This window comes from Pygocentrus nattereri, chromosome 13 (assembly GCF_015220715.1).
Source record: "Pygocentrus nattereri isolate fPygNat1 chromosome 13, fPygNat1.pri, whole genome shotgun sequence".
In the NCBI taxonomy this organism is placed as follows: domain Eukaryota; kingdom Metazoa; phylum Chordata; class Actinopteri; order Characiformes; family Serrasalmidae; genus Pygocentrus; species Pygocentrus nattereri.
The window spans coordinates 9,822,482-9,874,910 of NC_051223.1; the positions used below are offsets into that span (position 1 = coordinate 9,822,482).

At 42.1% G+C, this 52,429-nt stretch overlaps 4 protein-coding genes across 5 annotated transcripts in view; 2 read left to right on the forward strand and 2 right to left on the reverse strand.

Moving 5' to 3' along the window:
* LOC108441166 (paired box protein Pax-6-like) overlaps positions 1–688 on the reverse strand; it is an 18,169-nt gene extending 17,481 nt beyond the window's left edge. Inside the window, exon 1 of the mRNA XM_017720543.1 lies at positions 541–688. The gene's annotated coding sequence lies outside the window, so the exon portion shown is untranslated. The remainder of the gene's footprint in view (positions 1–540) is intronic.
* Positions 689–13,936: 13,248 nt separating this feature from the next.
* Positions 13,937–30,608, forward strand: zgc:92313 (uncharacterized protein LOC436869 homolog). Its single transcript, XM_017720542.2, has 7 exons — positions 13,937–14,218; positions 14,360–14,383; positions 19,913–19,998; positions 26,437–26,510; positions 27,564–27,835; positions 28,808–28,968; positions 29,724–30,608. Exons 1-7 carry the CDS (start codon positions 14,173–14,175, stop codon positions 29,979–29,981), a joined length of 921 nt encoding a protein of 306 aa, XP_017576031.1. The 5' UTR covers positions 13,937–14,172; the 3' UTR covers positions 29,982–30,608.
* A 3,075-nt stretch (positions 30,609–33,683) lies between these two features.
* mapk7 (mitogen-activated protein kinase 7) lies at positions 33,684–45,928 on the reverse strand. Of its 2 annotated transcripts, none has more exons than XM_037544431.1 (7): positions 45,793–45,928; positions 43,682–44,006; positions 41,721–41,886; positions 40,196–41,616; positions 37,543–38,765; positions 36,307–36,440; positions 33,684–35,325 (listed from the first exon to the last, which is right to left on the reverse strand). In XM_037544431.1, the coding sequence occupies exons 2-7, from the start codon at positions 43,992–43,994 to the stop codon at positions 35,172–35,174; spliced, it is 3,411 nt and encodes a 1,136-aa protein (XP_037400328.1). In that variant the 5' UTR covers positions 43,995–44,006; positions 45,793–45,928; the 3' UTR covers positions 33,684–35,171. The 2 variants fall into 2 exon arrangements, with proteins under 2 accessions (XP_037400328.1, XP_017575995.1); XM_017720506.2 differs by lacking the exon at positions 45,793–45,928 and adding an exon at positions 45,491–45,664.
* A 1,514-nt stretch (positions 45,929–47,442) lies between these two features.
* On the forward strand, positions 47,443–52,200 carry vkorc1 (vitamin K epoxide reductase complex, subunit 1). The gene is made up of 3 exons (XM_017720541.2): positions 47,443–47,763; positions 49,680–49,789; positions 50,950–52,200. Exons 1-3 carry the CDS (start codon positions 47,573–47,575, stop codon positions 51,165–51,167), a joined length of 519 nt encoding a protein of 172 aa, XP_017576030.1. The 5' UTR covers positions 47,443–47,572; the 3' UTR covers positions 51,168–52,200.
* Positions 52,201–52,429: the final 229 nt, after the last annotated feature.

Sequence of the window (52,429 nt, forward strand, 5' to 3'; positions counted from 1 at the left end):
CCTACAATTTTTGCACGATGCCAAAATATCTACAATTCTATTGCTTCTCTGTTTTCTTCCCAGCTTTGAGTGAACTGATGGTTTGCTATTTATTTTCACAACAGAAAAAACCCTTACAATTAGCTAAAGGCAGAATTCTTAGTGAATGACTGGCAAATAAATCGCACATATTTTGGAATCTGAGTCACACTGATGACCTTTAATCGTATCACAATTTCAGCAGAAATCCTGAGAGAAGGCCAGAAGGACTCCATCATGGGGCTTAACATTACGACTGTCATCTAAATGGTCCAGCGCTGTGAAAACTGGTTATCGAACGCAGAAAAACTGGTCGTCGTTGTCCGAATCCTTCCTTGAAGTTCACAGACCAGTCGCCACCTGACCTGACCGAGGTCTGTTGTGCTTGGGGGTCAATCGTTCTCAATGTCCACTCCTCTCTATGAATCTCCTGAATCTGCCCACTCCTTACTTATGCCTGACAACACACCTACCGAAATGGAGGGAAAAAATAAAAAGTAAACAAACTAGATAAAAACTTACCAAGGGCCGAATTACGTGTGACACATCAAAGAGCACGGTGCCGAAGTCATCCCTTCTTCCCGAAGCCCGGCTCCTTCTCTTTGTTGACAATGGACTATACGTGGGAGAGATAGCAGGGGGGAGAATAGGAGAGAGATGGCAAGAGTTAGACAGGGTGGAAAAGAGAGAGAGAGAGAGAGAGAGAGAGAGAGAGAGAGAGAGAGAGAGGGAGGGCTCAAGAGAGAAATGCGTCTGCAGGCACTTCTGTCCTCGGAGCGAGAGAGAGAGAGAGGCAGAGAGAGAGAGAAAGAGAGCGAGAGAGAGAGAGAGCGAGAGAGAGAGAGAGAGAGAGAGAGAAAGAGAGAGGCAGAGAGAGAGGCAGAGAGAGAGAGAGAGAGAGAGAGAGAGAGGGGTGACACAGTGAGTCAACATCAGTGTCAAGTTTGAACTTAATGTCAGGGTGGGGGGAGGAGGGGGGGGAGAAAGAGGAGCAGTGAAAAGTCGAGAGATAATGGAGAGGTGGAGGAAAAAAGAGAGTGGAGCATGAGGAAATGAATACATTATAAATTAATATTTAACACCCTCGATATTCCAAATGTAGGCCTTCCGAAGTGCCTATAGCGCGGAAGGACCTTAGAGTGCTTGTGAATGTGGTATTCATTTTGGATGTCCTGGTCATCAGGGCTAAATCCATTAAAACGTCTGAAGTTATCTGTTTTTATGAAACCTGTTCCTGTCACTATTAGCCCAAGAATGATGAAGTTCATCACTGGTGATGAAGCTGCAGCTGAAGCCAGAAAAGGCCACTTGCATTTCTCCTCCCAAGTACAGAGATGCTTAAAAATGAAGGTTCCTGAATGGTTCTTGGCTTGGATGTACGGTTCTAGAAACAACCTATAATCAGTCCATTCCGGTCCATGACATTTGATGCTAAAAATCTGCTATTAAGTGTTTTAACACACATATAAGTCGTATCAGACGTGTGTGTGTGTGTGTGTGTGTGTGTGTGTGAGTGTGTGTGTTTCCTTCTCCTGTAAAGTTTCTTGTCTTGAGATTACACACAATTAATTTAGTCATAAAAATAAAATGTATAATATATATATTGCTGCTGTCAGAACAAAACCTTGTATTTTTCAGTTTTTTTACATAATTTGAAAATGCCTGTTACCGTTTACATTGTGTGTAAATTTCATGATAAATGGACCAACAGAAACAATCCAAAATGACTTAGAAAGACGTCTGGTTCCATTGACTTACATTAAAAGTTACACTCTTTCCTTCTCCTATAAAGTTACCATTTTGGAGATACGAGGTTTTCTTCTGACAACAATGATATGCACACACACACACACACACACACACATACATATTTGTTTCTATTAGTATCAAATACTGGACATATAAGCATAATTTATGGATTGTATGTGTATACGGTCTGTCTGATACACAGAAACATTTTTTAAAGCAAACAACACACCAGCAACATGCATGCAGTAAAATCCTATGCAACTAGCACACATGATTATTGATGCATGACTGAATATATGCCCCATATTTTAAAAAAGTCAGGCATTTATGTCACATGTGTGTCTTTATGTGACTAATATTAACTTTAGTTGGATATTTAAGGGAAATCCTTATATGCTACATATGTCAGTTTAGAAACTCACAAATGGCTGTTTTGGTATACTAAATCATTTTAAGCTTGATTCTGGATTTTAATAAGGTGTGGCCACAGATTACAATATTGAGGCCACAAATTATTATATTGAAGACCATAACACATTCCAAATTATAAATCACAATTAATATATTAAGGCAATGAACAAATACTATATTGAGGCCATGAATTGCCATATTGAGGCAACAAATTACTACACTGAGACCACAAAATACTAAATTGAGAACACTAATTACTATATTGAGAAGACAAATTGCTATCTTGAGACCACAAATTACTAAACTGAGACCACAAGTTGCTATACGGAGACCACAAATTGCTATCTTGAGACCACAAATTACTAAATTGAGACCACAAGTTACTATATTGAAAACACAAATTACAATACTGAGGTCAGAAATGAATATACTGAAGCCACAAACTACTATCTTGAGGCCACAAATCACTATACTAATTCCACAAATTAATATAATGAGGCCAGGAGTTAGGAGAAACTAATGGCCTCAATATATTAATTCCACACCTCATAACAAAAACATCACTGTGTCACCCTTGGGCCTCCGGGCCATAAACAAATCTTCATGGCACCTTTATTTGTAAAGCGGAATTCCACAGATTTAAAAAAAAATTTCTGTAATGTAAGTGTTGAGATGATCGGTTCAGAGCGGTTTGGTGTGAAATGGTTGATTGTAGAGACTCAGACTTCTCTACAGTGGTGGTGATGGGAACCAGGGGTCACCATGACTACAACACAAATATAGACATTTTATTTACCATCCAGAATCACCAGAGAACCTACACGAGTCTTCTGAGCTTTATATGTAATATTGATGAAAACGAAATAGTCTGAAAAAATATGTTTTCTTTGGGGACTATTTCGCCTCACAACATTCTGCATGTATCCCTCCGCCATGAATATGTTTTAAAATAAAAATTTTACAGTAAAATCCTCTCAAAATTGTCCTAAAAATGTCTCAGACATCAGGGAGAATACTCATAACTGCTTCACATAATAACTCTCTGTGAGGGAGCTTTTAGAGGGAGACGTCTGGTTCCTATCACCACCACTGTGAACAGTTCTGACTCGGTAAGTTTCTCTAGAACAGAGCATTTCACACCAAACCACTCTGAACGACTCTGTTTACATCTTAAACATTGAAATTGAAGGTATTCCCTTTCAGACTAAAGAGGCTTGTCTCAAGCAGTGAACAGTTACAGACACCATGTGGTGAAAAGTCTTTGTAATGTAAATGTAAACGTGACACCTGATACACCATCTGCCCAAAAGTGTCCAACGTTTCTTATGAAATGAAGGTGGTTAATGGGGAGTTTCTCTTCTGGGAAGGCTTTACACTAAACGCTGGAGCATTGCTGTGAGGATTTGATGGCCACAAAAGCACTTGCGAGGTCAGGTACTTATGTTGGATGGTCAGTTCTGGATCACAAATTCTCCTTTACCCTTTTAATATCCCCAAAATGTATCTTTAGCAATTGCATCACAGTAGTTTACTTTGTTGATGATTCAGGTGTCAGTCTATAACCCAGCATCGCATACATAACAACAATGCAGAACCAAAGCTCTGCTCAGCCCTGCGCAGCCGTGTGAGGTGAACATTCGTTTAGATGGAGATAATAATGGAGATAAGTGGCTGAGGATGAGAAGATGAAGAGGACTGAGCTCTGCAGAGTATAAATAACCCCAGCTGAAAAGAAAGAGGGGAGGGGTGGGGGGAGAGGAAATGGGGGGATGCCAGCTTCTTTTATTTCCGGTTGACAAGACTTTGCGCTCCCCTATCTCTGTGTCACACACACACACACACACACACACACACACACACACACACACACACACACACACACACACACACACACACACACACACACAGTTTCCACCACATTCCCTCTCTCCCTTGTGTTTTTGTTTGGGTGTTTCGGTGCATATTTTGGACGAATGCAACAAAATAAAGTCTAACACACACACACACACACACACACACACACACACACACACACACACACACACACACACACACACACATAACATTATGACCTTGTCCTTGTTTCTACACTCATTGTCCATTTTATCAGCTCCACTTACTCTATAGCTGCACTTTGTAGTTCTACAGTTACAGACTGTAGTCCATCTGTTTCTCTGATACTTTGTCACCCTGTTCTTCAGTGGTCAGGACCCCCATGGACCCTCACAGAGCAGGTACTATTTGGGTGGTGGATCATTCTCAGCACTGCATTGACACTGACGTGGTGGTGGTGTGTTAGTGTGTGTTGTGCTGGTGCAAGTGGATCAGTGCTGCTGGAGTTTTTAAACGCTGTGTCCACTCACTGTCCACCCTATTAGACACTCCTACCTTGTCGGTCCACCTTGTAGATGTAAAGTCAGAGACGATAGCTCATCTGCTGCTGCACAGTTTGTGTTGGTCATCTCTAGTCCTTCGTCAGTGGTCACAGGACGCTGTCCACAGGACGCTGTTGGCTGGGTGTTTTTGGTTGCTGGACTACTCTCAGTCCAGCAGCGACACTGAGGTTTATAAAAACTCCAACAGCACTGTTGTGTCTGATCCACTCAGACAAGCGCAACTATATACAACACATTCTCCATCAATCTGAAGAACCATTTCACCATGCAAAGAACCCTTTAAGCATGCAAATCTGAGTGTTTATGGTTCCATCTAGAACCATTGTCTTTACTAAACATCCCATGAAGAACCAGCTTCTTTAAGAGTATCACTCTTTCTCTTTATTCCAGCTTTCATTGTTTCCAGGAGACTCACTTTCAGCTCCTCAAAGAATCTGCAGACACGCCTCCAAAGCTCAGTCTTAGAAGCTGGTTGATGATTTTCCGAAGTAATCAAACCCATGCAGTGGTGTTGAGGTCTGGACTATGGGGTGGTCAGTCCATTGTCCAGCTTCTTTGTTCGATGTGTCCATCTCCTTTTCTCAGTGAGGTTCTTCTTGAACAGCTACGCATCCTTTCAGACCCACAGCACTGAGTGGTCTTCTCACAGGTTGGAAGGATGGACAGAAACACATGTGGATGTTTTCAGATCTGAAGCAGCTTGATTTTCTCCTCTCTCTCAGAGATGAAAGCTTTAAGTTTTGTTTATCTGATGGGGAAGTTTTGGTGTCTACCAGGTCTTACAAGTGGTTGTTAGGAGACACATTTTCTCTGTAGCTTTAATCAGTTTATGAGCTCCAGTTTTGGAAAATCCTTATTTTCCTTTGACATTCTGCTTTCTTATACGCAAGTGGATGATCTTATGTGCAATATCCTTAGAAACATCACCTGAAAATCAATAATTTTACTGTTCTGATGAACTGTAGAATATAATGTAGAATCAGAAATTAACAGTGAAGATCATGGAGGTGTTGGGCCTGATTTTACTGCACTTTTACTCCTGCAGATTGACCAGAACAGGTAAAGGTTCAGATTCCTGACCGAAGCTGCAGTCTGCTGTGTGAGGAGGTTTAAACAATGAGAGCAGAACTGCTTTGGTCCACATCAGGGTCTGAGAAAGTGACCTGAATGATCGAACACCTCATTCTTGTGCCAGATGTGTGCTGTGGTCGAGGTTTGTTCTTTATGTAGTTCAGTGTGTGTGTGTGTGTGTGTGTAGTCTCTCTCTCGTGCTTGTTCTTTATGTGGCTCTATGTGTGAGCACATGCCCGTGTGTGTGTGTGTGTCTCCTGCAAAGCTTCATGCAGCTTTAGGGCATGTTTTTTTCTGGATCTTATTAGTTCATTCCTGTCTTTCTCTCTCTCTCTCTCTCTCTCTCTCTCTCTCTCTCTCTCTCTCTCTTTCTCTCTTTCTCTCTTTCTCCCTCCCGCCCTCTCTTTCTCTCCCTCTCTCTCTCACTCACTCTCTCTCTCTCTCTTTCTCTCTCTCTCCCTCCCATTATCTCACTCTCTCTCTGTCTCTCTCTCTCACTCTTTCTTTCTCCCCCTCTGTCTGTCCCCCACTCTCTTTCTCTCTCGCCCTCTCTTTCTCCCTCTCTCTCCCTCTCTCTCTCCCTCCTTCCCTATCTTTCTCCCTCTCTCTCTCTCTCCCTCTCTCTCTCTCCCTCTCTGTCTCTCTCTCTCATTCTCTCACTCCCTCTCACTTCCTCTCTCTTTCATCTCTCTCTCTCTCTCTCATCTCTCTCTCACTCTTTCTCTCTCTCCCTGTCTGTTTGGCCCCCTTTCTCTTTCTCTCTCTCCCTCTCTGTCTGTCTCTCCTCCCCCCCTCTCTCTCTCTCCCTCTCTCTCTCTCCCTCTCTGTCTCTCTCTCTCATTCTCTCACTCCCTCTCACTTCTTCTCTCTTTCATCTCTCTCTCTCTCTCTCATCTCTCTCTCACTCTTTCTCTCTCTCCCTGTCTGTTTGTCCCCCTTTCTCTTTCTCTCTCTCCCTCTCTGTCTGTCTCTCCTCCCCCCCTCTCTCTCTATCCCTCTCTCCCTCTCTCTCATCTCTCTCTATCTGTCTTTCTCTCATGTCTCTCTCTCTTTATCTGTCTCTCTCTCTCATCTCTCTCTCCCTGTCTTTCTCTGTCTCTCTCTCTCTGTGTCTCTCTCTGTGTCTTTCTCTCTCATCTCTCTCCTCTCAGTCTCTCTCCTTTACTGTCTCCATCTTTTTCTTTCTCTTTTGCTCTCTCTCTTTCTTTCTCACTCTCTTTTTTCTCCTCTCTCTCCATTTTTGTCTTGCTCTCTCTCTTTCTTTCTCTTACCTTCCTCTCTTTCATTCACTCTTTCTGCTCATCCCCTTCTATCTCTTTCTGTTTATCTCTCTTCTTCCTGCTCTTTCTCCCTCTCTCTCTTTCTCTATCCTCTCCCTCTCTCTCTTTCTCTCTCCTCTCCCTTTCTCTCTTGCTCATCCTTCTGTCTCGTTTTTTCCTGCTCGCTCCGTCCCTCCCTCTCTCACTCGCTCCATCCCCCTCTCCCTCTTTTTTTAGTGCTTGGGGGGAGAGTGAGAGTGGGGGGGGGGGGGGGTGGTATAGGGACTGGGGGGGTGGTATAGGGACTGGGGGGGTGGGTAAGGGTGGTCACTATAGCAACAATGCCACGACAAATATTCATCAAGTCTTTAAAACAAAGACGAACAGGAAGAGCTTATCACATAACTTATGCAGAGCAGTGGACGGCGGACAGGAGCAGGACGCGGCCGGCCGGAGCGTCTCTGCACGTCAGCTTGTTTATCCGTTTTCTTTTTTCGAGAAACTGCAGGTGAAGCAAGATGCACACTTTTCTTCTGTCCTCAGTAACAAAACAAGTAAGCCAAACCTTGAGACTCCCAAAATGGATGAGTGTGTGGGGGGCATCAATAGCTAAGCCCTGCCCCCTTCACACTCACAGTACTTTCGTAGGCTGCACCCTGATACCTGGTTCTGATCATTGACAATGGTTTCCATAAAAGGTAAACTAGAGACCCTCAGAACAGAGCGAGGGCGTATCGGCATTCGTGAACCTTGACAATCAATTCTAAGGCCATAAATGTTAAAACCTGGTCAAAAATCAAGAAATGTTTTCTGCTGGCACCTCTAAGGGACTTCTAACTGTATGTCAGCACTGAGCCATCACTGATAAACATGAACATTTTTTCTCTGCTATAGATTCAACACAAACATTTAAAGCTTGTAAAATACATGTGTTTCATTTGAAGTTTGCGCAGACATTTACAATTTTACAATAACGATTCCTGGCACAGAGTCGCTGCCACTGTTTTCCAATCCTAACAACTACCCGGAACCTGCTTACACTATGAATCAGTGACATATCTAGCACCTCCTGAAAGACAATTTTTCTCATGAAGTCAAAATATGACTGGTTCATTGCTCTGTCACTTCCTAATTATGTTGGTAGTTAAGCTAGTGTGTGAGGCCTTCAGTCCAGCTCCTGAAGTCCTAACCAATGGAAGACCAGCTTGGCTGTATCTACTTAAATATCACAGAGAAAACAATCCTGATTGGATAATTGGCCCTCCAATTTAACCCTTCTATTTCTAACCAAACCTTGAAATAAGAGTATAACAATAATTCAAACATGATGATTCTATTAAAGGGCATCAGTTATGCTTATTTTCATTATTTCATTTTTGGTCTACTAGAATAGATTTACAATTCAGTGTTCCTCATGTTGTGCATCTCTCCTGCGCCTTTAAGACCCACCTCGTCATGAGCCCAGCATGCTCTGGCTGGTCAGCTCGTCCATTCTGTTCTGATTGGTCTCCTCCAGAGCGGTTCTGCCCCTCCATGTTCCGCCCCTGTCCTGCAGTCTGCAGACAGACCCTGCTCTCCTGAGCAGTTGTACACTCTACTGTGGCTGTTTCTCCAGTGGCGCCAGTTCTGCCAGATCAGTTTGATCCAGAGTGGACCCTGAAAGTCTGGTCAGCGTCATCTCCACACGGCTACAGCACTGAACACACTGTTCTTACTCCATTAGCCGCTGTGCGCCATGTGAGGGTGCTGAGCTGAATGGTGGAGCGGGCAGTAAGGACTGTGTTACCAGATGATGTCATCTTGTAACAAATGAAAAGGGCTGCAACTCCAATGAGGCATTTCAGGCAGCTGAGAAAAGTGGGTTCTGTGGGAGAGAGTTTCTCCCTCTGGAGGGAACTTTGAGTGACTTTGTGGAGCCTTTACATGCACAAAAAGATGCAACACACTATGGGAAAATTTCCGGAAAAGCATAATAGGCCCCCTTTCAATAAAAGTGAACCAAAAATTACAGACTTACAGAATTACAGACAGAAATCAACTGCTAAAGTTGGAAAAAAGGTTTGTGGACATTTCCTGTTTCCATATCCTATGTCAAAACATTTTTTGAAGGCCCTAAAAGATCTGTTGGATGTAAGCACAGCTTATGACAAGTGGTTTCCACAAAAGATGATAAACGGGGGACGCTCTGAAGAGACTGAGGGCCGTATCTCACATTTCTCTGGAAGTCCAGCTTATTCAGCTTCCTCCACCACTTTGTCGCTGTTGTTCTTTCTTCATCCCTCTATCTTTCGCTCCTCTTTTCACTATTGCGTTGCCCAGGGCGACACTGTGGTGCTTCCTCCCTCTCCCTCTCTTCCTCTCCCTCCCTCCCGAGTCCCTGTCACCTTCAATTGTGTTGTGAGAGAAGACATGGTGCCTGGGGCAAAGAGAGAGAGAGCGAGAGGGATAGACAGAGAGAGAGAGAGAGAGAGAGAGAGAAGGAAGTGAGACATGCTACCGGAGCTGGCTGAGCTAACCTAACAGGTGTACCACAGTCATATGACGAGTGAGATCAATGAGGAAGCTCCAGAGCAGAAAGGGCGAAAGAGAAAGAGAACAGAAACCAAATGGAGAGAGGATGAGCAGGCAGGTGAGTCAGGCCCACGAAGGCACACACAGAGACCCAGGTTGTCCTGCTGGGGTGAAACGGGGGGCGAAAATGTTCCACTGGCAGTAAGCGTGCTCCAACATGATATGACAAGCCTGCTTGAATCATGGGCGTGTCATGAACGAGCAGGATCAGTTACGTAACCTGTTCTTTTGTCAAATCAGCAGCCGAGGAGGAAGACGCTCACATGCCAGGAGGGACATCTACAGTTATGTGGGATATGGGTCAATGCTGATTGGTTTTAGCACTTTCACCACCAGAGGAACACATGGAGAACCTGCCAGCAGATACAAATGTGTGGGTCAGTTTTCTGACACTGGAACGGTTTCAGACCATAGGGATGCACCAATACGGGAACTGTGGGCTGATCCGATTTTTTATGTGCATATCTGTCGATGCTGATAGGTTAAAATAAAAAAAATCTAATTGACTTTCGAAATGCAACATGTCTTTTTCATTTTTGGGGTATGTCGTCTCACAGAAATCATTAACTGTTGTTTTTCATACATTTCTAAAATTTTCTCTTAGTTATGCTGTGGTAAATTACCCAGTGCTGTGAGGAAACAAGCTTAGCCCCGCCCTTAAATGGCACATGTGACTGATGTGATATTGAGCACACCTGTTTAGAAATCCATTAAAGCCACATCAAATTATGGAATGACACATGTTTTGACTGTTTAATGCAGATTTGCAGAGCCCACAAAATGAAATGGCTACAAATTACTACATTAAGGCTATGAATTAGTATGTTGATACCCCAATTTACTATATTGAGGCCATAAATTAAGATTTGAGGCCATAAGTTACTATATTGAGGGCAGGAATGACTATATTGAGGCCACAAGTTACTATACTGAGGCTACAAGTTACCATATTAGTGCCACAAAATTACTATGTTGAGGCCCTGGATTTATATATTGAGACCACAAATGGCTATGTTGAGGCCACAAAGTAATATATTGATACCACAAGTTACTATACTGAAGCCATAAATTACTATGTTGAGGCCAAAATTAATTATTGAGGCTATATTTAAATGATATTTAATTAGATAATTATATAATTATATTTAAATGAATTTATTGAGGCAACAAATTACTATGTTGAGGCCACAAATTTACATATTGATACCACAAGTTCTACTATTCTGAAGCTACAAGTTACTATATTGAGGCCAAAAATAATTTATTGACACTAAATTAATATATTTGCCAGGCTTTAATAAAAAATAAATGTCACTTTTAATAGCTGGGTACATATTTCTTTGTTTCAGTGTGAAAAAAGTATGTAAAAAATTAAGTTTTTCATAAAAATCCATTTAAATCATCTATATACATGAAAAGTGTAAAAATGAGCCGTGATGTGAGAATATAAAATATGAAACTCTTGTTTTACAATATATTTATATGTATTACATATTAAAAGTCCTCATTTGGAAATATATCCAAAGTGTCTTAAAAACACCGGTGATGATTACGGTCATGTGAATTGAGTGTGATACGGACTACGATTGTAGATAAATGCTGCTCGACTTAACCCAGCACTAAACTTCACCTCAAACACAAAGCTCTGAGCTGGCTTACTTCCTCTAAAGCTGGTGTTTATGAGAAGCAGCTGAATGCCTCTACGAAGCGAACATGTTTGTTTTTCCACCATTATGTGAGCATTTAGTCCTTAGAAGAAGCCAAGAATATTCCTGCACACATTCACAGACTGGCTACCTATCGCTGGCTACCTGTCTGACTGGATATTCCACATTCCGAACACTTTTCCTCCTCTGGTCACCGGCACATATCAAAGACGTCTTTGCATGCATGTCATTTTGAATTGCAGCTTTTAAGTCTGTGTTACTGTAGGCCTAACCCAAAACTAGGCCAAGGCAAAGATCCTGCGGCCCTGCCCTCTGCTTAAAGGGGACTTTGACTGACTTTTCAAAAAAAAGTTTGCCCAGTTCAACAAAAAGAAGCTCTGTTCTGACTGGCTGCCTCATTCAAAGAGCAGCCTCAGCGTAAACACTCCTGATAACATCAATGAGTGGGCAGGGCTATAAAGGTATATATCACTGCTGTCAGAACAAAACCTTGTATCTCCAAAATGGTAACTCTACAGCAGAAGGAAAAAACATGCATTAATTTCAATGTAAGTCAATGAAACCAGAGGTCTTTCCAAGTCATTTTTGGTCATTTATTTTGCTCCATCCTTCATGGAATTCACAAACAATATAAAGGCCAACATGTATTTTCAAATTATGTCAAAAACTGAAGAGATACAAGGTTTTGTTCTGACAACAGCGACATAAACCTTTATATATATATATGTATATATGTATATATATATATATATATATATATATATATATATATATATATATATATATATATATACATATACACATATCTAGACAGACTCATAGACGGACTAGACGGATAGACAGACTAGATGCAAAGATAGACTAGACAAATAGATGGACTAAATGGATAGACGGACTAGACGCATAGACAGACTAGACAAATAGATGGACTAGACGGATAGACAGACTAGATGCATAGACAGACTAGACGGACTACACACATAGACAGATTAGACGGATAGACGGACTAGACGCATAGACAGACTTGACGAATAGACAGACTAGACGCATAGACAGACTAGACGCACAGACATTAAAAACACACAAATAGGGGAAAAAAATACACACACACACACACACTCTCTCTCTCTCTCTCTCTCTCTCTCTTTCTCTCTCTCAATATATATGTGTATATATATATATATATATATATATATATATATACATATATATACATATATATATATATATGTATATATACACCGTATATATCATATATAGGTATATGTAAATGAGTTGTTTCTTGATTTTTTTTACAGATTTTTGTAAGGAAAGAAGCCAATGTGGTCACGTGATAATGCTTAAGTCTATTTCAACCATGATAAAGGATTAAAGGATGTGAACTAGATGCATTAAAGGACAGACTAGATGCATAGACTGACTAGACGGATAGACAGACTAGACGTATAGACGGACTAGATGGATAGACGGACTAGATGCATAGACAGACTAGACGAATAGACAGACTAGACGCATAGACAGACTAGATGCATAGACGGACTAGACGGATAGACAGACTAGACGCATAGACAGACTAGATGCATAGACGGACTAGACGGCTGGACAGACTAGATGTATAGACAGACTAGACGAATAGACAGACTAGACGCATAGACAGACTAGATGCATAGACGGACTAGACGGATAGACAGACTAGACACATAGACAGACTAGACGCATAGATGGACTAGATGGATAGACAGACTAGACACATAGACAGACTAGACGCATAGATGGACTAGATGGATAGACAGACTAGATGCATAGACGGACTAGATGGATAGATGGACTAGACGCATAGACAGACTAGATGGATAAACAGACTAGACAGATAGACAGACTACACACATAGACAGATTAGACGGATAGACGGACTAGACGCATAGACAGACTAGACGCACAGACATTAAAAACACACAAATAGGGACAAAAATACACACACACACACACACACTCTCTCTCTCTCTCTCTCTCTCTCTCTCTCTCTCTCTCTCTCTCTCTCTCTCTCTCTCTCAAAACGCTTATCTTCTTTGGTCACGGGGGAGCTCGAGCATATCCCAGTGGTCACTGGGCAGAAAGCAGGATATGCATATGCAGTCCATCACAGGTCAGACAAACAGAAAGACGTATACATTCACACACACACACACACACTCACACCTACCAGCAACTTAGCATGTCCAGCTGGCCTGACTGCATGTCTTTGGACTGTATTATATTAAGGCCTTGAATTAATATACTGATACCACAAGTTACTATATCAAGGCCATGAATTACTATTTGAAGCCACAAAGTTACTATTTTGAGGCCACAAATTACCATATTAGGGCCACAAATTAATATACTGATACCAAAAGTTACTATATTAAGGCCATGAATTAATAATTGAAGCCACAAGTTACTACTTTGAGGTCACGTATTACCATACTGAGGCTACGAATTAATATACTGATATCACAAGTATCAGTTACTATATTGGGGCCACAAATTAATATATTGAGGCCATGAATTAATATACTGATACCACAAGTTACTTCACTGAGGCCACAAATTAATATACTAATTAATATATGAGCCAGGCCTTATTAAACATTAATCAGCAGGTCACCTTTAGCAGGTGGGCACATATTTCTCTGTTTCAGTGTAAAAGTTTTTGTGTGGCGCCGCCCAGTAGTGACCAAATCGCGAGAGCAGCGCGAGAGCAGCGCGAGAGCCACGCAGGTGGTGCAGGTGAGACGCAGGGAGTGTTGTGATTGGCTGAGGGGGTTGTTTTGTTCTCTGTGAAACTCGTTTCGCTCTCAGGTTTTCTCCTCACCGAAACTCGGGTCGGTTGTACTATCAGCAGGTTCTCCTGTCAGAGCGGCTTCGGCGGAGGCTTCCTGTGGCTTTCCTGCTCAATCCCCCTAAAACTGCCCCAGCTGGCTGGATTCACCTGCTGTACCCGGAGAAGGGCTGCGTGCGCGGGCTGAGCTGTCCGGTAGGGCGGGGACGATGCGGTGTGCTCGGTTTCGCTGGGCTGTTGTCCTGGTGTTGGCAGGTAAGTGTCTGTTAGTAGGTCAGCTGGAGTTAATTCTCTGGATTGTGGTCAGTAAGTGGTGTTTAAGTGTGTGAACTGTGTGAACTGACCAGCTTCTCTTCCTCTGTTTCTTTTCTTTGCTGTTCCTCGCGCCACTTTTAGGTCTCTGGACAGGTGAAGCACAAGGTGGGTGAATGACCTACTGTGATTGTGTGTGTGTGTGTGTGTGTGTGTGTGTGTGTGTGTGTGTGTGTGTGTGTGTGTGTGTGTTGACCGGCTGTCCTTCTCCAGTAGAGCTATTCAAGCACCACAACCCTCAAAGTCCAGTTACTACAATTTTTTCAGCTTTACTTCAAAAGCGAAAGTGACCATCCATTTATATTTAATGAAAGGGGAGTTCCTACAATTTTTCAAAACTTCTGTGTGGCTGAGAAGTAAATAAAGCCGTTCAGAGTGGTTTGTTGTCAAATGGCTAATAATAGAGAAACGTACAAATTGTAAAGATTTCTTTACAAATCTTTACAAAGCCTAATTGTCTTTACAGTGGTGGTGATAGGAACCAGACGTCTGCTGTAGGTTTTTACATTTATGCTGCAGTTGGTGCCCGAAACATTGGTTTCTGATGGTTCTGAGAGCTCCATAGCCTGAAATATTCAAATAAATTCCCTGTAGAGAGATTTATGTGGCCAAATTAAACCCTTCACATGGAACGGTTGTCAATTTGCTGCCTAGCATCTGAAATACTGTTTAACAATAGTTTTATGATGAGGTTTTTGGTCCAAAATACATTGTAATCAGTTTATTTAAGCTGTTTGTGGTGAATGGATACAGGAAGGGTGGTCTCGTGGCCTGCGGACCACCAGTAAGGACCAGGTAAGATCATTTTAACATCCTAAATCTCCTAATCAGGAAAGATTACCAGCATTAAAAGAATAATTATGATATTTTGATCGGTTGAATCACCTTATTAGGGAGTAAGTAATAACATTAAGCTGAATTGCTACTGAATTAGAATTAAAGCACAGTAAAATTTTTGGAACTTGAAGTTACTTCGCTGTAGTAATGATCTGCGCATGCGTGGTAGGACCACTCGGGTAGGACAAACTGTTGGAAACCCTGTAAAGTCACTTTAAAACCTTTGGATAAACAGATCAAAACATTACACGCCATCAGCTTGAGGCAGATAGCTCGTGAGATGGAGAAGGAGATGGAGCAGGAGAAGTTTCTGAGGGCGTTTTTACACCTGCAGTGTTTAGTGAGGACCTACCAGACTGTTCACACTCCACTTTGATATCCATGAAAACTCCACCCGTATTCAGGTCTCTAACTGACGCCTGAACTGGGGTCCGGCTGAAACCCTCGGTCTCGGTCCGGGACCACACCCTGGCTACTGGTGGGAAGCAGCCCCTGATGAAACAGAGCTTGCGGTTCTCCTCAAGCAGCAGCTCTGTGCTGTAGGGTCAGCATAATCTGCCTGTATTAACCTCTCACTCTTTACTGACCCTCACCTGCTGTTGTTTCTGCACCACCAGCTGTTTCTGTGTTTCTGGCCAAGCAGGGGGTCCATCTCCATCTCCATCTGAAGGCCCAAAACTCTTAATTTGTCCATTAACATTTCCTACTGTCAGATATGCGGAAAGAAGAGCTTAATTCCAAACGTTTTTAATTGATCATTTAATATACGAAGTGTAAAGACTCCTTTACAGTGGTGGTGTTGGGAACCAGACGTCTGCTAAAAATGTAACCTCACAAAAATGATCACACAGTTTTTACATATACGCTTCTTGGTGCCTGAGACATCGATTTCTGATGGTTCTGAGAGCTCCATAGCCTAAATTATTCAAATAAATTCCCTGTAGAGAGATTTCTGTGGCCAAATTAAACGATTTAATGCATATTCACTGTTATCCAGTAGTTTTATGATGATGTTTTTGGTTATTACAATCAATTATTTAATCTGTTTGTGGTGAATGGATACAAGAAGGGTGCGCTCCACAGACCACCAGGGCAAAGTTTGAACTGATTGGTCACTGGTGTTACACCACTTTTGTCATAAATGTATTTATTGATTTTTTTTTTTTTTTTTTTTTTAAATTTCAAAATATTTTCCATTTCATGCACCTGAGCCCAAATGTCCAGGACACTGAATGTTTCCCAGTAAACAGAAAGAAGGACTGATGTGTTATTTAGTAGGAAGCAGAGAACACGTTTCAAAACAAAATATTAATAGTTTTTGAACTGTCCAGCCTCAGGACTGAGGAGGGTATGTTACGCTGCCAATACAGCCTCTGCCGCTCTCCTGATTGGCCAAACTAGACAGGCCAGCAAAATGACGAAATGAGCCCTAACAGACCTAAATATCGATCCAGTTTCTGTATTTATTAGTTTTTCAAGTGTTCTGATCATTCATGACATTATTAGTCACTGGTGTATTTACAACCTTTATTTATTAAAAGCTTTACATTGTAAGAACTGTAAGAACTTATCCAAGAACATTGTAAGAACTTATCCAAGAACTTATCCCCCCGAGTCTGGGGTAGTTCGTTAGATACCCTTAAACAGCTGGAGTGAGAGACTTGCAGTGTAACAGGCTTTTTTAGCACCTTAGTGTATTAAGACCTTTATTTTATAGTGACGTTAGACACTGGAACAACAGCTGTGATATTAGACGGGCCATTTTGGCAGAGGAGCCATCAAAGTCTTCACTTTAGGTATTGCTGGGTTTCTCAACCACTGGGCTGCAGATTATAAGTGGCCTGCAAAGCACCTTCTGGTGGTCCTCAGGCTGGTACCAAGGAGGAGGAGTCAGTGGTCCATAGTGGGCCAGGGAGGGTACGTTGTTGTAAAAGTCAGTGTAGGAACAAAGATCAAAAGTTATCCAACAATAGGGCAAAATGAGACAAAGCTGCTCTGTGCACCTTGTCTCTATAAACAAAATACACCGCCCTGAAGTTTGAAAACAGGTGGTCCTGGGGTAAAAAGGCTTGAGAACCCCTGTGGTATTGCACACTTAACAAATTCCAGGACAATCTGATTTGATGCTCTGCATTTTTAGTGAGGGAAATGTGGAATGTGGCCAGGGACACTGTGGATAATAGGCAGTGTCTACCCCCGCACTTATGATGGTAAAATAGCAGCAAGTCTTTATGAGTGAGGGTTTTTCTTGTTTTGCCTACTCTTCTGCCACACAGTAAGCAGTGGCACATTAGTAACAGCAGGAAGTTCTGTAAGTAAGATCAGAGGATAAAAGAGACAATGTGATTGGATCCTGTAACAGCGCTTGCTCCCACTGTGTGAAGTTCCCTGTGGGGTTAATACAGTAATCAAGTCGGTTCAGTATGATGACCTACTTTCCGATCATCACTAGTGAAATTAGAACCAACGTCACAGTTTCACTATCGGCAGTGAAAAGTGTTATTGTGCCTTCTCTGCTTGCAAGTGTCCTGCGTGGGTCTCAGAGTGGACTTAAACATAGAAATTTGTTTCCTGTAAAGTTTCATTTCGTGTAAAGTTCTGTGAGGGAGCTTTTAGAGGCGGACATCTGGCCTATCACCACCACTGTGAACAGTTCTGACTGATTTTGTTCATTTTTTTATAGGGTGATATTAGCAAAATGTAGAAAGTGGAACATCAGCTGTGATAAGATGGGCCATTGAGGCGGGGAGTGTGTGTTGTGCTGCTTTGAGTGGATCAGACACAGCAGTGCTGCTGGAGTTTTTAAACACTGTGTCCACTCACTGTCCACTCTACTAGACAGTCCTACCTTGTCGGTCCACCTTGTAGATGTAAAGTCAGAGACGATAGCTCATCTGCTGCTGCACAGGTTGTGTTGGTCATCCTCTAGTCCTTCATCAGAGGTCACAGGACGCTGTCCACAGGGCACCGTTGGCTGGATATTTTTGGTTGGTGGACTATTCTCAGTCCATCAGCGACACTGAGGTGTTTCAAAAACTCCAGTAACACTGCTGTGTCTGATCCACTTGGACCAGCACGACACACACCAACAGTGTCACTGCAGTGCTGAGAATGACCCACCACCCAAATAGAACCTGCTCTGTGAGGTTCCATGGGGGTCCTGACCACTGAAGAACAGGGTAACAAGGTATCAGAGAAACAGATGGACTACAGTCTGTAACTGTAGAACTACAAAGTGCACCTATACAGTAAGTGGAGCTGATAAAATGGACAATGAGCGTAGAAACAAGGAGGTGGTCATGATGTTATACCTGATCAGTGTGTGTGTGTGTGTGTGTGTGTGTGTGTGTGTGTAAAATATATATATATGTATATAAGTAATATGTAATGAACCGTGCTGTTCATTGTTGGTCAGTGTCCTTTAAAGGGCCCATATCCCATTTTTTCCCCTGAGGTCCACTCATGCTTAGTTGGCTTGATGTACCAAAACCTGCATTACTTCTTTTTTGCTTCTCTTTATCCTTTAGAGTTAAACAGGCTGTTCTGTGTAAATGAGCTCTGTTCTGATTGGATGGGCTGTACCGTACCCCATTCAAAAGCAGGATGGGCTGAAACTCTCCTCCTTGCTGCAAATTCAAATTTGTTTTTGTGACATCACAAACACTATATTCAACACAGGCTACATTTGCGGCTCCATGTGCAGACTTTATGGGCTGAGGACTGAATATTATGTTCAGAATCTTTTTATTCTCTTTTTTTAAATCCGATTTACAGGATTCGTTTTTCCATCACCTGGACCTTTTTAAGTAGTGAAGAGTCCGCAGTATATTCAACGTGTAATTTATCACAATTCCAATAAAATATCGTCATATTCTCCACACATCAGTCTTTTTTAATATGGCAAAACCTGGTGCTGCATTTGTCTGAAATGGATTCCTGCCCACATCCTAAATGAATTTACTGTTGCTGAATTTCTATGTAACTAAGTTCCATGTCACCTGCAGCCAGCACCTTCACTGAAACTGTAACCAACACAAGCTGTCTGTCTAAGCGCGCGTGTGCCTACATGTGCTTGAATGGGTGTGTGCTGTGTGCATGTGTACACAAGCCTAGCTCCACTATATAAACCTCGAAACTTAGCCTGAGCTACTGTCGCTTAACACGACATGGCTTTGATTTTGTGTTAACAGTATGTAAAAAGTGTAAAAGTAAGATTTCTTTTCTTGCTATTTGGAGTGTTTGTGTTAAACCTCTTATTCTCCAGAGTATATTTTAGTTTGTTCATCTGAATTGACACGGCCAAACGTAAAGCAAATTATTCAGTATCTGCATGAAATAAATGTTATTTTATTTATTTATTTATTTATTTTGTAAAAGCTCCCCTCAAATGAACAGAACATGTGTTTTATAATCTACACATCACTGTATGCTTACAATTTACTGCTGAAAGCCAAAAATCTCGACGCTCTCGTTATTTTTATAAAAGTAATGTTTACAGAGCAGATCACTGAAGAGACGCCGTCTGTTTATAGTTTATAGCCCAGATTTGGGGAAAAATGGGTCGACTTTCAGTAGAAAAACAAACTGATTTCAGCTTCTTTAAAATGGGTTTAAAATGACACCATCTATTAGAGAGAGGAGTTACAGCCTCATACGACGCCCAGCTTCTGAATGGAGCTTATGAAATATGAACATGACACAGTGCGTTTTGGAAGGAGTTTAAGAGGATAACTGAAAGCCAAAAATCACCACAGAGGAAGAAGCAAAGCACTTTCATGATCTGCTAAACCTCTGTTTCAGTGTGTGGTCGTGCGCCTCTGGACTCCAGGATCGTTGGAGGATATGATGCTTCAGAAGGGCACTGGCCGTGGCAGGTGGACATCCAGGTACTGTAATAATGGAATGCTCCTCATCCTTCTGCTGGTGTGAGACGTGGCTCTGCTACCTGAGCAGTTTGTAATGTGACTGCATGACATTGTTATTATTTTTGTGAATAATTGTTACCCCCTCATGGTAAGAGAGCAGCGCTGTCAGAGTAAGGGAAAACAGAGGGATCATCCAGCTAAGGCTAAACGATTTGGGCAAAATATCTCATTGTGATTTTTCTGACCAGCAGAAAAATGTGTGACTGTGATTTAAACAGGAAGACCAGCACATTCACTTTCTGGCTCAAGGCTTGAAATATGAGCATGGTGCACCAGACTGGCAGTTGGTCACAGCACATGGGTGTTTGGGTTGTGCTGATTGGACTAAGACTGGCTTTACAAGGCATAACTTTCCTGCAGCTAAATGCATTCCTTGTGTTGCCTGCAGCATAGTTGGGTGTCACTGCACAGTCAGTGACTGTACTAGTTAATCATGTTTGTTGTCACGGCTCTGATAACTGACTAAATAGAAAAAAATACCAACTTCCAACAGATTTTTATTCTTTTTTTCTGGAAAAATAAATGACATGATCATGTGACACTTTACCACTGTTTTCCAAAATTGTTCCAACATGTTAAGACACTTGCAACTATTGCGGCTGAGTTCCAAGTAAGTTGTAAGACGCTTTACATGCAATTCATTAATGCAGTTTCATCCAGATTTCAAGCAACTGAGGTTGCTTCACAAGGTCAGTGTTGCTAGATAAATTTCCCCACTTACACCTTGTGTTGTTGATGTTGGATATAATCAAATTACAGCTCAACATGTTACTGTGTTTGTTACAACATATATACCACACTACACCTTTCTGAGTACGTAGGCCCCCAGTGCCCAAAGCAATTTTAATTACTCCTCACCCCAAAGCACCTGATGCTGCTCATGAAAGGCTGGGAAATTGCCTGGTGGATCAGGTGTGTTAAGACTGGGAACAGTAGGTCCCTCGAGCATGGCCTGATTAAGCATATAGACTATATGCTACAGTCTAGGGTCTTACACCAAAGTGTAAAAAGATAATTTGGATATAATTTAGTAAATTAAATATAACTTTTTTGCCCAGTAACTTCACCTTTTCTTGTGTCATGGAAGGGTGGAGTGAGAGTGTGCTATCAAATATAAGTTCATTTAATATTATGCAGGGTAGCCACCTCGGTCCAGGACTCTGTCTCACGATGCAGTAATTCCTGCCTGTCCAGCTAACTTAAGGCTTAGTTTGATCTACCCTGGTGGCATTTTATTTTTTATTTTATTTTTTAATCATTTTTTTTAAATAAACAATGTCTTCTCCTTGACTTTTCTCCATAATCACTTTTGTAGACAACTTATTAAAGCTTGGAGCCTTGATTGCTCCTCCTGCAATACTTATTTTCCACCATTATTTGCAAATAAATTCTTTAAAAATCAGCCAATGTGATTTTCTGAATTTTTTTTGCTCATTTTGTCTCTCATAGGTGAGGTCTACCTATGATGTCAATTACAGGCCTCTCTCATCTTTTTAAGTGGGAGAACTTGGACAATTGGTGACCGACTAAATACTTTTTTTTCCCCACTGTAAATCTTGGACTGACCCCTCCTTAACGATGACAGACCCCCTCAGTTTCTGTCTACTTTGCCTTCTTTGTTCCTCAAACCATAATCCTGAAAGTGCAACCTGATCAGGCCACATTCCACCAGCACAGATTTTCTTTTTCTGCTGCTATAAGAAGATCCTCATATAACCTAGGTGTATTTGTGAGTGTAGGATTAGGCTTCAGATATCAGCTTATTAGTAGTGGGCAGATTATTTTAAAAATAAAGTGCCAGCATATCATTTGTTACATTACCTACATGCGTTTCCCCTGCAGCCATTACTGGATTTACTGTAGACTTTTACTGATAAATAAGGCAGTCAGGCAAATAAATTGCAGAAAGATTCATACTGAAATATCTATTTGTAAAGCCTTTCTAGGCCATATCAGTATGACCGTTTGTCATGCAAAGGAACTGTGTGGTATTTTAAAGGTGCAGTGTGTAAGGTTTAGCAGAAATGGAATATAGTAATCAAAGCCATATTACATTAGTGTATAACCACTTGTAACTATGAATCACTGTGTTCTTGTTAGCTTAGAACGAGACCTTCACATCTAGATAGGGAGCAGCTCCTCTTCCAACAGAGGCCGCCATGCTGTGCTGCCATGATTTTACAGTAGCCCAGAATGAACAGCCCAGACATTGGCTCTAGAGCGTGCCTTTTGTGCTTTTACGCTGTAACAGCAGCTTGAATTCGTGCCCCTGTAGCTCCAGTTGGGGTGTCGGGGGGGTCTGTGCTAGTAGTAACAATGGTTCCTAATTTTGTGTTGTGAGAAGTTTGAGAACCCAAATTTTGAGAAATGGACGATCAAAGTTATTATTTAGCTCAAGAGAAAGCAAGGGGGCGAATCCTCATCGGCAAAAATGTGAAGAGGCAAAACGAAATCAGGACAGACGATGGCAGAAAACGTGTTTACCACTGTGGTATCTACTTCACGCTTGGGAAGGGAGGGGTGAGGAAGTGGTATTCAGTTATAATCTGCACACACACAGACATATATACAGTACAGATGAAGTTTGGACACACCTTCTCTTTCAAAGAGTTTTCTTTATTTTCATGACTATGTAAATTGTAGATTCACACTGAAGGCATCAAAACTATGAATTAACACATGTGGAATTATATACTTAACAAAGTGTGAAACAACTGAAAATATGAAAATATTATATTCTAGGTTCTTCAAAGTAGCCACCTTTGGCTTTGATTACTGCTTCGCACACTCTTGGCATTCTCTTGATGACCTTCGAGAGGTAGTCACCTGAAATGGTTTTCACTTCACAGGTGTGCCCTGTCAGGTTTAATAAGTGGGATTTCTTGCCTTATAAATGGGGTTGGGATCATCAGTTGTGTTGTGCAGAAGTCAGGTGGATACACAGCTGATAGTCCTAATCAATAGGCTGTTAGAATTTGTATTATGGCAAGAAAAAAAGCAGCTAAGTAAAGAAAAACGAGTGGCCATCATTAACAAATTGGGAAAACTTTGAAAGTGTCCCCAAGTGCAGTCGCAAAAACCATCAAGCGCTACAAAGAAACTGGCTCACATGAGGACCGCCCCAGGAAAGGAAGACCAAGAGTCACCTCTGCTGCGGAGGATAAGTTCATCCGAGTCACCAGCTTCAGAAATCGCAGATTAACAGCAACTCAGATTAGAGACCAGGTCAATGCCACACAGAGTTCTAGCAGCAGACAAATCTCTAGAACAACTGTCAAGAGGAGACTGCGTGCAACAAGCCTTCATGGTAAAATAGCTGCTAGGAAACCACTGCTAAGGACAGGCAACAAGCAGAAGAGACTTGTTTGGGCTAAAGAACACAAGGAATGGACATTAGACCAGTGGAATGACCCCAAACACACCTTCAGGCTGTGTAAGGGCTATTTGACCAAGAAGGAGAGTGATTGGGAGCTGTGCCAGATGACCTGGCCTCCAGTCATCGGACCTGAACGCAATCAACATGGTTTGGGGTGAAGGCAAAAGGGCCAACAAGTGCTAAGCATCTCTGGGAACTCCTTCAAGACTGTTGGAAGACCACTTCAGGTGACTACCTCTTGAAGCTCACCAAGAGAATGCCAAGAGTGTGTGAAGCAGTAATCAAAGCAAAAGGTGGCTGCTTTGAAGAACCTAGAATATAAGACATATTTTCAGTTGTTTCACACTTTTTTGTTAAGTATATAATTCCACATGTGTTAATTCATAGTTTTGATGCCTTCAGTGTGAATCTACAATTTTCATAGTAATGAAAATAAAGAAAACTCTTTGAATGAGAAGGTGTGTCCAAACTTTTGGTCTGTACTGTGTATATATACACTGCTCAAAAAAATAAAGGAAACACTTAAACAACACAATATAACTCCAAGTAAATCAAGCTTCTGTGAAATTAAACTGTCCACTTAGGAAGCAACACTGATTGACAATCAATTTCACAGCTGTTGTGCAAATGGAACAGACAACAGGTGGAAATTATTGGCAATTAGCAAGACACACTCAATAAAGGAGTGGTTCTGCAGGTGGGGACCACAGACCACTTCTCAGTACCTTTCTGCTTTCTGGCTGATGTTTTGGTCACTTTTGAATGTTGGTGGTGCTTTCACACTCGTTGTAGCATGAGACGGACTCTACAACCCACACATGTGGCTCAGGTAGTGCAGCTCATCCAGGATGGCACATCAATGCGAGCTGTGGCAAGAAGGTTTGCTGTGTCTGTCAGCATAGTGTCCAGAGGCTGGAGGCGCTACCAGGAGACAGGCCAGTACACCAGGAGACGTGGAGGAGGCCGTAGGAGGGCAACAACCCAGCAGCAGGACCGCTACCTCCGCTTTTGTGCAAGGAGGAACAGGAGGAGCACTGCCAGAGCCCTGCAAAATGACCTCCAGCAACCCACAAATGTGCATGTGTCTGCACAAATGGTTAGAAACCGACTCCATGAGGATGGTATGAGGGCCCGACGTCCACAGATGGGGGTTGTGCTCACAGCCCAACACCGTGCAGGACGCTTGGCATTTGCCAGAGAACACCAGGATTGGCAAATTTGTCACTGGCGCCCTGTGCTCTTCACAGATGAAAGCAGGTTCACACTGGGAACATGTGACAGAGTCTGGAGACGCCGTGGAGAGCGATCTGCTGCCTGCAACATCCTTCAGCATGACCGGTTTGGCAGTGGGTCAGTAATGGTGTGGGGTGGCATTTCTTTGGAGGGCCGCACAGCCCTCCATGTGCTCGCCAGAGGTAGCCTGACTGCCATTAGGTACCAAGATAAGATCCTCAGACCCCTTGTGAGACCATATGCTGGTGCGGTTGGCCCTGGGTTCCTCCTAATGCAGGACAGTGCTAGACGTCATGTGGCTGGAGTGTGTCAGCAGTTCCTGCAAGATGAAGGTATTGAAGCTATGGACTGGCCCGCCCGTTCCCCAGACCTGAATCTGATTGAGCACATCTGGGACATCATGTCTCGCTCCATCGACCAACGCCACGTGGCAACACAGACTGTCCAGGAGTTGGCGGATGCTTTAGTCCAGGTCTGGGAGGAGATCCCTCAGGAGACCATCCGCCACCTCATCAAGAGCATGCCCAGGCATTGTAGGGAGGTCATACAGGCACGTGGAGGCCACACACAATACTGAGCCTCATTTTGACTTGTTTTAAGGACATTACATCAAAGTTGGATCAGCCTGTCGTGTGTTTTTCCACTTTAATTCTGTGTGTGACCCCAAATCCAGGCCTCCATTGGTTAATAAATTTGATTTCCATTGATGATTTTTGTATGATTTTATTGTCAGCACATTCAACTTTGTACAGAACGAAGTATTGAATGAGAATATTTCATTCATTGAGATCTAGGATGTTATTTGAATGTTCCCTTTATTTTTTGAGCCGTGTGTTTTTATTTATATATATATATATATATATATATATATATATATATATATATATATATATATATATATATATATATATGTATGTATATATATATATATATATATAAATAAATTTCTTATTGCTAACATTTAGCCTAGTCACACCACAACTTGAAAATGGTGAGCTTTTGTTGGGTTATTTAGCTGATGCTGAACTTGAAGGATTCACTAAATGATATAGAAGCATTTATTCCATTAAATCATCTGGTCAGTAATTTTATAGTGGAGTATAAAATGAGCTGTAGTCTTTCATTAAATAAAACAAAGTGTGTCAGACTCCAGTCCTCTCAGGCCAAAGCACTGCAGACTTCAGCTCACTGCCTCGTAAATACACCTGATTCAGCTCATCAGCTAATCAGCAAGGCCTTCATGAGCTGAATTTAGAGCTTTAGATAAGCGTAAACACTGATCTCCACAGCACTTTGGCCCAGAAGGTCACTAGTTTGGCATGCCTGGACTAAATTAGGACCTCTGGCCTACACACCAGACTCTACACTGCCCTCTGGTGGAGTACAGAGTTCATACACCTTGTGGCTCTGTAATATGTGAACAAATAACATTAGAAAAAAAGCTTATTTGCATATTAAAATGCTAATTTGCTATTACCTATTATTAAAAATCTGCTATTTTTTTACTTACAAGACTGTTTGAAACTTGAATTATCACTAGTTTAAAATCAGTTGCTAGTTTTGGCTTCATGGATACCTGAAAAGGCGTGGTTTGTTATTGCGGCTCAGAGCTTTTCATGTAAAAGATGAAAAGTTGTGTATTATTTGGACTTGTTTTTAGCATTGTCTTCATAAGCAGTTAATTACTGAATTACTATGCGTGATTAGCACTTTTGTAGGCGGTAGGTTCATCACACTGAAATAACACCGCTAATTGATCCTTTTCTCCTTGTGTTTGCTTCTTTCTTCAGAAATCTACTCATGTTTGTGGAGGAACGCTCATCACCGCAGATTGGGTTATGTCTGCAGCTCACTGTTTCCCAAAGTGAGTTTGGAAGTGTTCTGGAAAAGTTTCAATCTGCCTTTACAATGTTTCTTTCTGTCTAGTGACCTAGAGGTGGACAATTTGACGATGTTTTATGGTTGTTGTGATCAATTATGTCACAGTATAGCCTTTGAAATGTGGCGTTATGGTTTTCCTGTTCACAAAACTCACCCAGCACCCCCCCCAGTCCCATTTCTTATTTTTTTACCCCTTGTTTTCTAGTGTCTTTGCTCCTTAGAACTGACTTATAAGGGGTAGGGTTCCCTCTGAAATGGGAGCCTCAAATTAAAAGAGCAGCACTTCATTAACAGCTACTAGTGCTGCTCTGTAGACGACCCTGCCGTCTGCAGTGACAGCAGAGGAGGGTAAAGTTCAGCTCTTCACTGCTGGGCTTTAGTTACATTTAGGGATCATACGCCTTCAAAGAGGGGGGCAATTATTTATTATCACCCACCCCTAATTCTTCATTTATACAAAGCTGAAATCAGATATTCAGATATTCACCAGATTCTCGTTCGAAATTTAGCTAGCTAGCTACCGAGACATCAACTAACTACTAGCGATTTTCTTCATGCTTGTTATGAAGAAAAGGAACATAACACATTGAAACCACATTAAACTAAGGCAATACGATGGTTATTATAATTTCTTAACAGAGAAAATTCTCACATTTGTGGGTTTCTTTGGTCTCTCCGTTTTGGAGTCTCTGAAAAACCTCAGTTTAGAGGGCTGTGTAGCCCCAACACTTCACCAAACCCCTCTATCTCAACAGAAATCGGGACACCCTACCCCTATGGGTGAGCATGCAAAACGGAGGGGTAGGGCTAAGTGGTAGGGGCGAGGGGTAAAATGAGATTGGCCCAAAGTATTTACTTAGAGATTGTGTGTTATGAAAATGTACTCGAGTCCAGCGTTGCTGATAACAGCGATAGCAGATAGCAGCAGCCCAGTAGGGTTATCTAAAAGAAGCCATGCCTTCTTGTTAATCATTAACTGCATTAGATCAGTTGAGGAAAAACTTTCTTTAATGGTTTCTTCGCCTTTTCTTCTCAGTCCGTCCGACACGTCTTCCTACAAAATCTATGCCGGTCGGCTGAGGCAGAACGGCTGGAACCCATACGAATCGGCCCATGATATCAGCCGAGTATTGATCCCCTTTGGCTACACAGACCCCCAGTTTGGCCAGGATATCGCTCTGGTGCAGCTGGCCAAGCCAGTCGTCTGGTCTGACCACATCCAGCCCATCTGCGTGCCAGACTCGGACGTGCAGTTCGCCGCAGGCACGATGTGCACCATCACTGGCTGGGGCGACATCAGAGACGGAGGTGAGTGCAGAGATGGGGTCATGAAGAGCACTTGAGGAGAAAAGAAGGTTCAGATGAGGATTCAGAGGAAGGAATTGCAGCTCCATCAGTATTTGTGATGGAGCGATATTAAAATTTCGTCACAGATGCTGATTTTGAGCATCTGTTAAGGTAATATTAGCTGATGTAATTCAACAGTAGTTTTAGATAAATAGTGCCTGACTGATATGATTGTTTCTTAAAGGGCTACATTTCATTAAATGACATTTATGTAGTTTTTTATGTACCAAAAATGGTCATAAATCATTTTTAATGACTAATTTCCAAGCTTTTATTGTATGTCATAAAATAGGCTGTGCCTTTTAAGACTGATGCATGTAAACAACCTTTCATCTAATTGGCTGCTCTCTGTCACCCTCTACAGAGAACACACCTCTGCACATTTTAAAGCACAGTTGCTGTGTATTTACTGAATTTAACAGAAGGGGTTGTTCATTTTTTGTGTATTAATGTTTGTTTTTGTAGAGGATGTTAACAGTGTGTAATTTGAGTGGGGTTTTCTTTTGCATGTGACTGTGGGTGTGTTTGTTCAACCACTGTTGGGCTAATAAAGCTGAGCTGCTGCCAGTTCAGCAGTCTCTGTAAAGGCTAATGTTAGACCAATGTGACTCCTCCACACAGTAGACTGGGGTTTGTTTCCCCATCCAGGCCAGCACACCATGCTACACCAATTACGGTACTTGGGGAAGATGCTATATCGTAATGCTGATTCATCCGTAACCTGATTAAACTCTGGATAAGAACATCTGCCCTGTGCACATGTGAATGTACATCTGTATAGCTATCATATCAGGTGATTTTTATAGACCTAAAAGGGATCAAACACAGTCAGTCTAATGTTGACTTCATTTAGAGTCAGACTGCGGTTGGACTGTATGTGTCTGTCAGCCTTACCAGTCTGTTTAACAGAGCCTGTTGTCACTGTGGCTGTAGTTTCTCTGCAGGGGGTGGGGACGCTGCAGCAGGTGGATGTGCCAATCATCGATCAATCTGCCTGTCAGGAAATGTTTCAGACCCAACCCACTGAGGAGGTCAACATCCGCAATGACATGCTCTGTGCTGGCTTCAAGGAGGGGGGCAAAGACTCCTGCCAGGTAAGAGGAGAGATCTGTTTATTAAAAGATGGAACAGTGTCATCATAGCTGAGCCACGCAGACATGCTTTTATTATCGAAACCATCAATGCAGCTCTATCACTTCTAATTTCTAATGTATGTAATCAATAAGATACTTGATTTTCATTCATTTGATTTTTAATTACAGTGATTAATGTTTAGCACATTAGCTCTTCTCTTGGTTTAGCTGTTCACAATATCAAGTTAATGTATTTACAAAATGACAGATTATAATTTATAATATTCACTTTATTAGAACCCCCTACTTTGTATCTTCACCCACTGGCCACTTTATCAGAAACACTGACCTTTTGTCTGCACGCTCTGGCCACTATATCCGAAACGCCCATCTTGTACTGCCACACACTGGCCACTTTGTCAGAAATACCCAACTTGTGCTTCCATCACTGGTCACTCGAGTAGAAACATCTTCCTTGTGCATCTACTCACTGGCCACTTTATTAGAAATACCCACCTTGTGCATCCACACTCTGGCCAATTTACTAGAAACTCCCACCTCGTGCTTCCACTCACTGGCCACTTTATTAGAAAAACCTCATAAACTGACCACTGATGAAGCGCTAGAGAATGGCTAAGATAAGCTGTGCATGAACGGATGAGCTACAGTGCCTAACTACACATAGGTGGAGGTACAAGAGAGGGGTTTCTGATAAAAAAGGCTGGTCAGTGTCAGCAAACCTAACTCTTTCTACTTCTGTGTGTGTCTGTGTTCAGGGAGATTCTGGGGGTCCGCTGGTGTGTCGATCACCAAATGGCACTTGGGTCCAGGCTGGCATAGTTAGCTTCGGTATGGGCTGCGCTCAGCCCAACCGGCCAGGGGTCTACGCCAGGGTGTCTGCGTTTTCCACCTTCATCCAGAGCAATGTAAAAGAACTCCGACTCTACAGTGGATCAGTACAGAACTGGGCTAGCTGGGTTATAATGCTGACTAGGACTATACTCGCACTGACCATGGCACAGCTACTGAGATAAAGTCACCTTGCATAATACCAAAAGAAGGAAAAATTAATGACGCTCAGGGCAGCCAGATATGAAGAGATACTGTGATGACTGTTTTTTACTTTGTCTTTGTGTCCACTGGATAAATTTCTCATGACTAGTGTAATTTGTCTGATAAGCATTAGAGAACAGGAATTTAGTCACAACTGATATGGTGTTTGCACATTTTAAACGGTAAACTGAAAAAACTGTACATTAAAAAGTCAAGGAACTTAAATTGACATCGCTTTATACGGAAAGTCATTCAGCAGTTTGACAGTTTGTGATTAAGTATTTATTAAAGAAATAAATATCCATGTATTTTGATGTAACTGGCTTTTTTACAATTTGTTTTAAATAAGTTGTAAATAAAGTCTGATAAAGTGAAACTTTCTGTGCTGTAAACTCTTCACATTTTGGCGCAACCTATTTGGTGCTGCTTATTCTCTATGAATCACCTGCCAATATGTGCCCGTGAGCACTGATTAGTCATCTCTTTACTTTTACGAAGTCATTTTTCTGCCAAAAATAACCAACAAAAAAAAAGCTACAAAGCTTAGCTAGCTAACAAGTCATAAATGCTGATACCTCTCCTGTTAGCATCATGCTAACTGCATCCATGCACACACACATTAGCCATAACATGGAAACCTAATCAGCTCCACTGACCACAGTTACAGACAGTAGTCCATCTGTTTCCCTGATACTTTGTCACCCTGTTCTTCAGTGGTCTTCCCACTGTTGCGCTGGTGTGAGTGGATCAGACACAGCAGTGCTGCTGGAGTGTCCACTCACTGTCCACTCTATTAGACACTCCTACCTTGTTGGTCCACCTTGTAGATGTAAAGTCAGAGACGATAGCTCATCTGCTGCTGCACAGTTTGTGTTGGTCATCCTCTAGTCCTTCATCAGTGGTCAGAGGACACTGCTCACAGGACGCTATTGGCTGGAAATTTCTAGTTGGTGGACTATTCTCAGTCCAGCAGTGACACTGAGGCATTTAACACTAGCTCTGCTGTGTCTGATCCACTTGCACCAGCGCAACACCGGCAGCAGGGTACAGCTGTGGAAGCGTTCTGACTCCACAAAAATGAAAAGTATCATAGCTAGAGACAGAAGTAGGAGCCATCTTGAAGCCTGAATTTTATCTACTTCTGGCCACGTATGTGTGTTGAAGCAGGTGTGTGATTTAGGCGTGAGTTAGCACAATGCTAATTGGCAGTCAGATATTCAGCTAATTGGCAGCTAAATGGCAATCCTCCATTACTTTACCTTTTGTTTTGAGAAATATGAACCCTGTGCTTATAAGTGCCGTGAATAAAGGTTTTCTCTTGCTGTGATCTTTGCAGGTGTGTTATTTTTGTTGCTGCTAGCTGTGTAGCCTTTAGCTTGCTACTTAGCAATGTAGCAAAATGATGTAGCTCGCTACCTATAGCTCAGCCCAAACATATCAACTCTGCTCTTATGGTTGTGAAATATTAAGCATGATTTCATTACTATGGCTTATAAATATCTACACACTGGCCACTTTAGTAGGTACCTGTTCAGTTGCTTGTTAACACAAATAGCTAATCAGCCAATCACATGGCCGCAACTCAATGCATTGAGACATGTAGAGGTGGTCAAGCCAACTTACTGAAGTGCAGACCGAGCATCAGAATGGGGAAGAAAGGGGATTTAAGGGACTTTGAACGTGGCATGGTTGTTGGGGCCAGACGGGCTGGTCTGAGTATTTCAGAAACTGGTGATCTACTGGGATTTTCACACACAACCATCTCTAGGGTTTACAGAGAACGGTCTGAAAAAGAGAAAATATCCAGAGAGCAGCAGTTGTGTGGACGAAAATGCCTTGTTGATGTGAGGGGTCAGAGGAGAATGGGCTGACTGGTTAGAGATGATAGAAAGCAACAGTAACTCAAATATCCAACCAAAATCTCTGAGGAACGTTTCTAACACCTTGTTGAAAGTACACCATGAAGAATTAAGGCAGTTCTGAAGGCAAAAGGGGGTCCAACCTTTTACTAGCAGGGTGTACCTAATAAAGTGGCCAGTGAGTGTATGTCTGCCATTTGTAAGGGTTTGGGTCAGTTCTGCTGCTGATGTTGACACTAGTGTTCGTTTGATTCCTTGCCCCTCTGACGGCTCATCTAAAAAACTTCACTTAAGCTAAAGTAACAATGGAACAGCTCTTAAAAAGTAACTAGTAAACTAGTAACCAAGATCGCTGAAGCATGGGATGCTTCCTGAGCGAGCGGAGCAGCTCATTGGCTGATCATGCTCACTGACGTCATGAATGTACATGAGGCGCCGTTTTAAACTCCTATAATTCCAGTTTAAAAGCTCTTAAAAATATAATAGCAGTGTTAATGTTTTATGCTGTTCAGGAAATTATTAAAGTCTTTCACTTTAAAATTGTTTCAGCATTTATAAACTATGATTTTACTCAAATGCTCCATATCAACCTATTCATTTTGGACTCATTTGGGAGCACCAGAGTTTGAAAAACTCTGAAGACATTGCAGAGCAGGAGATCTCCTCTCTACAAGTTCTCTGGTAATGCTGCCTTCTGCTTTCTAAAACCCATTTGCTGTGGAAAAAAAGGAAATTTAGGTGAATTTTCTTTGGGTTTTTTTAGTGAAACACATCCTTATTCTGTCTAAAATTACAGGAAAGTTCTGGGCGAGTGATTAGAAGCTATTTTAACTTTTTAGTTTTTTTAGCTGTTGAGCTCCATTCACTTCCAATCACTGAGGACTCGCTTGCAGGTGCCCTCTACTGATTTGCAATCCTGTTTTTAATGTAACGGGGGAAATAGGAAGAGGCTAGACTCCTCATAAACTGGCTCTGGCAAAGTACAATAACACATCACAGATGTTTTTCCTCTGGTTTTATATTAAGCTTGTTTCATTTCATAGTCTATTCAGGGGGTCTTAACTTGATGTAGTAGTTATTTATTTACAATGATGATTAATACTTTGTAGTTCCTTTGCCTTCCTTGCATTCCTTACACAAAGCTGAAGGTCAGCGTCTTGTTCAGATTTTCCCGTTCCACCTTAGATGGTGCAGCAGTCACTTTCTTTGTTCCCAAAGCTGCACTTAAGGTGTAACGGGAATACTCAAACAAGCAAATAGGAAGCCAACATTAGCTTCACCCTTCTTGCTGTGTTTTGGGGGGATTGTTTTAATTTTATCTGTATTAATATTAGAAGTGATTCACACATTTATGGATTTGCTGATGTGTGCGAGACTGAATTATCACGATCAGTTATTAAAGTAGTGAAAGCTATTGAGAGCAGATCCGCGCAGCCCAGATTAATCTGTTATCAAATGTGGTGAAAATGGGTTGAGTAATAACGAAGTAGTGGCCGGTTTAATCCTGAGACTCTTCAGTCTCTCTCAGTACAAGTGAATCTGTTCACAAGCGGATCTTGACCTCTCCAATATGGCGGACGCGCAGCCATATCATTTAGAGAACAACAGACAAAGTCGCACCTAGACACGTAAAATCGATGTTATTACTCGTTAGCTACATTAGCCTTGCAGCTCCAGTGCTGAAACTAAAGATGCAAACTTCACAGACCCATGATGAACAACATGTGTGTTCAAATTGTAAATTAGCTTTGTGGCTGAACTTTTGTTTTAACACGAAAACAGATGTGTAACTGCACTCGCGTCAGAAAACAGCACCGACACCGGTTTGTCCTTTTGGTTCCTTTATTTGAAACACGTTCGTTGTGATGCTGGTGCAAAATCGGTTATCCAAACACAAACTCCTACAAGGCCTAAAGGAACTGAATCGATCTGCTCTGACTGGTCTGTGCTGAATTCTGCACTCGGGAGCCACCAGTCGTGGTTCCCCCACTCTGGAGTGCGCTGGGCTGTGCTGGCTTTCACAGTGATTTTGGGGCCTCCGGTCGCTGCCTTGGTGTTTTCCGTCTGCACTTTGAGTGAACTCTGTGCCACTGCTGCGGTTTGTTGAGCACACGAGTTCAGACACTTGCTTTCTACAGCTTTTACCTTTTTTACCTTCTAGATTTTGCCACTAAATGGGCAAATCTTTTGTTTTTGCCTTGAAGATTTAGGCATGAACTGGTTCAAGTAGGGCCCGACTGATAGACTGCTTTTTTCAGTATCAGTAAAAAAAAAGAAGAAAAATTCACAAATAACAGCTAAAAACACACACACACATAATTAAAACTTGATCAAAATAATCTTACAACTTTATTTTGGTTTCAGTGTTGAATTTCAGGGTTTTGGATGTTTTCATTACTAACAAATGACTGACAAATATAAAATTATATCAGTTATCAGACTAGTCCATTTTAGTATCGGTCGGGCCCCAGTTTAAACTTTAGATCATATAAATTTGACATTAACTATGTCAGCTTTTCATATCTTGTGCTGAGGGTGTTAAACGAAGGTGTTTTTCCAACCCAAAGGTCCTGCTTTCGTACCTGTGATTAGACTGTGGTCATATTAGCACCAAAAATGCTAGCAAGGTCATTGTCTTCATAACTGGTCATGGGTGAGAATGCATCAAAAACTGTGCACCTATAAAAGGGGAAGTCCATTGAATTTTAAAAAATTTCTCCACAATGAAATGGATAAGATGTAAACAGAGTGGCTTGGTGTGAAAAGCTCCGTTTTAGAGAAACTTAAGAGCCAGAACTGTTCACAGTGGTGGTGACAGGAACCAGAACCTCTAAGAACTTCCTCACAAAGTTATTACATGAACTGGCTATGAATTCACAGCCCGATGACTGACCTTGTTTTACGACACTGAATTATTTAGAAATTTTGAAAAATCACTGGAACTTCCCTTCAACCACTGATTCACAGAGGTAAAGCCTGAGCCTAATCCGTAAGGCCTGAGGAAGAACACATGTGAACAGGTCCGCAAGGTAAACAGCAATCCACAGATAAGAGAGGGGTTTGGTTGAAGAAGACTAGCTACCCTTTAAACGTGATGTCAGGCTGAGTGTGGAGTCCAGTTGGCACTTACTGAGGATGTGCAGTACATGAGCTTGAGTGGAACATAAGGTGCTGAGAAGGAACAACACTTAATCTACAGAACCAGAAGGTCCAGGCTGTGCTAACACGCTGGCAGAGATGCCTCTGTGCTGCTACTGTTCACATTCTAACTGCAATAGACCCAACGGAGGGGCGAGCAGATGAATGGAGTCATCAGGTCTCAGGGAGGGTGGAGTTATCAGAGAGAATCATGGGCGATCCAAGCTGAAGCTCCTGCTGGAGTGATTCCAGGTCTGCAGGGGTCATGCGGTGCACTTCCAGCCAATCAGAGAGCAAGGATGCGGAGAGGGGGGCGGAGTCATTGTGGCTGATATGAAAAGAGAAAAAACATTTTTAAAGAGTAAATTCATAACCTTCCAAAACTTTTCCTTATTTAAAAAAAAAATAGGATATTAATACTTAACATTAAGATACATAGTTAGATACAAAGCTAAATCTGAGTTCATTTGGTGTAAAATGCTTAGTTCTAGAGAAACTCAGTGAGTTCACAGTGGTGGTGAGAGGAACGTCCAGACGTCCACCTCTAAACGCTCCCTCACAGAAAGGAGTTATACAAAATGAATACACTGCCTAATGCCTCAGACATGGCTCTACTTTAGATATGTTTCATATAAGATTTTGGCCTAAAATATGTAATTTGTTATATTTATTTCTGATGGAGAGGTACATGTCAGGCACCGTGAGGCAAAATAATCTCCAAAGAAAACAGTCCTCAATACGTTTTTACTATTTATCCATCATCAACATTACATGAAATCTCAGAAGACTCGTGTAAGTTCACTGATTACTTTGGATGGTAAATAAAATCATTAAATTTGTGATGCCCTGGTTTCTGCCGCCACCACTGAGAAGAAATCTGCGTCATTTTCTCTTGATAGAAACGTTTCACATCAAATTACATCAAACTGTATGACTTCGTTTACATCTTAATGTATGAACTGTGCAGAAATATTGAAAAATCGGTGGAATTCCCCTTTAAGAACAGCTCTGGAAAGACATTTTCTGATATCATCCTTGTTAGATTGTAACAATCTAATATAGGCAATCTTAATCTTGTAATAATCTTATATGGGCAGATGTTTATTCGCAGAATTCAGGAGCTGCCCTTTGGCTTCTGTTACTGGAGTGAAATAACTATCAGCAGACTGACAGATGCAACAGGTAAATATGGAGGTGAAAAACACTGGACTCTTCCTTTAAACACTGTACAGGCTGTAAATGCCTCTCATTGGATCATAAGAGAGACAAAAAAATGCTTCAGTATTTTATGTGTGGATATTTGACTGACCTTTCCCTGAGGTCCGAGTGCTGGAGGTCAGTGAGAGACTGAGTGAGGAGGTCGTCGAGGTCAAAGCCGACCCCATACCCTGCCCCGCTCCCTTTAGGAGTTACTGAGAAAACTGGGGGCAGAATATCTTCAACCTGGCAGAGAGAGGAGCAGAGAAGTGGATCAGAGACAACACAGTGAAACAAACATCTAATAATAACCAGTATCTGAGTATGTTCCTTAGTCCTGCTTGAGCGCTGAACAGTTGCTGCTTTGGAACACTAGGTGGCGACATTGTATAATGTTTTGTTCACTAAACCTTTATTTTTAGTATATATATATATATATATATATATATATATATATATATATATATATATATATATATATATATATATATATATATATATATATATATATATATATATATATACACATACATACACACACACACACACACACAGAAAGTCCCAGACATCTAAGCAAGTTTTTAAACAATGTACCTCAGCAGTGAGTTTATCACAGTATACATTAGAATAAAGTCGTATTCATAATTCAAATAAACATAAAAACAATAAAAAGTAACAAGAATTTCTTGGGCTTGTTAATTGACTTGTTAATATCATCAATGACATCATGAGCACAATTTACTGAAGCACTGATTGGTCAAACCAGGAGCTGCTTTTTAACTACATATAATACTGGGCTTCCTCGAGGAGAGGTTTGAAAATGGGTAAACAAATACACAAACACACTCACATCCAGAAAATCACTAATTATAATTTATTTATAAATTTAATCATATCTATAAATTTTGTTTATTCAAATATTAACACTTTTCTCTGCCAATAAACTACACAAATAAATAGATTTTGAAAATGTGTTTTGGGTGCCTAAGTCTGTTATATAGTACTGTATAATATATGTGCGTTTGTTTGTTTATTTATTTATTTTACAGAAGGGGGAAAAAATTTACTTTTAATGTAAGTCAATGGAACCAGACTCACCTCAACGAAATTTGGTGCTTATACCTTTACAACTGTATACATACCTGTATGTATATATATATATATATATATATATATATATATATATATATATATATACACATATATCATTTTAAACTTATTTTACCTGAAGAATAATCAGAAACTAAAACTGAGCATTTGGAAATGGATATAATAATTACAGGCAGTATCCATAACAGATGATATGGAAAAATAATAAGATAATCACAGTGTTTCCTTGGCAACACACCTGTGACTTGGAAAGCTGTAGTGTGACTGTATGGATGTCCAGTGCCCTGCTGGTCCCAGGTGGTCCTGTGTCAGAGAGACTCAGGCAGGGCTGGGCTGATGTTCCAGCAATGTGAGAAGGCCCCTGTGAATTAGCACCATTCTGCTGCTCAGCGAGGACGGAACAGAGCTTGTCCAGAGACTGAGGAGCACCTACAGGGTCCTGGACAGGCAGAGGCGTGCTGGTGTCCTGCAGACCAACTCTTGTGGTCGTCCCGTTGGGGGTGAGGGATGGAGGCTTGGAGATGAAGGTGTCCGAGGGGAGCAGCTTGACAGGGGGGTTACGAGATGGCGTCTGTTGAGGGTGCTGAAGAGGCTGGGTTTGAGGGATCTGAGCAGGCTGCCCGGGGAAGTTTGTGTGGGCCGGATGGCTTAGTCGTGGAGGGGGAGGCTGGACCTGCTGAGATGCTCCTACGGTGGCCTGGGCTCCTGTCCAGTTGTCAAGGGAGGTGAATACGGTCCCGCCCCCAAGGAACGGAGCTTGGGGTTGAGGTTTAAGCATGTTGCTTTTGGCAAAGGCACACGGAGCTGCCATCACACCAATAGTCCCACTTCCAACTAGGCTCAGAGCCCCACCTCCATCGACCACACCCACACCTCCACCTCCACCAATGGCTACCATCCCAACGTCCCCATTTGAACTCAGGGAGATTGGCAGGGAACTGAAGGTCGTAGGTGGATGGAACATTCCTGATGCCACACATTGTCCGATCTGAGGCACTATCTGCTGGGGCGGTTTGAAGGTTGGCAGCTCATTCGGCTGTTTGGCAGGCGCAGAGTCTCCCGTGTCTAAGGGCATCTGTATCAGGCCTTTGCCTGCCTGTATTTGACAAGAACCTGCCTTTTTGTCATTTGTCTTGGCGGGGACGTTGTCCGTGGCCTGGGATTTGTCCCCTCGGCCATCCATCATTCGCCCCCACCGCTCCAACAGCTTCTTGTCGTTGTCGCTCAGCAAGACCCCACCCAAAGATTCCCCTTTCTTGCCCTCCTTTTTCTCCTTCTCCTTAAGCTTCCTCTTTCGCTCCATTGCTCGCTCCTGACGCTTCCTTCGTTTCTCCTCCCTCTCTCTTTGCCTCTCTTGTGCAGTAACGGGTCTCCTGTGTTCTGGACCAGATGAGGAAAGCAAAGAAGCTGAGCCTCCGAAGCCTCCACAAAGGTCTACGCCTACGGCTGCAGAACCCCCATCTGAAGATCAGAGAGAATAACAAACATTACCTTCGATAACATTTTAGATAATAGATCAAATTTAGATAAACTTTTTAGATAAAAAAAATCTGTCACCACGACCGTCATCCACCACATTATAACAACACAAGACTATAGCTTTTATGAACAGGAGCTTCTTGAAAACTATTCTCAGTCCAGCAGTGACACTGAGGTGTTTAGATACTCCAGCAGCACTGCTGGATCTGATGCACTCAGATATATTCTTGTGAATAAAATCAGTACAGTACAAATTTACAATTTTTATGTTTCTAGGTTCTAGGTACTATAGTCAAGGAGATGTCTAAATTCAGGCTTTGTTCTTTAAACTATCTTAAAAAAAATCAACTACTTTTTTGAAAACGAAATTGTAGTTCCCTTTCTTACTGCATTTATCTTTGAGTTTTTTATGATGATTTATGTAGTTTTTACAAGCACATGTGCACTTAGTGCCAATATAAGTTTCAAATACTGTGCTTAGCTGTACAGTACAGTGTGAAATATGACTTTAACATGGCCATTTGGTAAGCTAATGCTGGCCAAATTACCTTTGCTGGCTACCGGGGGCTAGTTCCGGGACGGTTCCTGATTTTTCTGTTTGGAGTAGAGGAGCAACGACTTAATCGCTAAAAATTGACGACCAAATTAGTTGGCAACTAATTTAATCTAATTTTGACAGGAAAAAGATATCAGAGTTTTACTCATCTTTTGTATTAGTTAAGAAAGTTCATTAAAACATTGAATTTTTTTGACCGGGGTTCTCCCCAGTTTAGTCGTTTCAAATTCCATACACTAGCTAGGACTTCCCCAATCACACAATACCACCAGTGCTAGGAGGGTGAAGGCAGCACAGGCTTCCTTTAAGTCCAAACCAGCCACAGCATCTTTTCAAACTGCCACACACACAACATCATTGGACAGCCAAACGCGCTTGAAGGAAAGCTCCAACCACCAGATCTGCTAACAGACGCATGCGCTGAGTAGCATCGCTATCTTACCCACCCAGAGAGTGAGGCAAACTGTGCTCTCTTGGACTCCTGGCCATGGATGGCTATAGCATCACCAGGGCTCGAAGGGTCAATGCTTAAAAGGTTGCGCCTCTCAGGAGCTAAACAGTGAATTTTTAAATATAATATTCCTCTTTATTGTCTTCATGGTTAGTCAACAAATGCATAAAAGATCCTCAAGCCCGATTTAGAAGCTGATCGCTCCATAAGAGTTATCAATTAACTGAATAATCACATTCATTTCAAGAATTCACAGATTATTTGACTATCAAAATGATAGTTTGATGCAGATCTAGTTTGGAGTGGGAAAATTCCCAAATGCCTGGATAATTGACTCTTTTTGGAATTGACCCTGAGCCCTCTCACTCAGACTGTAGCATGTTATTCATGTACGGTTCCACATACCTCGTGCCTTCTGTCTCAGTGCTGACTTAAGCAAGGCTGCCTTGAGGGCCGCCTTGGTGTCATCTGAAATCGCTCCTTCCTTCCTGGTGGTCTCCCCAGTTGTTGCTTTTGCCCCTTTTCCAAGTGAGCGTGAAAGCGACTGAGAGAGAGACTGGGCCTGGGACTGAGAGAGGGAGAGAGAGGGACCGGACTGAGGAAGGCTGGGCAGCGATGTAGAGGTCATCTGAGGAAGCGGCTGCCTGGGAGGAGCCTGACTTGGTGAAGCAGGCTCCTGCTTTGTGCACTCTTTCATCGACTCACAGGGGGGCGTGCCCTGGCTTGATGTGGGTGTGGTGAGATCTATGGTTTCCGGTTGGCCGTCAGAGTTGGCACTGGGCATGTCCACGTCCTGGCAGCTTCCTGTTTGGGTCAAGGGAGGCAAATTATGAGTGAGATGGTCAGCCTGCTTACGAAACAGAGGAACCGAATTAGTCGGTAGGGCTGCCAAATTTTGACGCGGTTTCTGCAGCTGAGAATGCGTAGTGCTTGTCTGTGGCACTGTTGAATGGGTGTTATTAGGCATGGCACCCCCTGGTGGACCAGAACTGGCACTGCTGGCTCTATGCAACGGTTTGAACTGAATCTTTTTCCGGTTGCCCTGCTTCTTTTGGTGAAAGTCCTGGATCTCGGCCAGGATGGCCTCTTTGATTTGCTCTCGGCCCATTGGCTGCCGGTCAAACTCAAAGTCGAAGGCGGGAACGCACACAGGCTCGTCATCCGGGTCGTGGTACTTGGACAGGTAGGGGTGCTCCAGAGCCTGGCACACACTAATCCTCTCACGAGGGTCGAAACGCAGCATGGCGGCCAGCAAGTCCAGTGCAGCTGGTTCGGCCTGGGTGTAAAGTCTGGAGAAGGGCACGGGAGCTCTGGAGGGCAAGCTCTGGACGTATGAACGAACCCTTTCAGCTCCAATGGCACCTACGATGCTCTCGGGTGGAGTGCCCAGAACGGACAGAATCAGCTGCAGCTGATGCACGTAGTGTTTGCCGGGGAATAGCTGCTTCCTGCCCAGCATCTCAGCAAAGATGCAGCCCACTGACCAGAGGTCGATGGCCAGGCTGTAGTGGTGAAGGGACAGCATGAGCTCTGGTGCACGGTACCAACGAGTAGCCACATACTCCGTCATGAAGGAGCGTGACTCCTCCGGGTGCGCGGCGCTCAGGCCCCGGGCCATGCCAAAGTCACCGATCTTCAGCTCACAGTTCTCATTCACCAGAAGGTTGGACGGTTTGAGGTCACGGTGGATCACATTGGCTGAGTGGATGTACTTGAGGCCTCGCAGCAGCTGGTACAAGAAGTAGCGCGTGTGCTCAGGGGTCAGGGGCTGCCTCGAGTGGATGATCTGATGCAGGTCGCTCTCCATGAGGTCAAGGACGACGTAGCTAGAAAGACCAGAGGAGAAAAAGAAGTTTTGATAACGAAGATTGAAAACAAAGCTGTACGGAGAGGCAAGTATTCTTGTACAACTGGAGTGTCTGAAACTTACACAGACTTGAAGGCCGAATGAGGTACAGCAGGCTGAAGGATGTCTTTAATTGCGATGATGTTGTCATGTTTAAAGTGCTTCAGAATCTTGAGCTCTCTGAGGGTGCGCTTAGCATTCGTCACCACTTCAAAGGCATTTGGGATCTTCTTTATCGCCACCTGCTGGCCTGAATAGAAATTGTTAGATCCTAATGTTAGTGCGTACTGACCAGTGTACAATCCTGGGTTCATGACTATATCATGACCTAGGGGGTTCAGGCCTATGGTATGCATCATACAGAGGCCTCAGCTTATGCTTGTGCGTTCATATGGTTAGTTGTAACTCATAGTTACAATAATATCCGATTAGCAATGTTCTAACACTATCTGTTGTTTAGGCTCCATGTACCCGGACATCATATATGTCCTTGGGGCACCTGTCTCATGACTACTTTCTTTCTCTATTGTCTTGTCACATGATCACAGGATGGTCATGCCATTTGTGTGTATATAAACTCTGCTATTCTGATTAATAAATGGGAAAGACCTTCTGAGTACAGACACTGTCTCTGTGGTCATTTGAGTTTCCCCCAGCCAGCTGGACTCTTAGAAGGACGGAGGGCTTCTGGCTAAGTTCACAGCTTTCGGATGGAGTTCAAACCATAGAACCTAAAACCACCATCAAACGGTTCTAACAGAAATGTGCGATTTTGAATGAATGAAAATATTCATTACCTATATTAAAGGTGCAGTCACAAAATTCAAAATTCTATTCAACACTACTCATGTGATAAATACAAGGCCCGTGTGCCAAGTTAGGCCTGTGGCACAATCCTATACAGCCCGCAAATTCATTTTAAATGATATATTAATAGAAATGATCATATGCGTATATAACTGTATTAATATATAGTGCAGTTCCCAGCATGCACTGCAACATAATGTGAGCTCCCACCCCCTTCCCAACAACGATCTATGGGACAGCACCACAAAAAAATGCCAGGTGTCCAGTTTTTAAAAAAACTACTATGGGGCATTTAAAGAGGTTTAATAGTGTCTGCAGCTAATGTAGGCTATTATTTTTATTGTATTTGAATTGTTCAAGTATTCAGTGGCTATTATTTGCAGGTGTAGTTTTGGCATATTTTGAATAAACAATTGCCCGTTGGGGTCAAGGCAAAATGTTAAGTAAAAATACAGCTGGGCCATGGAGTTGCTGAGAGTTTGACACTCCTGCAATACTATATAGTTACTATGTAGTTGTGTCTTCATACAATTCATTTATGAATACAGCACACGGAGCGCCTGAAAATGTGCCTTATGTATGCGTATAAGGACAAAGATATATATTTTCAGGTTTTTCAAAATGATACATATTTTGCATGTTTAAAATACGCTACCTATCCTACGTATATGTTTTGGGGACCTCTCTGGTGGAAATGTGTAACTGCATGCAGTGTGGAGGAACATGTGGGTTGTGATTCAGCCCTGTTCCCCAAGGGGATGATTCTGATGATGGCGATTGTTTAAGAAAATTATTCAAAGAGAACTTCATCAACACTTGGTGAATGACATGACTACTTGGACTGTGAGAAGCAGAAAATGCAACCAACTTCTAAGACTGAACGTTGGAGGCGTGTCTGCAGCTTCTTTAAGAAACTAAGAGTCACCAGAAAAGGAAAGATGTCATAATAAAGGCAAATGATGGACACACTAAATACAACAAAGTAATAAAGTGACCCAGCGACACTACTTATTTCAATTTTAACAAAAAAATAAAAAATCTTACAGAGTGCAACTTTCAGTTACCAGCATTCCAACTTTTTTTCATTTAGACTTCATTTCATTTCATCATTTCTCAAAGCTGCTGAATATCTCAGCATACTTTCAGGCCAAGTGATAACCCCAGACTTTGATTTGTTGGTATAGCATGTACGTGTTAGGTCTAACATTCTCGAGCATTCATGAGACAGGGGTTCCTACCATTGTCCCGCCTCCTGGCGGACGAGACGACACCATACGCGCCCGTGCCGATGGTTTCGATGATGTCATACTCCTCACCGACTTCAAACTTCACATCTAGGGAGTGGGCTTTGAGCAGAGCCAGGTTCTTCGCAGCCACCGTGCTTGCATCTGCATTGCTAGATGTGTCACTAGCAGGCTGAGCGTGAAGTTCTCCCACAGATCCCTGGCGGCTCTTGACACTGTCGCTTTCCCTCTTGCTGTTGGTGTCTACAGAGTCACAGACTGACCCCGAGTCATTGTTTTTGGTTTTCTCCACCTCGTTGGACGACATCCTGAATGAAACCTGGCAACACAGAGAACAAAAAACACCAGTGGACATCATATCCAGTATGGAGACAATGGGTGAGACTCCTGTTACAGCTCAGGTGCCAGGCTGTTATACAGTAACCACCTCTGCCAGTAAATTAAGTGTTAAGCACCTGGTAATAATTAACCAGCACTTTAAAAAGTCACTTAAAGGTGAATTCCACCAATTTTTCAACGTATCTGCATTAAACAAATGGTTAAGATTTGATGCAAGTCATTCAGAGTGGTTTGGTGTGAAATGAGCCAGAACTGCTTATAGTGGCAATGATGGGAACCAGATGTCCACCTCTAAAAGCTCCCTCACAGAAAGTTACAACATGAAATTGTTAGGAATACACAGCTTCACATTGTTTTATGATAGTTTTGAGAAGGTTTTGGCTTAAAACAGGGTGGTGGATGACAAATCAGCATCAACATTCCATAGAAGCTCAGAAGACTCGTGTAGGTTCTCTGGTGGTTCTGGAAGGTAAATAAAATGTCTATTTATGTGTTGTAGTTATGACCCCTGGTTCCTATCACCACCACTGTAAAGACATCTGAACCATTTCACATCAAACCGCTCAGAATCACTCTGTTTACATCTCAAACACGCAATTATGCAGAAATTTTGAAAAATGGGTGGATTTTCCCTTTTCCTTTGAGTGACTTTTAATCAAATCTGCTTTAGAGGGGAACACTAAGCCCAAGACTAACAGCCCATTCATGATATTAGATGTGTTAAAACGCCTATTCAGGTGTTGTTCAGTGCATCACATTTGCTCTCAGCCTACACTCTTAAAGGGTTCTTTAAGGGTTCATTAGTAAAGGCAAAGGTTCTATTTGGAAGCATGAGTTCCATATAGAATCGTTTCATGGTGCAATATCGCTTCAGGTAGATGGAAAATGCGTTGTTTAAAAAAAAAGTTATTCTACTGTTACAATATCAAGCTTGTTACAACAGACTAACCATGTTTGGTCCTATATAGAACCATTTTTCAAAAAGGTTCTATTTCCAACCACATTCAACATTCTCCATCAATCTGAATAACCCTTTCACTATGGTGCACCACTTAAGCATGAAATGCTTCTATACAGAACTGCCTTTACTAAAGAACCATCTTTTAAAGAGTGTACTGTACTGTATGCTGCGGTACCGAGACAGCGGTTCTAGGTTCTATTGTTTACAGTTTTGGACGTAGGTTTGGGCGTAGGTCACTATCTAGAGCCCCAGTCTGAGAGCATATCTGATATTTTAAAGAAGCTGAGTGTATAAATAACTGGAATATAACGTGATGCTGCAGATAAGAGAGGAGCCCGAGGCGCCAGCATGAAACTGCTGCCTGATTTAAGGTGGAACGGGAAAATTCGAGCAAGATGCTGGCGAATAGAAAGCCAGCTTCAGCCTCGTTACAAGTAAAACTCTGTTACCTTTCTATCGAGATTAAAATAACAACCAAACCCAGAACAGAGCACTATTTTTACCTGAAAAACTACCGGGGCCGCGATAATCCTGAACGCTTCTGGAGAACCATGTCTGTCTGCTAACGTTAACCGCACTAAGGCAACTGTAAGCCTGCTCCACTTCCTCGTATTCTTCCGCGTTGGTTATGAGTGGCAGCGTGAATGGCCAATCGGCTGCGGCTTTGACCGAGGAGTGGCCAATAGCGCATGTTGCTTGGCTGAGTGGGCGGGACCTTCTCGGGAGAATAGGGCCATTCTTTGGGCGGTGTCGTAAGAAATTAACGTTAACAGCGATCTTAATAAAAAAGCCAAACAACTCTTACCGGCTGGCTTTCGGTTTAACACGGATTTGAACGGATTTGATCTCAAACACAAGCTGTGAGCTTCCAAAGCGCTCTGCTGAGCGGGTAAACGTTAAACTGTGTTTACATGTGTACACAGTGAGGACAGACAGGGGCTCCTCCCCCTCAGTCTGCGGCAGAGTCCAATAGTCTGTCTGTGCACAAAGCAGGAGACCTCATTTAAAGTGGAACTCCACCGACTTTGCAAAGTTTCAGCATAATTAAATGGTTATGAGGAAAACAAAGCAATGCAGAGTGGTTCGGTGTGAAACGCTAAGTTCTTGAGAAATTTACAGAGTCAGAGTTGTTCACAGTGGTGATGATAGGAACCAGACATCCGCCTCTAAAGCTCCCTCACAGAAACATGTTATGAATACACTAATGCCTGAGACATTGTTTTATGAAAGCTTTGCAATAAAGGGTTTGACCAAAAATTTATGCTATATGACCAAAAGTGTATATGGACACCCCTCCTAATTATTGAGTTCAGGTGTTTCAGCCACACAGGTGTGTAAAATCATGCATATAGGCATGCAATCTCCATACAGACACTGGCAAGTGAATGGGTCATACTGAAGAGCTCACTAATTCTAAAAGTGGTGCATTCATAGCGTGACACCTTTGCCACAAGTTGGATTGTGAAATTTCTGCCCTGCTAGATCTGCCCTAGACAACTGTAAGTGCTATTGTTGTGAAATTGAAGTACCTGGGAGGTAATAACAGATGTGCCTTGATGTGCACCATTCAAACTCACAGAGCAGGCCTGTCTTAGGCTGAGCTCCAAACTTCAGCACAAGAACTGAGCATTGGGAGCTTCATGAAATTGCTGAGCAGCTGCACACAAGCCTAAGATCACTATGCGCAATGCCAAGTGTCGGCTGGAGGGGTGTAAAGCGTGTGATGAATCACACTTCACTATATGGCAGTTTGATGGATGAATATGGGTTTGATGGATGCCAGGAGAATGATACCTACCAGACTACGTAGTGCCAACAGTAAAGTTTGGTGGAGGAGGCATAATGGGCTGGGGCTGTTGTTCAAGGTTTGGGCCCCTCAGTTCCAGTGAAGGGTGATGTTAATGCTACTGCACACAAAGACATTTAATCAATTCTATGCGTTATGGCAGCGGTTTGGGGAAGTTCGCAAATAAATAAAATAAAAATAAGAAAGAAAGGAAGAAAGAAACAAAACAATTGTTTTGCTTAGTACAAAAACCATAACTAAATACTAAAATATTGACACATGAGCCTCTGTTTGTAACAAACGGACAAACAAACAAACCAATGAATAAACAAACTAGAAAAGTGCATTTCCTAAAAGAAATTGGGCAACTTAAACAGTTGCTAGATGGTTGTTAGGGTGTTGCTGAATGGTTACAAATAACTGTTAAAATAAAATAATATCTGAATAAATATATATATAAACATGTGCACATATAAACAAAATGAGTACATAAAGTCAAAAATAAGAAAGAAAAAGAAAATGCTTAATGTTGCTTTTTTTTCAGTGGTATTTCGATGCTATTTGCTCAGTCCTTACTTTGTGGCTTTTCACAGCTGGCCACATCTGTCCCCACTATCCAATCAGAACAGGCACAGCTCGTCCAATCAGAGCGCCTCTCTGCGCTCCTCCACGTTGCACAGGTTTTCATTTACCTCAGTTTAGCTCAGCTGTGCTTAGGAGGAAAACAACCTGGAGTTTCTGATTTTAGAGGCTCTTCAGGACGAATAAGTGAACTTTCCGGTCATTTTTTTGGGTCAGTATGGCTCCGAGCAAAGCTCCTGCTGGGGTGCCGTGGTGGGAAAGACTCGCTCGTGGTCTGCTTTGCCTTTTAGGTTTGCTTTTGTCGGTTTATGCGCTCCACGTTGAGCTTTCTCGGGAAAACGACCCCGAATACCGAGCCATGTGTGACCTGGCTGAGTCAGTGAGCTGCTCCAAAGTCTTCACCTCCAGGTAAGACTGTGCTTTGGGCATCTGCACTGATGTCTAAAGTGTTTCTAGTCATGCTTTTTCTGCTGCACTGAAGCTTCTTGTTTGAATTTTGCGGTCCACCTTAAATGGGCCAACTGCTCCATTCTAACTCCACAGGCGCTGGATTGTAACCGCAGTACTGTTTAAGGTGGAAGGGAGAATTCGAACAAGAACCTGTATGCAAACTAGTAAAAACACCCCGAAAGCCCACTAGTTGGATGCCACGTGTAACGCAAAGGAAACGCTGGACTTTTCAGAAATAGCTACAGGGTGGACTTGGGTTTTATGGGGGCTCTAATCTGACCTAACAGAAACCGTGCAGTCTGAATAGGCCCATTAAATCAACACAGTAGTTTTCCATAATACTTTAATGCACCTTATATAAAGAAACACAAGTGTTTTCCATGAAAAAAGCAAAGTGGTTTCAGATAAATGTACAACATGAGTTCAGGATCTTCGTCCTGGGCAACACAGATTTCAGATTAATTCATATTAAGATGAGAAGTTTTAACCAAATAAATAAGGTTAGGTGAGCAGAGCTGTAGATGGTTCTGAAATGACTGAGAAAAGTTCTAATAAAACAAATATTCAGTGTCTCATATTTAAAAATTAGCGATTAAATCTTGAGGTAGATGACTAACAAAAATACTGCAAATAGATTATTATAGTTTAGAATTTATAGAATAAAATAGCTCTAACCCCACTGACTCACTCAATACACACACACACACACACACACATATATACATATACATACATATATATTTGTATATATGTGTGTGTGTGTGTGTGTGTGTGTGTAATCACACATACACACACAAAACTAACTTGTCGGAACAAAACCTTGTATCTCCAAAGTGGTTACTTTACAGGAGAAGGAAAAAAGTACTTCACATTTAATGGAAGGCAATGGGTCCAGAATGTTTTCCAAGTCATTCTACGCTGTTTCTTCTGGTCCATGCATATATATATATATAATTTGAAAGTGCCTGTTGCTCTTTACACTGTGTGTAAATATCATGATGCATGGACCAGAAGAATATATATATACTTTGAGTAAACATTATACACACACACACACACTCTCAAAGTTTGAAGGTTTTTAAAAGCTCAATTTGTGACCTGTCATCCTGATTTGTTTATTGTTTTGTATCTTGTCTTTTTGGCCTTCAACCCATCACAAACACAGCACCGTTATATAATATTATATAATGTTGTATAATAACTCAAGGTTTTAATATACACAGCATAAGTTATTATTGTATCTAATGGGAACCTACACAGATTGGGAGATCATGAAGTCTCACAGAAACACAGAAAGGAACCTGGTTACCCGGCCGGGGAATCGAACCCAGATCCATTTTGCTATGACGCTACAGCACTACCCACTGCACTCACTAAACATATATAAAAATAATAAATAATGATAAATTAGATTCGTTTGTTTTTTTGGGAGGGGTGAGATGGACTGGCCCATCGATGGGCCCTGCGATGGACTGGCAACCTGTCCAGGGTGAATCCTGCTTTCCGCCTAATGACCGCTGGGATAGGCTCCAGCACCCCCCCGCAACCCTGAGGGAGAAGCGGCTTAGAGAATGGATGGATGTTTTTTTGTGAGGGGTGAAACATTGCTATAAAGCAAAGGGGTGTGCTGGATTTATGAGCATCATTGCAAAGCAGAATGCAGCACATTAATTATTTTATCTTGTTTTCAGAATCATTGGAAGCCAAAATCATAATTGAAAATAAAATTGGATTAATTGCCCAGCCCTGTGCAGTGCAGATAAAAATGATTAACTAATTGTTCACTTGAACAGTGCACACTTCTTTGCTGCTGTGAAGAAGAAACGCTATGTGGAGTTTGAGCTTAATGTGATGTTTTATATGGTTTTGGTCAGGTGGGGGCGTGGATTTGGACTTGTCCAGCTTGTTGTTGCCAAGGACAGTGCACTTAATCAGCCTAACAGTTTGCTGGGCATCCTTTTCTACAGCCTGCAGCTGGGCCTGGGTGAGTGTTGAGTCAGCTTCATCAGTCTGTGTGCAGGTTAATGTTGATTTTATCAATAAATATTGATACTGAAATGATGCCAATTCCCACAGTATCAACACTGTCCATATCACATAGTGTATGAGAGAGCTAAAAAGATGCAGATCTTGTTCATGTTTATAATTTTCACACATTGTAAATCAAAGCATGGTTGGTTTATTCCTCTCTCGTTTCCTAATTATGCTAGTAGTTCAGTCCACTGTCCTGATTGGATAGTTTTCCATTGGGTGGTTCAAGATTTTAACAGTTTTTTGTTTTCAACCCAAATATGACAGTAATAAAAAAAGAGTAATTCTACAATACTTGCACAGTTTAAAGGGGAACTTTTATGCTTTTCTGGTCTCTTTCCTTCAGTGTTATGTGGCTTTTTGTGTATGTAAATGAAGCTCAGCGTTCCCTCCAGAGGGAGAAACTCTGTCCCACAGAACCCACTTTTCTCAGCTGCCTGAAACGCTTCATTGGAATTCCAGTCCTTTTCTTTTGTTACAAGATGACATCATCTCGTAACACAGTCCTTACTGCCCATCTACCGGCGAACTCCGCCCCCTCACATGGTGCACAGCGGGTACTGGAGGAGGAACAGTGTGATCGGTGCTGTATCATGTGGAGAAGACGCTGACCGGACTTTCAGGATCCACTCTGGATCAGACTGATCCAGCAGAACCGACGCCGCTGGAAAAACGGCAACAGTGGAGTTACAGCTGCTCAGGAGAGAAGGGTCTGTCGGCAGACTGCAGGACAGAGGCGGAACCTGGAGGGGTGGAACCGCTCTAGAATCTGATCAGAACAGAGAGGGCAAACTGACCAATCAGAGTACCCTGGTCTCATCGGGAGGCGGGCTTAAAGACATAGGAGCTCTATCAGTGTGTTTCAGACAGAGGGTGAATAGAGACGAACAGCATATAAAAATGTGTTTTTGGAGCATTGAAGTTTGTAAATCCATTCTAGTAGACCCTAAAACTAAAACAAGCATAACAGGCCCCCATTAAATGAAACAAGCATGGAGATTCTGTTGAATAAAAATGATTTAAACATTACTGAAACCTTCTCTGAAGTCATGGAAGGCCCTGAGTTTTCCCCTCTAAGTGACGTAAAATGTGCTTTGGGTGGTGTTTTTGCAGGTCAGATGGTGTCCAGTACAGCAGCTCAGGCACTGGTGATGATGTCCTGGGTGTCGGTAGCCGGGTCCGTATATCTGGCTGCTATTCTGGCGTTTGTTCTTGGTGATTTCTGCGTGGTTTGCGTCTCAACGTACATTATCAACTTCGCTCTGCTATACACCAACATGAAGAGAAGAACGGGGCTTAAAGGAAGACTGCAGAAGGACAAGACTGGCTGAGGGGTCTCCCGCTGTGTGAGTCACGCCTCTCTTAAAGGGCCCATATCATTAAAAAACTGGCTTTACTTCACGTTTCTAAAATAAGCATTTGATATAGGATGTAAGGCATTTTTCAAGAAAAAGATGTGAAAGATATGATGAAATGATTATTATTATCATTTTTTAAATACTTTGTACCACCCAGCAGCAGAGACCCTCTACTGGTGCAGCCAGTGTGGAGCTTCTCAGCAGGTGTGCGGTACCTTTCTATGCTTCCTTCTTTGGAATGAACAGAGAACAAAGAAGCTCTAACCAAAATATCAGGTGCAAACACTTGACTGCCCTCTGGTGGAGAACAGAGTTTAAACTTCATGACTTTCCGAAGTTCAATAGGTTTAAAATGTACCATTTACTTTCCAGTACATGCAGTCCATATATATGAAAACTGAGCTGCAAAAACATTTAAACATTTTAAGTTCTCTTCTTTTGTGATGTCACAAAAAACAGCACATTTGCATGTATGTGCCTATTCAGCCTACAGCTGTTTTAGCCCCACCATCCATGCTGAGGTTGTAAGGAGAGTTTTAAACCAGATCGCTTTCAGAATGTGATGCAAGCCAGCCAATCAGAACAGAGCTCATTTACATATATCAATCTTAAAGGCACAGCCTGAATAATTCTAAGGGACAAAGAGAGGTTGAAAAGTGGACACATAAAAAAGAATTATGACTGTTATTGATATATAAAACACAAATGCCATTTGTGGGAGAAATAAAATAGCACACAAGAAAACTGTAGGGTATGGGCCCTTTAATGGGAGCTGCTAAGACCAACATTGGGTGCAATGTCAAAGCTGGTGTGATTAAGTTATGGAGTAATTTTTATAATGTATGTGAACTGTAGCTGTTTACTCTCTGCTGAAGTGGGACCACACGATAAGCTGTGCAGTGTTTGGCGTCCTTCGCCTGTCTGACTGTTACACGCAAGCTCTAATTATGTGATAAGTTGACTACTTTGTCTACTTAATAAAAGCTTACCACGACAGTAAAGCCTTCTTATAGCATCCTGCATGTCTTCATGTCGGTGTATGTGCTGCTGATGTACGGCTGAAGCAGCACGGACACCTCCTATAAATTAGTCTGATGTCTGAAGGTATTTTCAGGGAATGATGGTGAAAACTTGTTACAATGGAGCACAAAGGTTCTATATGGAACCATCTACACACTCTCCATCAATCTGATGAGCCACTTCATGATGCAAAGAACCTTTTGATCATGCGAAGA

Excerpts from the sequence above, each read along its gene's own strand:
- zgc:92313 (XM_017720542.2), top strand. The coding sequence starts at position 14,173 with ATGCGGTGTGCTCGGTTTCGCTGGGCTGTTGTCCTGGTGTTGGCAG. Across the intron at positions 19,999-26,436 it reads CGTGGCAGGTGGACATCCAG|AAATCTACTCATGTTTGTGG; the intron begins GTACTGTAATAA and ends TTCTTTCTTCAG. Across the intron at positions 28,969-29,723 it reads GGGGCAAAGACTCCTGCCAG|GGAGATTCTGGGGGTCCGCT; the intron begins GTAAGAGGAGAG and ends GTCTGTGTTCAG.
- mapk7 (XM_037544431.1), bottom strand. The coding sequence starts at position 43,994 with ATGTCGTCCAACGAGGTGGAGAAAACCAAAAACAATGACTCGGGGTCA. Across the intron at positions 38,766-40,195 it reads ACTGAGACAGAAGGCACGAG|ATGGGGGTTCTGCAGCCGTA; the intron begins GTATGTGGAACC and ends TCTGATCTTCAG. Across the intron at positions 35,326-36,306 it reads CACTCGGACCTCAGGGAAAG|CCACAATGACTCCGCCCCCC; the intron begins GTCAGTCAAATA and ends TTTTCATATCAG.
- vkorc1 (XM_017720541.2), top strand. The coding sequence starts at position 47,573 with ATGGCTCCGAGCAAAGCTCCTGCTGGGGTGCCGTGGTGGGAAAGACTC. Across the intron at positions 47,764-49,679 it reads TCCAAAGTCTTCACCTCCAG|GTGGGGGCGTGGATTTGGAC; the intron begins GTAAGACTGTGC and ends GGTTTTGGTCAG. Across the intron at positions 49,790-50,949 it reads CAGCCTGCAGCTGGGCCTGG|GTCAGATGGTGTCCAGTACA; the intron begins GTGAGTGTTGAG and ends GTGTTTTTGCAG.